At 42.4% G+C, this 60,948-nt stretch overlaps 3 protein-coding genes across 11 annotated transcripts in view; 2 read left to right on the forward strand and 1 right to left on the reverse strand.

Moving 5' to 3' along the window:
* The window catches only part of LOC118391497 (BDNF/NT-3 growth factors receptor-like), a 27,418-nt gene extending 14,500 nt beyond the window's left edge, over window positions 1–12,918 (reverse strand). The window contains exons 1-11 of the mRNA XM_052458330.1: window positions 12,665–12,918; window positions 9,498–9,572; window positions 7,825–7,896; window positions 5,101–5,169; window positions 4,819–4,979; window positions 3,190–3,326; window positions 2,653–2,785; window positions 1,920–2,234; window positions 1,049–1,083; window positions 836–935; window positions 398–589 (exon numbers count right to left, since the gene is read on the reverse strand). Coding sequence (XP_052314290.1) covers window positions 398–589; window positions 836–935; window positions 1,049–1,083; window positions 1,920–2,234; window positions 2,653–2,785; window positions 3,190–3,326; window positions 4,819–4,979; window positions 5,101–5,169; window positions 7,825–7,896; window positions 9,498–9,572; window positions 12,665–12,870 — 1,495 coding nt within the window. The 5' untranslated portion in view covers window positions 12,871–12,918. The remainder of the gene's footprint in view (window positions 1–397; window positions 590–835; window positions 936–1,048; window positions 1,084–1,919; window positions 2,235–2,652; window positions 2,786–3,189; window positions 3,327–4,818; window positions 4,980–5,100; window positions 5,170–7,824; window positions 7,897–9,497; window positions 9,573–12,664) is intronic.
* A 12,024-nt stretch (window positions 12,919–24,942) lies between these two features.
* Window positions 24,943–38,355, forward strand: LOC118391498 (heterogeneous nuclear ribonucleoprotein K-like). 9 transcript variants are annotated; one of them, XM_035782956.1, is made up of 16 exons: window positions 24,943–25,072; window positions 26,398–26,508; window positions 27,231–27,328; window positions 27,579–27,635; window positions 28,977–29,020; window positions 30,142–30,214; window positions 30,335–30,448; window positions 30,711–30,839; window positions 33,385–33,692; window positions 33,905–33,958; window positions 34,404–34,446; window positions 36,399–36,414; window positions 36,612–36,644; window positions 36,758–36,825; window positions 37,105–37,274; window positions 37,440–38,355. In XM_035782956.1, the coding sequence occupies exons 2-16, from the start codon at window positions 26,451–26,453 to the stop codon at window positions 37,468–37,470; spliced, it is 1,296 nt and encodes a 431-aa protein (XP_035638849.1). In that variant the 5' UTR covers window positions 24,943–25,072; window positions 26,398–26,450; the 3' UTR covers window positions 37,471–38,355. The 9 variants fall into 9 exon arrangements, with proteins under 9 accessions (XP_035638849.1, XP_035638850.1, XP_035638845.1 ...); XM_035782957.1 differs by having other exon boundaries at window positions 34,407–34,446; XM_035782952.1 differs by lacking the exon at window positions 36,612–36,644 and having other exon boundaries at window positions 36,713–36,825.
* Window positions 38,356–40,049: 1,694 nt separating this feature from the next.
* Window positions 40,050–60,555, forward strand: LOC118391500 (guanine nucleotide-binding protein G(q) subunit alpha-like). The gene is made up of 8 exons (XM_035782960.2): window positions 40,050–41,015; window positions 41,369–41,545; window positions 42,485–42,669; window positions 43,345–43,499; window positions 43,826–43,954; window positions 44,220–44,349; window positions 57,802–57,955; window positions 58,572–60,555. Exons 2-8 carry the CDS (start codon window positions 41,410–41,412, stop codon window positions 58,757–58,759), a joined length of 1,077 nt encoding a protein of 358 aa, XP_035638853.1. The 5' UTR covers window positions 40,050–41,015; window positions 41,369–41,409; the 3' UTR covers window positions 58,760–60,555.
* Window positions 60,556–60,948: the final 393 nt, after the last annotated feature.

Below are 60,948 nucleotides of genomic sequence, written 5' to 3' on the forward strand. Positions count from 1 at the left end.
CAGTTTGGTAGCCATTATGGTAGGCGTTATGGTAGCCATTAACAGAACTACATTTCTCACAGGGCAACAAGTGCAAAAGTCAGATGTGTTTGTCTGGGTTTACCAAAACTATCTATGGTCAGAATGTATGTCCAGTGATAGCAGGGGAGGCTCATAATAATGAGTGAGCCGTCCTCCCCTCAGCAGCCTCCACTGAGTTATAGCCTCTCTACGGTACAGTCTGATACTACAGTATTAACTGCAGGTCACACAGCAAGAGGTCAACCAAAGTCATCGCCATGGTAACATCAGACAGGAAGTGGATGGAGAAGACAGTCCAGTCAGTGTCCCTGTCATGGATTTATCAGAAAAATACTAGGTTACGCCACCAGCAGGACTTGGCGGCACGGTAACTCACATGTGTCCGATTTCAGCATGCTGCCAGATTGGCGGAAATACTGCGGGTTCTCGATGACAGGGATCTTTGTCATTCCAATGATCACCGCATCGTGGCTCATCTCCGAGGACGACGGGGTGTTGTTGCCGTTTGAGACGTGATGAAGAGGACTGGCAGAGTCATCATCGTTACTGATGACCGAGGAGGAGGAGCCTGAGGAGGAGGTGGAGGAGCCCAGTGGGAGGAAATATAATTATGACAGGAGTGAGAGGTCTTTTTCATGTTTGACTTCTGTATGTTGTTATGTGGCAAAACTTAAGCTGCAATGTGGTGGGACTAAATATACTGTAGAAATGTGCACAATGTTCATTATCATTTAAATGGGAATCCAACTGAGTCCTGCAAGTCTTAATACAGGTCTGGAAAACGACTCAACTGAGATTAAAGAAAAAGTCTTACCCTTCATCCCAAATTTAGAGTTTCTTCCGTATTTCAGAATGATCACCATCAGAACACATACAATTAATGCCACACCAGCGATTCCCACCACTACGTACACCTGGGAAAACACCATTCGACAACATAAAATACCTGCCAATATCAGTGCACTACATTATAGTACTGTATATAAATAACCATGTATGACACATGATGGAGTGTATGTTAACCTACTGCAACACTGTCATCTATTGGGGGTAGTGGTGAGTCTGGGAGAAAAATACATATTTAATACAGAATGAAAATAGCATTAAGCATACAAACATTTACATTGAAGTACATAATCTAATCTAATTTCCTCTCAAACGCTGAAAATACTGTCTGGTTGGGATATGTACAGTATTAAAGATGTGTTAGCTACGTCATGTCGATCACAGGATTTCAAAGTTAAAGCACCTACCAGTGGTGTCTAAGGACCAGCATGGTGACGATATCCCACAGCACAGGACGAGCAGTGGACAGAGGACATTGAAATGATGACAAGGCAGGAATCGTCAATCTGTCATTATCCCTAAACTCTTAAACTTAATGTCATGTCAAGAGAAAAACGCATACATACATGTCTCTGTAACAGCAAATTTTAGAATGATAATTCTTAGCAAAATTCAACGTCTAAAGAAATACTTACAAGGGTAATATGGCTGTTCTGAAAAAAGTGAAAAGGGGAGTTGACGTGTTATTCATACACATCAGTTACATACACTATGCTATACAGAAAACAGTATATTCTCAGAAAAACAGAGTGCCATGTAGAACCATTTGTCCCCGTAGGAGACTTCAGGTCGTTTAGAACTATTTTGGTTCCACATAGAATATCTGGTTCCAAATAAAACCCTTGAAAGGATGCTATTTATAACCAAAAAGGGTTTTATCTGACCCGATCTGGAAACTGATCTGTTCTATCTGAAAACTTTTTTCAGGTCCTACGGGGACAGGTCGCTCTACATAGCGCTCTTTTTTTCTGAGAGTGTATAAAACCGCTTATATCGATTATATAACATCTTATATAGAATTGCAATAACTATAAATGAAACAGGAGTGAGACCTGAGGGATAGTCGCCCTCGTCTGGTGGGAGCAGGAAGTGGGCGTCAATTACTTTCTGGTCCTCCCCGAACTCGTTCCTGGCCACCAGCGTATACTGCCCGTTGTGGATGTGAGTCGGGTTGGCAAGCTGCAGGCAGCCGTGGTGAACGCTTCCAAGGCTCTTGTGGATCTCAGTCTTGATATACTCTTGTTCGTGGAGCTCCTGGTCCTGGTGGTACCACTGCAGCTCGGGCTTGGGGTTCCCAGTCACACTGAAAGGGATACACCAGTGGTGGAGTCTCAATGGCTCCAGCAGCTCCAGGATTGTGGGGCAAACTGACAGAGACAACAGGAACAGGAAAGGAAGAATAGTCACAGGATACTGGGAGTGGGTGCTAGACACGAGGAAGGAGGTCTGGAGGAGTGCCGGGGGAGGGATGGAGGGAGGGTATGGTATGGTAAGGCATTGAGGGCAACCAGGAGCTGAACAGGAGGAGAAGAGTATGGCAAGGTGACAGGAAGACATGTAGAGTCAATCAGATTGTTGAGGGATAGTGGACCGTACTAAAGGAGAAGTGAGAAACATTATTTTCAGTAAGGAATGTAGACCACAAATATAAGGATGCTATAGATCCAGGAAAAACACTGTAGAATCATCTGTGAAAATGACATTTGACATTTTGCAACCACAGTGCCAGAATAAAATGTCAATAAAAAAGGCACATGTACTCAACACAACAGAACACGTCCTTACAGAGGATGTTGAGTTGGAGGTAAGCCTCGGTTTGGCCGACTACGTTCTCCACATTGCAAGTAATCACTCTGCCGTTGTCCGAAGGCGAGAGACCTGACAGTGTCAGATTGCTTTCCAGCTCCAAGACATTGACCTGTAAATACATTTATCATTATTAGCGCAATAATTAGTGGTATTATTAATAGTTACATATAATACATGGTAGATTCAGTTAACATATCATTGTGATCATAGTGGAAAATCTGGAGTTAAAATCTTAAATGCTGTAAGTTCTAAAACACCTTCTAAAAGTATGGAATAATGTACTGCTATTATTATAAAACAATTAGATATTGCTTTTCATAATATATGTATTGAAATGTAAAAACTTGTGACAAGTTTCATTTAAAATAATGAATAAAATGTAGTGCTATGTGGTTCAGTTACATATAAAGCCAGGAGTTATTCCATGCCAACATGACCTCATCATCCTAACTCTAGTAATAGTCAGAGGATTGTGCCTTCAATAATATACCAAAACAGAGAACATCATCTCACCTCATAGCTGGTGAAGATGGTGTCCAAATTCCACGAGATCTCAGGGGCAGGAGACCCTGTTGCACTGCACACTGCTGTGACATCACTTCCCTCCGTCTTTGTGACGATAGAGGGACTGACCTCCACTGCGGGAGTCTCTGTGAGACAAACGTAAACAGAACTTTTAACAACGTTGTTTTACTGTACAAATCAAAATGTATTAGTCCCATGCCCGAATACAACAGGTGAAATGCTTACTTACAAGCCCCTAACCAATGCAGTTGTAAAAAATACAGATAAGAATAAGAAGTAAAAGTAACAAGTAATTAAAGAGCAGCAGTGAAATAACAATAGCAAGACTATACACAGGTGGGTACCGATACAGAGTCAATGTGTGGGGGCACCGGTTATTTGAGGTATTATGTACATATAGGTAGAGTTATTAAAGTGACTATGCATAGATGACAATAGAGAGTAGCAGTGGTGTAAAGAGGGGGTGGCACTGCAAATAGTCTGGGTAGCCATTTGATTAGATGTTCAGGAGCCTTATGGCCTGGGGGTAGAAGCTGTTTAGAAGCCTCTTGGACCTAGACTTGGCGCTCCGGTACCGCTTGCCATGCGGCAGCAGAGAGAACAGTCTATGACTAGGGTGGCTGGAGTCTTTGACAATTTTTTGGGCCATCCTCTGACACCGCCTGGTATAAAGATCCTGGATGGCAGGAAGTTTGGCCCCAGTGATGTACTGGGCCGTAAGTACTACCTTCTGCAGTGCCTTGTGGTCATAGGCCGAGCAGTTGCCATACCAGACAGTGATGCAACCAGTCAGGATGCTCTCGATGGTGCAGCTGTAGAACCTTTTGAGGATCTGAGGACCCATGCCAAATCTTTTCAGTCTCCTGAGGGGAAAGAGGTCTCATCATGCCCTCTTCACAACTGTCTTGGTGTGCTTGGACAATGTTAGTTTGTTGGCGATGTGGACACCAAGGAACTTGAAGCTCTCAACCTGCTCCAATGCAGCCCCGTCAATGAGAATGGGGGCATGCTCGGTCCTCTTTTTCCTGTAGTCCACAATCATCTCCTTTGTCCTGATCACGTTGAGGGAGAGGTTGTTGTCCTGGCATCACCCGGCCAGCTCTCTGACATCCTCCCTATAGGCTGTCTCGTCATTGTCGGTGATCAGGCCTACCACTGTTGTGTCATCGGCAAATTTAATGATGGTGTTGGAGTCGCGCATGCTCGCAGTACACATCCTAGTAATCCGTCTGGCACTGCGGCCTTGTGAATGTTGACCTGTTTAAAGGTCTTACTCACATCGGCTGCGCAGAACGTGATCACACAGTCTTCTGGAACAGCTGGTGCTCTCATGCATGTTTCAGTGTTATTTGCCTCAAGCATAGTCACTGGTGCTTCCTGCTTTAATTGTTGCATGTAAGCAGGAATCATGAGGATATAATTATGGTCAGATTTGCCAAATGGAGGGTGAGGGAGAGCTTTGTATGTGTCTCCATGGGTGGAGTATAGGTGGTGTTTTTCTCTCTCTCTCTCTCTCTCTCTCTCTCTCTCTCTCTCTCTCTCTCTCTCTCTCTCTCTCTCTCTCTCTCTCTCTCTCTCTCTCTCTCTCTCTCTCTCTCTCTCTCTCGTTGGCATTACCACAATCAGGGAGAATTAATCTGGAGATGGCCCTCCTCACTCCAAGGTCGTCTATGCATTTCAGCTGTTGACTTTCTGAACTGTCAATGTCCTCTTGCAGCCTCAGTTTGATCCACATGTTCTCACATACACACTCCAGAGGGTTACCAGACAGGAGAGGACTAGAGGAGAAAAAACTGAGCATTAACACACACACACACACAGTACGTTTAAATACTTCCTATCACATATTTTATCTATAACATAAGTCCCATAACATAGTAAATAGAGATAGGTACTTACAAAGATGTCATGTTTAAGTTTATGAATGTCCTCCAGGACAGTGTTGACAAGTTATTGTCTCTCAGATTCCTACAAGTCAAAGTAATACATCATAAAGGTTACAATGAAACAACTCATGTAGGTCAAACATAAATAATACAATCAATGTATATAACCAGTATGTCGTTACAACAAAACAGTATGTTGGAACGCTTGCTCTATTTGCTCTATCACCTTTCAAATGTTGCACCTTGTACAGTTTAACTATGCATGAAAAAAGTATGGTTTCGATAGTCCAGCCATTATCTTTGCATTGTGCGAACAGGACTCCTTCCTCTCTTACGCCTCTCCTACTGATTAGAATTATTCCCTTGATTGGCAGTAACATAGATTTAGTAATTAGAATACTAGAATGGACTTGAACCTTCTAATGATGGGATAAAGGTCAGCCATTTTGGTCAGGGAGTTGGTCAACCGTGGTTTGCCAGTGATTTGATAAGATATTGTGTAAGGGGTTGTAAACCAAAAATATTTACCAATAGCTTCATTCTGAACAGAACCATTCTTTTTTTGTTCCATTCCACTGTTCCAGGGGGGTGGGGGGCTTGAAATACTGGCCATCTTGGTATGACATGCATTATCTGAGGGCCACAGTATTATACCTACGAAAGAGTGGCTTCTTTAGAGGAACATTGAATGTCTTTGAACCTCTGAGAGTTGGACCAGTGCTTGCTAGCTAGCTAGCGAACATGCTTGTGTGTGCAGAGCGGCACCAGAATTAAAGACCTTCTAAATTAAAAGCTTCTAAAGTCTTACCTTTTTGTAGTTAATCAATCCAATGTGAAATGTGAATACTATAGTATACGTAACGAGCACTGAAAAGGTTCATCCATTCTTCTCCAATTAAAAATCCCTCTCTAATTTCTTAATCACGCTTGTAACGCCATCAGTAGGCTACAGTAGCCTATACTTCAGAGGGAGAGGGGCACGTTGCCTACACACACACATATAGATAAAGATTTACAGCTGGCAGGCAGACACTGGAATAAGTTTATGTGTGACGGAATGAGGGCTTTGGCATAGGCGCCTTGTTGCATTATTTGTGGGACTGAAGAAGAAAAATGCCCAGAACATAAAATAAAGTTATTAACTGGTTCCCATGCTTTTCAAATGACGGTTCTGTTCCGGAACAGTATAGAGCACTTTCGTTCCCTTTTCTGATTCTGTTCCTTCCTTTATTTTCAGGTTTTTGCTTCTGTTCCCTGAACTGGTTCCAACCCCTGTGTAAAATAATGAATTTTAAGAATTGATCCACACTGTAGCTAGCTAGCCAGATCCTTTTAGAGGAATTAAAAAAGATACATATATTTAACCAGGCAAGTCAGTTAAAAACAATTTCTTATTTACAATGACGGCCTACCCCGGTCAAACCCGGAAAACGCTGGGCCAATTGTGCGCCGCCCCATGAGACTCACGGCCGGATGTGATACAGCCTGGATTCGAACCAAGGACTGTAGTGATGCCTCTTGCACTGAGATGCAGTGCCGTAGACCGCTGCACCACTCAGGTTCCCAATGATTCCATACATCTTTTTTATTTTATTTTAATTTGACCCCTTTTTCTCTCCCCAATTGTTTTTAGCAGCTACTATGTTGTCTCATTGCTACAACTCCCGTACGGGCTCGGGAGAGACGACGGTTGAAAGTCATGCGTCCTCCGATACACAACCCAACCAAGCAGCACTGCTTCTTAACACAGCGCCATCGCCCCACGGACCTCCCGGTCGCGGCCGGTTACGACAGAGCCTGGGCGCAAACCCAGAGTCTCTGGTGGCACAGCTGGCGCTGCAGTACAGCGCTCTTAACCACTGCGCCACCCGGGAGGCCAATTCCATACATTTTAATGAATTCACTGCCAATACGCCAACATTCCAATCAAACAATGCAGTAAATCCACAGTCATTCACAGGCTGAAATCTGTTGATGGTAGGATTTAGACAAGTTGTAAATGCAACAAGTACTGATATTGCATCATATAATAGCACTCAGTGTTCCAAGAAAACAAAAATGTAGACATTTATGGCCTGTTTACATATTTTTAGAGGCTATCTATATAGAAAATTGGTATATAACCCATATAAACTGCATTTATAATTACATTACACTTTTAGGTTGACAATAATTCTATTAAACCATTTCTTATATATCATGTCTTACTTTTATTTTCCTTTCCTGCATAAGTAAAATCAGGATTATGCCTCTACTGCCATTCATTCCAAATAGACTGGTTTGGATTTCTTCCTGACCAATATGGCTGCCATTTTCACCCTATTCTGGAACTTTTTTGGTTTAATGACATAGCTCCTCTAGGAATTTAATAGGATCTCTATTGGCAGTGATCACACAGCTCAGTTAAACACAATGTTCCTCACTGTTTGCTGAGCGTGTCGTCCTGTTACCCAGTCATGAGCCTTACCATGCCCTGGTCCCAACTCCTTTGACTATACATCATCATGCCAATCCATGCAGATTTAAACCATAATTACCACACTACTAGAAGTCATGACTTCAATCTGAGGTAAATAGTAAAAATCTACATCCCTATAATATGAACTTGGCTTAATTGTTTTTGATTGGCTTGTGGCCCCTAGATTTTCTCTTTGAGAGTACATTAACTAAATCTGTGAGGAGAAGGATGAGAAGAAAAACACCAAACAGAGGATCAATCAAAGACTACAGTACTTACAGATATTGAAGTCTTGTATTGTTGAAAAAGGCTTCTGATGAGATAGAAGTCAGTCCCGTATTTGTCACAGTTCTGGTTCAGAGAGGGAGATTTAGAAAGAGAGAACTTTTTAAAAGTCAGTTACACATTAACAAAGTTCAGCATAACCTACTCTACATTTGTGGCGAAAAGGTTTGAGAATGACACAAATATTAATTTTCAAAGTCTACTGCCTCCGTTTGTATGATGGCAATTTGCATATCCTCCAGAATGTTATGAAGAATGATCAGATGAATTGCAATTATTTGCCAGGTCCCCTTTTGCCATGAAAATGAACTTAATCCCGTTAACACAGGTGTGAGTGTTGACGAGGACAAGGCTGGAGATCACCCTGTCATGCTGATTGAATTCGAATAACAGACTGGAAGCTTCAAAAACAGGGTGGTGCTTGGAATCATTGTTCTTCCTCTGTCAGTCATGGTTACCTGCAAGGAAACATGTGCCGTCATCATTGCTTTGCACAAAAAGGGCTTCATTGGCAAAGATATTGCTGCCAGTAAGATTGCACCTAAATCAACCATTTATTGGATCATCAAGAACTTCAAGGAGAGCGGTTAAATTGTTGTGAAGAAGGCTTCAGGGCACCCAAGAAAGTCCAGCAAGTGCCAGGACCGTCTCCTAAAGTTGATTCAGCTGTGGGATCGTGGCACCACCAGTACAGAGCAGTGCATCTGCACGCACAGTGAGGCGAAGACTTTTGGAGGATGGCCTGGTGTCAAGAAGGGCAGCAAAGCAGCCACTTCTCTCCAGGAAAAACATCAGGGACAGACTGATATTCTGCAAAAGGTATAGGGATTGGACTGCTGAGGACTGGGGCAAAGTCATTTCCTCTGATGAATCTCCTTTTCGATTGTTTGGGGCATCAGGAAAAAAGCTTGTCCGGAGAAGACAAGGTGGGCGCTACCGTCAGTAGTCCTGTGTCATGCCAACAGCAAAGCATCCTGAGACCATTCATGTGTGGGGTTGCTTCTCAGCCAAGGGAGTGGGTTCACTCACTATTTTGCCTAAGAACACAGCCATGAATAAAGAATGGTAGCAATACATCCCCCGAGAGCAACTTCTCCCAACCATGGTGACGAACAATGCCTTTTCCAGCATGATGGAGCACCTTGCCATCAGGCAAAAGTGATAACTAAGTTGCTCAGGGAACAAAACATCGATATTTTGGGTTCATGGCCAGGAAACTTCCCAGACCTTAATCCCATTGAGAACTTGTGGTCAATCCTCAAGACGCAGGTGGACAAACAAAAACCCACAGATTCTGACAAACTCCAAGCATTGATTATGCAAGAATGGGCTGCCATCAGTCAGGATGTGGCCTAGGAGTTAATTGACAGCATGCCAGGGCGGATTGCAGAGGTCTTGAAAAAGAAGGGTCAACACTGAAAATACTTACTCTTTGCATCAACTTCATGTAATTGTCAATAAAAGCCATTGACACTTATGAAATGCTTGTAATTATACTTCAGTATTCCATAGTAACATCTGACAAAAATATCTAAAGACACTGAAGCAGCAAACTTTGTGGAAATTAATATTTGTGTCAATCTCAAAACCTTTGGCCATGACATATTCCATAACATGCTACAATAGTCATGCTACAACATTAACATTTGAGTAGTACTAATACTTACAGATTTCTGAGATTCGAGTAGTACTTCAAGCTGTTATCATTAATGTCAAATAGTCGATTTTGATTTGCAATGTATCTGTAAAATTGAAATACAACATTTACAAATTATTATTATTATAAATAAAGTACATTCACATGTTCTTGTCCCTAAATTAGTATTTTAAATAGCACTCCCTTTCAAAATTCTTCATAAAGAAACTCCAGCACACTGACATTCTTGTATGGTCCACAATGTATGGTAAGACCTTCACCAAGGTTTAAAAAGTACTTCTCAAGCCATTTTTAGACATTTAGTGTCTGATGATATACAGGGACAATAGATGGATAGTATTTTCAAACATATGGAAATATCTGAGTATTTGGCCATCATGCCCACATTGGGCAGTTTTACAGGATTCTGAACTGGTTTGATAGTGGTAGAAACTGGTGTCTCTTCAGACACTCCTCCAAATACTTTATCTACTGACTAGAACAGCTAAGATGATAGATACATCTTTATGCTAGAGTACACAACTCCTGGATGGGTGATGGTGGTTTAGAATTAACTAGATGTTACATTTTCAATCTTTAATGAGAATGCCTTGTATGCCAAGGTGACATGCCAGTAGACCGTCATCAATGAAGGTTTTCCTTTGATTAAAGTAAGAAAGGTGGACAGGGTCTCGGACAAGACATTTAAATAAAACACCACCCTGTCTAGATGTTTGGCACCTGCACGCTGGTGTCGATAGTTTGCTCACTATCTGGATTTGTTTAGGAGCCATGTACGTGACAGGCACACTAATCTACAGTACTCTACACTAGGCTACATCTTACTCTGAGAATGATATGAGCCTGAATATACATGTATTGTTTAGACATACTGTACTGAAATATGTCAAATCTACAGGCCTACATGTGCTGCAATAACAAGCCTGATATAATTCACTATCACCAACAACTTTCAGTGGTAAGGACTATAGACTATCTTCTCCACACAGACCTCACCCCATGCACCTCTGGCAATTCAAAAAATTGTGGCCTAATAAATGGCAAGGAAACTGTCTTATACACATACCACTGTGACCTTGAGCTACATACACTGCCATCAGAAAGTATTCAGACCCCTTGACATTTTTTCTTGTCAATCTACACACAATACCCCATAATGAAAACGCAAAAACAGGTTTTTATAAATGTAATAAAAATAAAAAATGTACATTTTTAAAAATGAAATATCAAAATTACTTAAGTATTCAGACCATTTACTCAGTACTTTGTTGAAGCATCGTTGGCAGTGATTACAGCCTTGAGTCTTCTTGGGTATGACACTACAAGCTTGGCACACCTGTATTAGTGGAGTTTCTCCCATTCTTATCTGCAGATCCTATCAAGCTCTGTCAGGTTGGATGGGGAGCCTCGCTACACAGCTATTTTCAGGTCTCTCCAGAGATGTTCGATCAGGTTCAATGCCGGGCTATGGCAGGGCCACTCAAGGACATTCAGAGAATTGTCCCGAAGCCCGTCGTGGGTTGTCTTGGCTGTGTGCATTGGGTCGTTGTCCTGTTGGAAGGTGAATCTTTGCCCCAGTCTGAGGTCCTGAGCACTCTGGAGCAGGTTTACATCAAGGGTCTCTCTGTACTTTGCTCCATTCATCTTTGCTTCGATCCTGACTAATCTCCCAGTTCCTGCCGCTGAAAAACATCCCACAGCATGATGCTGCCACCACCATGCATCACGTAGGAATGGTACCAGCTTTCCTCCAGATGTGATGCTTGGCATTCAGGCCAAAGAGTTCAATCTTGGTTTCATTAGAGCTGAGAATCTTGTTTCTCATGGCCTGAAAGTCTTTAGGTGCCTTTTGGCAAATTCCAAGTGGGCTGTCATGTGCCTTTTACTGATGAGTGGCTTCTGTCTGGCCACTCTACGATAAAGGCCTGATTGGTGGAGTGCTGCAGAGATGGTTGACCTTCTGGAAGGTTCTCCCATCTCCACAGAGGAACTCTGTAGCTCTGTCAGGGTGACCATTGGGTTCTTGGTCACCTCCCTGACCAAGGCCCTTCTCCCCCGATTGCTTAGTTTGGCCAGACAGCCAGCTCTAGGAAGAGTCTTGGTGGTTCCAAATTTCTTTCATTTGAGAATGATGAGGCCACTGTTCTTGGGGGCCTTCAATACTGCAGACATTGTTTGGTACCCTTCCCCAGATCTGTGCCTTGACACAATCCTGTCTCAGCACTCTGCGGATAATTCCTTCGACCTCATGGCTTGGTTTTTGCTCTGACATGCACTGCCAAATGTGGGACCTTATATAGACGGGTGTGTGCCTTTCCAAATCATGCCCAATCAATTGCATTTACTACAGGTGGGCTCCAATCAAGTTGTAGAAACATCTAAATAATTATCAATGGAAACAGGATGCACCTGAGCTCAATTTCAAGTCTCATAGAAATGTCTTTCTGTTTTAATTTGTAATAAATGTGTAAACATTTCTAAAAACCTGTCTTTGCTTTGTCATTATGGGGTATTGTGTGTAGATTGCTGAGGAAAAACATATATTTAATTAATTTTCAAATATGGCTGTAACGTAACAAAATGTGAAAAAAGTCAAGGGGTCTGAATACTTTCTGAAGGCACTGTACCTGTTTGATATTGGCAAGAACCACTCCATAGTCCATTGCTACGTTGGGTATTTTGTTGGGGCGACACAGATTCGAGTCCATAATATTATCTGACATTTTTCCGTCGTGTTTTTTTTTCGTTCTTCCCACAGTCCCAGTATTTTGGGGCCACGGCAGACATCGTGCCGTAATCCTCCATAATATAATTTCCACTATCACTGCATGGGCCTGGTTTCTAGAGGAAAATACCCGAATTCAAATATTCCAAACAGCGCGCATCCACACCACCAGACACGCAAGCTCACACACACAGTCACAAGCACAAAACTCTCCTTTGCATGATAATTATCCCACACTATTGTCTTTGCTTGTTGTTGCTTGTTGTTTCCATACAAAACTGAGAAACATGAGAGTTTAACAGCCTGCATGGCATAGTAGACATACCTTTTATTATGTATTTGTTTTAGCAATCTGACATTGGTGTGCTTAAAAACGTTAACCTTTATACTATTGTGCAGTTCATTGTAGGCTTTACCATGTCTACAATGGTGTAGCCATTCATTTTACTTACATATCGGTGATGTTGATGTCCATTTCCATGTCATCTAACGTAAGGATAGGGAAATCCTCGATCCCTGGGTCAGGATCGATACAAACAAGCCTTGAGATGCTGCAAGTGCAGGATGCAGGGCAAGCAGAGCTAAACCTCCACAACCCCATCAACACGATAAAGATTCCAGAGCGAGCCATTCCATATCCCCCTACGTTGTAGCCCATCGCAGGTCCAACGATATCACACAGTACCGTAGGCTATTGATCAAATCTGGATATTATGAATCCCCCGCCTCCCACCCCCACCCCCACCCTATAGCCAAATGAATCAGTTTGGCACCACGAATGAGACTACAGTTGATCACGAATGCGCAATCCCTGTCTCCGCAGAATTGGTATCACACTACTGCATATCGATGCCGTGAAGCAAGGTGTCAAGTGCTCGGTCCTGGTGCTGCCTCTCTCGTCTCTTTCTTAGGGGCAGAGCGACTGTCTCTGCATGGTCAAGCGTTGTGCTCCAGATGTTTTGAGGAGCAAACCGTTGTCGTGGTGATTCTTCTTCATACGTAGTACTGATGGAGATCGAAATAAGAGAGACAGCACCGTGGAGTCAGAATGCGTGGCGATGTAGCGACACAGCCTGTTCTCATGGATTAGACGTAACATAGTGAATGTAAATCCGGGACAATCGAATAAATATGATGTTATGTTTGGTGTGTTTAAATAAGACATTTACTTCAAACGAAAGGACGGTAGTTGATTGGGGTGGCTGGGTGGTCATATAATGCAAACGTCTAGCAACCCAAATGTTACGCCTTCGAATTTCATCATGAACAACTTTAGATGTTTTACTAATTAGAAATGTTGCACCTACTTACTACTTGTTTGCTACTTTGCAACTACTTAGCATGTTAGTTAATCCTTCCCATAACCTTAACCCTTTAACCTTTCTCCTAACCCGAACCTTAGCCTAACCCTAACCCCTAGCCTAGCTAACATTGGCCACAACAAATTGAAATTCACAACAGAACATATGTATTGCAAATTCGTAACATATCAGACAAATTTCAAATCGTAACATACCATACGAATTTTAAATCTTAACATATACGAAATGGATGGTGGACATCCACAAATTAATAAACCTCGGATTTACGTACAGAATAATACAAAGTGCTCTGAGACCAGGTTGCGCGACAGAGTGCTTGTGCATGGAGGCAGGGTACCTGCATTCGTCTATCGATTATGGCTGTGTACGAGCGCATCTCTGCCAGCCAACACTGGAATTGCTTTTAAAGGGAGATGGTTAAGACGCTCGAGACAGTGATATGTATGGCTGACAGTTTATCAACATTTATCAGTTTTTGGACTATTTAATTCAACAGCTTTCAATTTGCATGCTTATCATGTACACATATTCGGAAAAATAGGTGGGAATAGGCTACTCACTATAGCCCTACATCACCATCATATTTAAGTTATAATAAGGGGTTGAATATTTGAATAAAATGTAATTACATTACCTATATTTGATGTGCCAATTTTATTCTGAATACCCACAAACTCGTTCCATAGGCCTAGACAGTGCATCTTCCACAACAATACCACAGCTCCATGGATGGCCATTATCAGTGTGACGTGCCGTTTGACGCACAAGTAGGGCTGCATCTTTGAAAAATAATTACTAAACAAAATATGACTGTGTGTGCTTTAAATTTTTTATTTTTTATTTTTTTATTTAACCTTTATTTAACCAGGTAGGGTAGTTGAGAACAAGTTCTCATTTACAACTGCGACCTGGCCAAGATAAAGCATAGCAGTGTGAGCAGACAGCAACACAGAGTTACACATGGAGTAAACAATAAACAAGTCAATAACACAGTAGAAAAAAAGAAAAAAAAGGAAAAAAGAGTCTATATACATTGTGTGCAAAAGGCATGAGGAGGTAGGCGAATAATTACAATTTAGCAGATTAACACTGTAGTGATAAATGATCAGATGGTCATGTACAGGTAGAGATACTGGTGTGCAAAAGAGCAGAAAAGTAAATAAATAAAAACAGTATGGGGATGAGGTAGGTAAATTGGGTGGGCTATTTACCGATAGACTATGTACAGCTGCAGCGATCGTTTAGCTTCTCAGATAGCAGATGTTTAAAGTTGGTGAGGGAGATAAAAGTGTCCAACTTCAATGATTTTTGCAATTAGTTCCAGTCACAGGCAGTAGAGAACTGGATGGAAAGGCGGCCAAATGAGGTGTTGGCTTTAGGGATGATCAGTGAGATACACCTGCTGGAGGGCGTGCTACGGGTGGGTGTTGCCATCGTGACCAGTGAACTGAGATAAGGCGGAGCTTTACCTAGCATGGACTTGTAGATGACCTGGAGCCAATGGGTCTGGCGATGAATATGTAGCGAGGGCCAGCCAACTAGAGCATACAGGTCGCAGTGGTGGGTGGTATAAGGTGCTTTAGTATCAAAGCGGATGGCACTGTGATAAACTGCATCCAGTTTGCTGAGTAGAGTATTGGAAGCCATTTTGTAGATGACATCGCCAAAGTCGATTTTACTAGGGTAAGTTTGGCGACGTGAGTGAAGGAGGCTTTGTTGCGAAATAGAATGCCGATTCTAGATTTGATTTTGGATTGGAGATGTTTGATAGGAGAGTTTACAGTCTAGCCAGACACCTAGGTACTTATAGATGTCCACATATTCTAGGTCGGAACCATCCAGGGTGGTGATGCTAGTCGGGTGTGCAGGTGCAGGCAGCGAACGGTTGAAAAGCATGCATTTGGTTTTACTAGCGTTTAAGAGCAGTTGGAGGCCACGGAAGGAGTGTTGTATGGCATTCAAGCTCGTTTGGAGGTTAGATAACACAGTGTCCAAGGAAGGGCCAGCAGTTTACAGAATGGTGTCGTCTGCGTAGAGGTGGATCAGGGAATCGCACGCAGCAAGAGCGACATCATTGATATATACAGAGAAAAGAGTCAGCCCGAGTCTTCCATCCCAGTCGAGGAAGAAAGACAGTGGAGAAATAGCTACTATCGAAATATTCCTTGTAATTAGTCAAAGCACAAATAGCCTAACCTAGCATATGGTTTTAAAATTAAATGTTTGTGGACACATGTTATTTGGGGGTCATGAGATGAAATATGCTTGCTATCTATGCATTTAAAAAAAGAGTGATTCTGAAGTTAGCATATTGAAGCATATTGAAGCATATTGAATAGCCAGTGAAATACAACAGAGTCGAATCAAATCAAATGTATTTATATAGCCCTTCGTACATCAGCTGATATCTCAAAGTGCTGTACAGAAACCCAGCCTAAAACCCCAAACAGCAAGCATTGCAGGTGTAGAAGCACGGTGGCTAGGAAAAACTCCCTAGAAAGGCCAAAACCTAGGAAGAAACCGAGAGAGGAACCAGGCTATGTGGGGTGGCCAGTCCTCTTCTGGCTGTGCCGGGTGGAGATTATAACAGAACATGGCCAAGATGTTCAAATGTTCATAAATGACCAGCATGTTCGAATAATAACAAGGCAGAACAGTTGAAACTGGAGCAGCAGCATGGCCAGGTGGACTGGGGACAGCAAGGAGTCATCATGTCAGGTAGTCCTGGGGCACGGTCCTAGGGCTCAGGTCCTCCGAGAGAGAGAAAGAAAGAAAGAGAGAATTAGAGAGAGCATATGTGGGGTGGCCCGTCCTCTTCTGGCTGTGCCGGGTGGAGATTATAACAGAACATGGCCAAGATGTTCAAATGTTCATAAATGACCAGCATGGTCAAATAATAGTAAGGCAGAACAGTTGAAACTGGAGCAGCAGCATGGCCAGGTGGACTGGGGACAGCAAGGAGTCATCATGTCAGGTAGTCCTGGGGCAATGATCCTAGGGCTCAGGTCAGTTGAAACTGGAGCAGCAGCATGGCCAGGTGGACTGGGGACAGCAAGGAGTCATCATGTCAGGTAGTCCTGGGTCATGGTCCTAGGGCTCAGGTCCTCCGAGAGAGAGAAAGAAAGAAGGAGAGAATTAGAGAACGCACACTTAGATTCACACAGGACACCGAAGTGTCACAGAGTGATATAGATTTAAAAAAATATGTAATATGCTCAGTTCAACTTTTTAAATCTGGGAACTTTTCCACTTGCGCAAAAGTAAATCAACTACCCATGGTGGTGTCACTTGACACAGTTCTTCTCATTCTGGGTGGTCAACAACACACACAGCTGCTGTGATGTTGTGTGACCATTGTATCTCTGTGGGATAATGGTTATCATTTTGACAAGGTCTTTTAGTGATCACAGAAATAGCACAATGTGCAAGTGAAGGACATTTCAGACATCAATGGTTAATGAACAGAGACCAACAATAAAGTCAGCTGGATAAAACATTGCAACCATGTGCATACGTTTTCTGACCCTGTACCTTAGTTTAATCACATGGCACTTATGAAGAATAGAAATAGAAACACGTATCCAGTTGTGATTTACCCAATGTATAAGATAGAACAGAGTAGTGTGGGATTGGTACTATAGAGTGATTCTATGAGGTCATGTTTTATTTACATTTGTTCATTAGGATCAGATTAGTTTGAATGGTTTACTCACTGAACAATCAGTAGAGGACCCAGAGTCATGTATTTACATCTAAATATATGGCTCTGGGGGGGACGTGATGGAATGAGTGAATGTGAGGTGCTTTAGTGCTTAAGCTCTTGACCAGACACTGTTGGACATGATCTGAGGTATTCTGTGCCTAAACTCATCACTCTGATCCACACACACACATACACAACCTGAATGGATAGTGTCGCTATGGATACTTAGGGCTTTCCAAATAGCATGGACAATGTCAAGTGTCGCTATGGATGCAGATGAAAATGTGAAAGCAGGCTTTTCTATGAGAAACGTCAAGTACGGAATGATATCTGTCTCCATGGTAACCGGCTCAGACTTTGAGAGAAAGATGAGAGCTCTTTATTTTGCTTATAGTTGACACGTGCCTATCTTAATAGGCCTGGCAAATCAGGGATAAATGGCATTTTGCATAACCAAGATGAAGGTAATCATCCAAGAGCTTTCCAATTCACTCAACTGGAAGAGAAATTTGTTGTTATTACAGAAATTGACTAATGAGGGTTCAAATAGTTGGAGAAGTCACATTTCCTCAATTGTACCAAGATGGGGAAGTCAAGTGCAGAAGGATACAAACTATATTGTACTGTATTGAATCTCTTTGGAACCAAAAATACAAGCTTTTTCTGCCAAGTTCCAACCACCTCTCAAACTCTGTCAGGTCTCTCCAGAGACGTTAGATTTACGTTGGATTGGGTTCAAGTCTGGGCTCTGGCTGGGCCACTAAAGGACATTCAGAGAATTGTCCAGAACCCACTCCTACGTTGTCTTGGCTGTGTGCTTAGGGTTATTGTCCTGTTGGAAGATGAACCTTTGTCCAAGTCTGAGGTCCTGAGGGCTCTGAATCAGTTTTTCATCAAGGATATCTCTGTACTTTTCTCCGTTCATCTTTCCCTCAATCCCCACTAGTCTCCCAGTACCTGCCGCTGAAAAACATGCCCAGAGCATGATGGTTCAATGTTGTGACATCCTGACCATAGTTTGCTTTGTATGTTTCCATGTTTTGGTTGGTCAGGGTGTGATGGGCATAGAGTGGGCATAGAGTGGGCATTCTATGTTGTGTGTTTAGTCTGTTTCTGTGTATGGTTCTCAATCAGAGGCAGGTGTCAGTCATTGTCTCTGATTGGGAACCATATTTAGGTAGCCTGTTTGGTGTTGGGTTTTGTGGGTGATTGTTCCTGTCTTTGTAAGGGTTTTCCTGTGGTGAAGTAGAGGAGGACCAAAACGCAGCATATTGATTCATGTTTAATAAAAACAGATAAACATGAACACTACAAAACAATAAACGTGGAAGACCAAAAACAGCCCTATCTGGTGCAAAACACAGAGACAGGAACAATCACCCACAAACACACAGTGAAACCCAGGCTACCGAAGTATGATTCTCAATCAGAGACAACTAATGACACCTGCCTCTGATTGAGAACCATAACCGAAACATAGAAATACCCAAAACCTAGAAAAACAAACACAGACTGCCCACCCAACTCACGCCCTGACCATACTAAATAAATACAAAACAAAGGAAATAAAGGTCAGAACGTGACAGTCTTTGTGTTTGTTGCACCAGATAGGGATGTTTTCGGTTTTCCACGTTTTCTTATTTTGTATTATACATTGTTCAAGTTATCATCTTTATTAAAGATGTTTATAAATAACCACGCTTCGTTTTGGTCCGCCTCTCCTTCCCAGGAAGAATCCCGTAACAGAATCACCCACCAAAACAGGACCAAGCGGCGTGGTGACAGGCAGCGGCAGCAGGAGCAGCGCAAGGAGGACTGGACATGGGAGGATGAGTTGGACGGTAAAGGACCCTGGGCACAGCCAGTAGAATATCGCCGCCCCAAAGAAGAGCTGGAGGCGGCGAAGGCGGAGAGGCGCTGGTATGAGGAGGCAGCACGGCGGCATGGATGGAAGCCCGAGAGTCAGCCCCAAAAATGTATTGGGGGGGCACACGGGAAGTGTGGCGAAGCCAGGTAGGAGACCTGCGCCAACTTCCTGTGCTTACCGGGGGGCTAGAGAGACCAGGCAGGCACTGTGTTATGCTGTGAAGCGCATGTGTCCCCAGTGCGGGTGCATAGCCCGATGCGGTACATACCAGCTCCGCGTATCGGCCGGGCTAGAGTAGGCATCGAGCCAAGTGCCATGAAGCCGGCTCTACGCATCTGGTCTCCAGTGCGTCTCCTTGGGCCGGCTTACATGGCACCAGCCTTGTGCATGGTGTCCCCGGTTCGCCTGCATAGCCCAGTGCGGGCTATTCCACCTCGCCACACTGGCAGGGCGACCGGGAGCATTCTCTCCAGCGCTGCCGGAGTCTCCAGTCTGCCCAGCGCCGCCTGAGCTACCCGTCTGCCCAGCGCCATCAGAGCTGCCAGTCTGCATGGAGCCGCCAGTGCCGCCAGTCTGCAAGGAACCGCCAGTGCCGCCAGTCTGCAAGGAGCCGCCAGTGCCGCCAGTCTGCAAGGAGCCGCCAGTGCCGCCTGTCTGCAAGGGGCCGCCAGTGCCGCCAGTCTGCAAGAAGCCGTCAGTGCTGCCAGTCTGCCAGGATCCGCCAGAGCCACCAGTCAGCCAGGATCTGCCAGAGCCGCCAGTCAGCCAGGATCTGCCAGAGCCGCCATTCAGCCAGGATCTGCCAGAGCCGCCATTCAGCCAGGATCTGCCAGAGTCGTCAGCCAGTATGGAGCTACCCCTCTATCCCGAGCTGCCCCTCTGTCCCGAGCTGCCCCTCTGTCTCGAACTGCCCCTCTGTCCTGAGCTGCCCCCCAGTCCAGTGGGTTCATTTAGAAGGGTCGTCGTGGTTAGGAGGCCACGGAAGCGGACAATGGGGCGGACTAAGACTGGTGAAGTGGGGGCCATGTCCAGCACCAGAGCCGCCACCGCGGACAGATGCCCACCCAGACCCATAGTTTGCTTTGTATGTTTCTACGATTTGGTTGGTCAGGGTGTGATCTGAGTGGGCATTCTATGTTGTGTGTCTAGTTTGTCTGTTTCTGTGTTTGGCCTGATATGGTTCTCAATCAGAGGCAGGTGTTAGTCATTGTCTCTGATTGGGAACCATATTTAGGAAGCCTGTTTGGTGTTGGGTTTTGTGGGTGATTGTTCCTGTCTTTGTGTTTGTTACACCAGATAGGGGTGTTTCGGTTTTCCACGTTTTCTTATTTTGTATTATACATTGTTCAAGTTATCATCTTTATTAAAGATGTTTATAAGTAACCACGCTTCCTTCCCAGGAAGAATCCCGTAACAAATGTAGGGATGGTGCCAAGTTTCTTCCAAACGTGACGCTTGGCATTCAGGCCAAAGAGTTCAATCTTGGTTTCATCAGACCAGAAAATATTGTTTCTCATGGGCTAAGCATCCATTAAGTGCCTTTTGGCAAACTCCAAGTGGTCTGTCATGTTTATTTTACTGATGAGTGGCTTCCGTCTGGCCACTACCATAAAGGCTTGATTGATGGAGTGCTGCAGAGATGGTTATATTTCTGGAAGGTTCTCCCATCTCCACAGGGGAACTCTGTAGCTCTGTCAGAGTGAACATCAGGTTTTTGGTCACCTCCCTGACCAAGGCCCTTCTCGATTTCTCAGTTTGGCCTGGCGAGAAGCTCTAGGAAGTGTCTTGGTGGTTGCAAACTTCTCCCATTTAAGTATGATGGAGGTCACTGTGTTCTTTGGGACCCTCAATGCTGCAGAACTTTCTAGGTACCCTTCCCCAGATCTGTGCCTCAACATAATCCTGTCTCTGAGCTCTACGGACAATTCCTTCGACCTCATGACCTGGTTTTTGCTCTGATATGCACTGTCAACTGTGGAACCTTATACAGACAGGTATGTGCCTTTCCAAATAATGTCCAATCAATTGAATTTACCACAGGTGGACACCAATCAAGTTGCAGAAACATCTAAAGGATGATCAATGGAAACAGGATGCACCTGAGCTCAATTTCAAGTTTCCTAGCAAAGGGTCTGAATACTTATGTAAATAAGGTATTTCTGTTTTTAATTTTTAATACATTTTCCCAAATGTTTTTTTTATTTAATCCATTTTAGAATAAGGCTGTAACGTAGCAAATGTGGAAAAAGTAAAGTGGTCTGAATACTTTCTGAATGCTCTGTAAGAGAACGGAGTTCATCAGCTACTTCTTATCAAGTCATTTCTAAGATTGGTGCCCCACCGCCTTTCAATTCTGCAGGGGCTCCAACTGTCTCCACAAGGAGGACCAGAGGGCATTCCTATTCGGATTAATGAAAAGACTCATGGTTGAGCAGTGTATCCAATAGTAATTGTTACATTGTAATAAAACCAATGTATATCGATGCATGACTGAACAATTAGCTTGGGCTACATTTTGAAAACAGATGGCTACTTAGTTTATTCTGAATCATTGCAATGATGATCACCTACTATAACGTAGGAAACTTGGTAACCTGTAAACCTTTTCATCCGTTCACGTTGTAACATATCTTACCCGTGTCGACTTTACACATTTCATGTTTTGTCAATAGTTCAGCCACGCACTCCATGCACAGATGTATAGCAAAATATACTGAACAAAAATATGAACGCAAAATTCAACAATTTCAAAGATTTTACTGAGTTACAGTTCATATAAGGAAATTAGTCAACTGAAATAAATCGATTAGGGCCTAATCTATGGATTTCACATGACTGGGAATCCAGATATGCATCTGTTGGTCACAAATACCTTAAAATAAATGGGCCTCAGGATCTCGTCATGGTATTTCTGTGCATTCAAATAGCCATCGATAACATGCAATTGTGTTGATTATCTTTAGCTTATGCCTGCCCATACCATAACCCCACTGCCATAATGGGGCATTCTGTTCACAACGTTAACATCATTAAATCACTCGCCCACAGGATGCCATACACGTGGTCTGCGGTTGTGAGACCGGTTGGGCATACTGTTAAATTCTCTAAAACAATGTTGGAGGCGGCTTATGGAAGAGAAATGAACACTCATTTCTCTGGCAACTGGTCTGGTGGACATTCCTGTAGTCAGCATGCCAATTGCAAGCTCCCTAAAAACTTGAGACATCTGTGGCATTGTGTTGTGTGACAAAACGGCACATTTTAGATTGGCCTTTTATTGTCCCCAGCAAAATGTGCACCTGTGTAATGATCATGATGTTTAATCAGTTTCTTAATATGCCACATCTGTCAGGTGGATGGATTATTTTGACTTAGTAGAAATGCTCACTAACAGGGATGTATACAAATTTGAGAGAAATATGTTTCTTGTGCGTATGGAACATTTCAAGGGATCTTTTTTTCAGCTCATGAAACATGGGACCAACACTTTACATGTTGTATTTTTATTTTTGTTCAGTGAACACAGTATTGATTTTATCATGTAAATCTTGGTGGGACAAAGAAATAAATGAGGGGTGCATGCCAGTGAAGTCACTACATAACACAACACTAAACGTTACATGAATTGCACTATAATGGTGAAAAATGGTGCCCACAAACTGTTAGGGCCTACATAAAGCTGTCTCAACAGCAGAGTCCCAACAACAGTCCCAACACCTTACCACTGCTACACCTGGCTATCAGCTGAGCCTTGTCTGGCAGCGAAACAGTTCATTCAGCCTCATTTACTGCCTTTTAAAAAACATAGCTGATATGGCAGACTTTCTTAAACAAATGTGGTTTCTACTGACAATTTAGATGAACAAACTATGGCATAAGGGGATGACAAGCAGATACGAGGCAATCCCTAATTTCGATTAAGACAATGAGCGAGTGACGACAGACATAGTCAATATAACTATTTTTCAGCACTTTTGAAATGTACAGTGACAGAATTGAGAACATGGGCCATTCTTACAGGGTTCTCCCTGTACAAGTCAGAACCGTAGGATAAATGAAAGGGGCATATAAACAGGCAATGAAAGTTCTAACAATATTCGATGATTACATTTCTCTAAAACAGGTCATAGGCTATATGTGCACCACCAAGTTAGAACAGTAGGCGAAATGAAGAGGTGAAAATAGACCAAATTATTAGCGTGAGGCACATTGAACGCTGTTTGGGTCTTTACTTGTCAAAAAGATACACGTCATATAACACTATTTGACACATTCAATAAGCTTTTAATTTGACACATCAAATAACACAATTATATTATAGAATGTTGTGTGTGCTGAATTTGCATGTGCAAGCCCAAGCGCCACCACTTCTATCAGTAGCACTGTCAAAGCTGTACAAAACAAGCACACGTCCACGAACGATGTGAGTACAATATCGCGTTGGTGAAAATAGACCAAATTATTAGGGTGAGGCACATGGACTACTAACAGCTTACTACACAACATACACTTAGTATTACTTTATTAGCTACAGTATACATATCTCCCTGGCATATTACATAATTTATACAGCAGCATACAATACATTTTTGGACTCGCCATGTGCAGGGGCCGCGGCCGTCCCTTGTGGGCAAATTTTGTCATCAAAGTCTGGAATTCTCTGGATTTATGTTGGGAACTCAGAAGAAAAATCACACAGCCACTCCATTGAGTAGCAGGCTGACATTCGTGGTTGCTTTGCAATGCTTGCAGTTTGTCACTGATTTCTTCCAAACCACTCATTGTTGAGTTTGCGATTTCCACCTTAATATATGCCATTTAGCTGACGCTTTTATCCAAAGCGACTTACAGTCATGTGTGCATACATTCTACGTATGGGTGGTCCCGGGAATCGAACCCACTACCCTGGCGTTACAAGCGCCATGCTCTACCAACTGAGCCACAGAAGGACCCCATTGTTGTGTAATCTTTGTCCAATGGCCGATGAGCACCGATACGTTTTATCTATAATTTCTCTTCATTATTTCTCTTCATATGATAAGGATTAAAAAGGATTTGCCAGTAGATTGTTGACTAGATTCATGATGATGACTGCTAGCTTGATTGAAAGTAAGATGTTGACATGATCAGTCCAATCTACTGTACATATAACGTGATTTTACGTCATTTTATCTGTGGCCAGTGACCTTGAACCTTATTGGAAAGGCACTTGTAATATAATTCTATGGCAGGATCCAAAGGGCAGAAATGTTGGATGTCTACCCTTACTAAGGACTTAAACTTGGCGGTGACGTACTGTCCCCATGAGTGACGGAACACTGAGCCAATCACGGCGCAATGCTCCTATTTTCTGCTGGTTTGCCCCACCACCACAGAAAGCACTGAGCTAGGCTGAAACACCTGCATTTTGGAGCTGCTTTACTCAAGAAAACAAAAAAGAGACCATGTGTGTATGCAGCTTTATTAACTGAATTATATATTATTCTTTTTTTTAACATTGTTTGCAAACTGATTTGTGACACTATTAATGCCAAAATAACATGTAAAACAGGCAAGCCCCCCTAATTACATTTTAAAAAATAAATAATTGTTTGGTTGTTTTTTTTGTTGCTAAAAATGTGGAGCCAACCTCGTCCTGCCACTGAGTGGTAGGTACTGATAGGCACGGTCTCTGGGGCTCGGGACGTGTAAGTCCCGCCCAGTTGCTATAACGACTCCCTCATAGCTGATTGGTAAATCAAAGGTTCGTGCCTGGCGTCAGCTAATTTGTCGACCACTTACATTTCTTTGAAGACGTGTTGACTTTGAGTGACAACTGACATACCCAATCTCGAACCTGCTCTCTCCAATCAGTGAAAGAAGAAAGTAGACTGACTCCCTATTTTGCTGTTTCACTGTATTCGGAAGGTTTTAGTTGGTGACAATTTCAGGACAAGAAATTGCAGTGGAGAACGCGGTTTGGCTGGAGGTTTGTTAAATATTTTATTGACATTTTTTAGGTTTGTGGTTAAAGTTAAATTATAAAGAGGTTGTTTGTTAGTTCATTTGCATTGTAATCGGTCAATGAGAATTGAATCACTTAGGCTCAGTTGGGGATAAGCATCGTGAACTCTATCGCTAATATTAGCTACGCAAACTAACGGTAGCTAGCTATGTAGCTAACGTTAGCAATCTAGCCTAGCTAATTTAGCTATCTAGCTAGCTAGATACCATATTTCTTTTGCTCTTTTGAGAACGTCAGCTAACATTAGTTAAGTATTAAAATTATTTGGACTTTAGTTAACTTATTCAGCCAATCGTTAAACGACAAAACGACACTAGGCCGTTTACAATACACTAACGTTACACTGTAATCTACAGCGTATGTATGTTAGCTACTTGTACAGATGAGTAGTAAGTCATCTAGTTAAGGTTAGCTGCTGGTGGCTAGGTTGTTAGCTAATGTGACATTAGCTAATGTGATAATAACTAACGTTACCTGGCTAACGTTTCGCGTTAGTTAATACAGGTTAAGACTGCTGGTTAACGTTAGTCAGACAACTAACGTTAAACCAATTTAGCTGACTAAAAAAAATAAGTAATCTAGCCGTTAGCTAACGTTAATCTATATGTGTTTGTGCAGAAGCAAGTAACGTTAACTAGTTAAGCCTTCAATGTAGCAACACCGGAAATAATCTAGCTACTCTATGTAGCAAACGTTAATTTGGCTAGATTACTTAGTGTTTCCATGTATAACATTAGCATGTTGTCTAGTTCCCTAGTTAACCGCTGCTAGTAGTAACATCTGCGTCAGTAGTCAACGAACGTTAGCTAAGTATCTAGCTAATGTCATCCAGTTCTTTGTTAATCTAACTCATTGGCTTGCAGGCATCCAGAAATAGGTTTTCATAATATTTGAGGCAGAGAATACTACACCCACATAACTACCTAGCTATCGGTTCACAATGACTCAAACTACCTCCTACAATTTGTTGTTGTTGTTGGGGGGGGTGTACTATTTTCATTTTAGCCCAGTTATCATGATTATGTCAAGTGGTAACCACTCATATCAAGGGCAGTGATTTGGGATATATTCCATTGTATTATAGTAGAGAACACTTTTGTGTATCCTGTGGCCAAGAATTAATAGGAATTAAAATTGTAAATAGGGGCAAGGCAGCAACAGGTTTGATTAGTGACAAGATTGGATTGGTGAGGCTTTTATCATGAGGTGAGTTTCCCTTGGTCTTGTCTGACGCAGCCTCAGTGTCCTCAAAAGGCATAGCCTAAATTTACATTGTTGCCTTCACACAGCAGATCCACAGTGAGGAAGGAGCCTGTTCTCATTTCACCGCTGGTGCAAGACAATGGAGACAGAAATCGAGCAGCAGGAAGAGACCACTTTCAGCAACACTGACACTAACGGTAAAGCTATTGTAGGCTATTTTGGCAGTGCCTCATCAAAGCTGTGTGTAAGCCATGCATTTGCCTTGATTAGACTAGAAATATAACACTGCTTTTCTCTAATAGATGTTATCAGTCAGAATAGACTACAGGGATTGACATTAAGGGATGCTTCGGTTTTCCTTGGGCAAGTGAACCAAACAATCAAACCTTTTTAAAGAATTCCAGTAGCCTAAAACTGATTGTTCTGGTTCCTCCCTGTTATTTATGTAAAATACAGACAATTAATGGCAAGTTAAGCCTGCTTTGATATGTTATTTCTTTCGAATAACAACCAAAATACTAATAATTCAATTACTGATTTTTCTGGTTCCTTCCCTATGTGTAGGTTAAAGGCCTGCAATATATTGCACTTCTGGGTGTAAATAGCTAATTACAATTTTTGGGCAAGTGAAGGGCAACCAAAAATTACTGCTGACCTGCCTGATGGGCAGGTACTTTTCAGACTTTAATGGAAATCCCTGGACTACTGGTATAGCTACATGCTGGCACCATGTGTGCATGTCAGATGGCCATGTGTTTCTCTTGTCCAGGTCACTGCTGTTTCGGGAGCAGTTCTGCCTAATTTTAATCCAGGAAGTGGACTGGTAAGGGCTGGGTGGATGCTGTCGCCTGGCTTTTGGCTGGAACCCGTATTGGGAAGAACATAGCATTAGGCTAACTTTCCAGGTTTTTCCCTCCAGGAAAACGCCCTGCCGAGGACATGGAGGAGGAGCAGGCCTTCAAGCGCTCTCGCAACACTGATGAGATGGTGGAGTTGCGGGTACTGCTGCAGAGCAAAGTAAGCCTTGCAACAGAAATGGGATTGTAGGCCTATTGCGTTTAAATCAGGAATTCCTTAGATTTTTTTGTTTGTTTACTGTGTAAAATCCACAATGGTATTTCTTACATCTCCGTCTTCCTGGATATGTAGGTGTTTTTTCTGGTGTTCTGAGTTTTGCTAATCACATCCCATCTTCCAAGTTTCATATCATTCAGCGGACTCTCAGACCCATTACTCTGTTCCTAAGGAAACACTTGTTTCTCCTCAGAATGCTGGAGCTGTTATCGGAAAGGGCGGCAAGAATATAAAAGCCTTACGCACAGACGTGAGTACAGTTGGCATTGTCAAATTCTTTCCTCCACTGGGGGATTTGCTTTAAAGCTATATTTATGTCCTTATAAACCTGACATTTTCATAGACATTATGGTATCCAATTACCCCATTCTAATGACAACCCTTATGCGTCCTATTAAAGAAATGTAACCCCTGTACTAAATAGTTTCCCTCTTATATATACACATGCACATCTATCTATATCTCATCTCTTTGACTTGATTGGGTCAATTCCACATTAACAGAATGATGCAGAGACTTAGATGTTTTACTTTAAAATGTATGTCAAACACAAACCAATGATTTGGAAAGTTAAACAAACCATAGAACTCTATGCACATGGACTACTTTCAACAATTTCCACTGAACATTTAACAGAAAACACATTTACTTGAACAGTGCAGCTGCAAATTTAACAGAAGGAGGGTTTGTGCCATCATTCTGTTACCAAATTTTGCATTTGCAAATTGATGGCAGTTATCTTTTTTTGTTGCATTAATTGTATTTTTTTGTTGGTTTACATTTTTAAATGAAAAATTGCAGTCTGCATCATTCTGTTACTGTGGAATTGGTCAAATGTTGCATGTCTGTGAACACTTGGAGGGATATTTGCGATGTTTTTGTACAGTAGTCAGATTCTCTTTCCCAAATGACACATCTATAGGTTGGCTCATGTGAACAGACATGGTTTGGCTTGATTGGATCAGATTTTGGGAAGAGTATGGGTGTATGCATTTTTCTTGTGTTTCCAATAAAAGGGAACTATCCTCTACTAGTCTCTGAACGTGATTTCTAATGCCCCTTACATCCCTGAAGCAATACCGGACTGTGGCGATGCCATAAAAACCCCTTTAAACAGGTGTCTCAAAGCCTGAGCGGACCTATAGTATATTACAGCCTCTGTAGTATCTATGCAGTCCATTTAGCTAAGTGTCTTTGCTAGAGCTGGCTTAGTCCAGCTGCCCTTTTTTCTTGTGCACTCACCATCTATTTTTTTTGTTTTGTTTTTTTGTTTTGGAAGCTATATAGTGAAGGAGTATAGCGTGTATTCAATTAAAATGTATTCCTTCTCCCCTCTTCCCTCTCCTTTACTTTGTTATTTTTGGCCACCTTCCTCCGTTGCCCATGTACTGGATCGACATGCCCCTCCTGCGTTGCCCACCTTGATGTTGGCCCAACCTTCGCCCCTGAACGCCCGCCCACCTGACACCCCGGTTGGCCCTGCCCCGCCCCGCCGCCCGCCCACAAACGTGCCCCTCCCTAAACGGGCACCTTACTTGACATCTTGTGATTGAATGCCCTTGCCCAATGCCAACCTCCACGGCCAATGCAGTACAATGCCAGTGTATCTGTCCCTGACAGCAGTGGCCCAGAGCGGTATGTCCCACCAGTTATTGCCTCACTGCCTGATTAGAACAGAGAAAAACACATGTCTTTGATAGCCTGCCTTCTGTTTCATTTGAACATTTTCTACATATAGAACCCCCCCTCCCTCTCCCTTTATCAAGAGACGTGTATTGTTCCATTTGAATTGTTCTGTCTTCCCCCCTACCCTTCTTCCCCCACATTCAAGTATTTCCATTTAATTTGGACCTTTTTTTCACTAGAAATGAAATCAATGAACCCACTTTCAGTAGATCATATTAAATGGGAGGAGCCCAGCTGTTGGCTGCTGTTACCTTTCTGTGGTATTTTTAATTGTGATTTGTGGAAAGCCAATGATCATTCCCACTCTGTCCTTGTGGCCCACCTTGCTACTCCCTGCCCTGCCCCTCCCCCAACCCACTGTTCTCAACATCACTGTTCATGATCTGAGTGCTCAAGCTCCGCCCACTCTGTAACTCATCACTGTTCTCTTTTTTCCCCCCTTGTGCTACATCTCTCCGTTGGGTTTCTCTATCCTCCGTTAGGTTTCTCCCCTCTTGTTTTTCTCTCAGTCCCCCCCATCAGTCCAGACTGCCTGCCAAACCTTTCATTCCACCCTCTATCCTGTCCACCACCTACCTTGTGGTTACCACTCACATCCCCCTGCTTTCTTTATTTTGTTTCTCTTCTACCTTCCGACTCCCTGTCACTGAGAATGTGTGCCGGTGGCACGATTGTGATGGCAGGTTTTTTTTATTAACTTTTTTCTTTCTTCCCCCTCAAGTGCTGGTGGTGATGGTTAAAAGGACCCCCCCCTCCCTCCCTCCAGACAGAGCCCCTCCCTCCAGACAGAGCCCCCCAGACAGTGGTCAGCCTTGTGCTTCATGTCGTAATCCTAAAGCCTCGCTCTCTTGTTGGATGTGAGATAAATGAGCGCACATTAAGTTGCTCACATTTCAGTCCAGTGTTGGGAAAGTCTTCGTTTTCTTTTTGTTTTTAAACGTTACATTTTTTATTTATTTTTTGTGCTTCATAGGAGTGTTAGTCTGGAAGTAAGTTTTTCTTTATTTTTTGCTTTTTGTCCTCCCTCTGTTTTGCCCTGTTGCCTTTGGCCACATGCTATTCCTTACCAGGATCCTGAGTGTGAGTGCAGATATTGAGACTATCGGAGAGATTCTGCTGAAGATTATCCCTACTCTGGAAGAGGTGAGTGCCCCGCGGCCACCAGAGATATACACGTATAGGTTTATCTTTTTCCTAATCTTCAAAGTCAAGAGCTAAAAAGGCTTTCTTTCACATGACTGATCTGTACCTGTTTTTTCCTAGTACCAGCATTATAACGGGATTGATTTTGACTGCGAGCTGCGTTTGCTGATCCATCAGAGTCTGGCCGGAGGCATCATTGGGGTGAAGGGTACCAAGATAAAGGAGTTAAGAGAGGTAAGATGGGATCCCACTGATTTCAAATGCTGACTTGACTCAGTCCATACTCATTTACAAGAATTAGCTGAAGTGCATAGATTGCATGTGCTTCATCTGCCCTAACAGGTTTTCTTTGTTGCCCACTTGTCCACAAATGGTTATGGGGAATGTATTGACACAGCTGAAGACTGGTCAAACCCATTTTGAACATATGGCATTGTGCTGCGTCTTCCTGTTGTGTTATGGGTCTATTTCATGCTGGGCTTCATGTCTCCACCAGAACACCCAGACTACCATCAAGCTATTCCAGGAGTGCTGTCCTCACTCCACTGACCGAGTGGTTCTGGTTGGAGGAAAGCCAGACCGTGTCGTCGATTGCATCAAAGTTATCCTGGAGTTGGTATCTGAGGTGGGTGAGAGTTAGGTCTGTGACGGTCATGGAATTTTGGATGACTTATTGTTAAGCTAAATGACGCACTCTCCATTATAGTAGTTTTAATAGCGTGCGGATACATTTTCTCTTTTCCTGACTGCATGTGCTGTGCTTCTGCAGACAGAGGGTTTCCCAAACGCTGACCTGGTGACCCCCCTGTGTGCATGTTTTGGTGTTTGCCCTAGCACTACACAGCTGATTCAAATTGCCAACTCATCAAGCAACCAAAGACTTATTTTCTACAACACCTTGCTTGTTTCAGCAAGGAGCAACAAAGTTTCATTGTGTTGTAAAGGGTCATTGTTACTGTGGAAACTGACGCGACTGTACAAATGCCTGGCTGCCCAGTGTTTAGTCAACTGTTCGTTCCACAATTTATTTGATTTTTAAACCCCCTACTGTAAGTATTCTATAATTGTCGGTAAAAGGATTGTATGGTAATTGTCAGCTCTTGTGAGTTCAGTTCTGAGCCAGTGACCGCAACACACTTCACCACCATCACCAGTGTCTAAACATGTAAACTCAATGAGTCAGTCAAACTAGAATTGTACTTGTTTAATAACAGGAGATGCTTTTTTGTTTGTTTTTATACACTTCTCAAAAAAATAAAGGGAACACTAAAATAACACATCCTAGATCTGAATGAATGAAATATATTTATTAAATACTTTTTTCTTTACATAGTTGAATGTGCTGACAACAAAATCACGCAAATTATCAATGGAAATCAAATTTATCAACCCATGGAGGTCTGGATTTGGAGTCACACTCAAAATTAAAGTGGAAAACCACACTACAGGCTGATCTAACGTTGATGTAACAAGTCAAAATGAGGCTCAGTAGTGTGTGTGGCCTCCACATGCCTGCATGACCTCCCTACATCGCCTGGGCATGCTCCTGATGAGGTGGCGGATGGTCTCCTGAGGGATCTCCTCCCAGACCTGGACTAAAGCATCCGCCAACTCCTGGACAGTCTGTGGTGCAACGTGGCGTTGGTGGATGGAGCGAGACATGATGTCCCCGATGTGGTCAATTGGATTCAGGTCTGAGGAACGGGCGGGCCAGTCCATAGCATCAATGCCTTCCTCTTGCAGGAACTGCTGACACACTCTAGCCACATGAGGTCGAGCATTGTCTTGCATTAGGAGGAACCCAGGGCCAACCGCACCAGCATATGGTCTCACAAGGGGTCTGAGGATCTCATCTCGGTACCTAATGGCAGTCAGGCTACCTCTGGCGAGCACATGGAGGGCTGTGTGGCCCCCCCAAAGAAATGCCACCCCACACCATGACTGACCCACCGCCAAACCAGTCATGCTGGAGGATGTTGCAGGCAGCAGAACGTTCTCTACGGCGTCTCCAGACTCTGTCACATGTGCTCAGTGTGAACCTGCTTTCATCTGTGAAGAGCACAGGGCGCCAGTGGCGAACTTGCCAATCTTGGTGTTCTCTGGCAAATGCCAAACGTCCTGCACGGTGTTGGGCTGTAAGCACAACCCCCACCTGTGGACGTCGGGCCCTCATACCACCCTCATGGAGTCTGTTTCTGACCGTTTGAGCAGACACATGCACATTTGTGGCCTGCTGGAGTTCATTTTGCAGGGCTCTAGCAGTGCTCCTCCTTGCACAAAGGCGGAGGGAGCGGTCCTGCTGCTGGGTTGTTGCCCTCCTACGGCCTCCTCCACGTCTCCTGACGTACTGGCCTGTCTCCTGGTAGCGCCTCCATGCTCTGGACACTGGCACAACAGAATGTGAAATGTATTGTCAATCAGTGTTGCTTCCTAAGTGGACAGTTTGATTTCACAGACGTGTGATTGACTTGGAGTTACATTGTGTTGTTTAAGTGTTCCCTTTCTTTTTTGGAGCAGTGTATATTCCATTTACAACAGTTGTTGGGGGCGGCAGCATAGCCTAGTGGTTAGAGCGTTGGACTAGTAACCGAAAGGTTGCAAGTTCGAATCCCCGAGCTGACAAGGTACAAATCTGTCGTTCTGCCCCTGAACAGGCAGTTAGCCCACTGTTCCTAGGCCGTCATTGAAAATAAGAATTTGTTCTTAACTGACTTGCCTGGTTAAATAAAGGTCAAATAAAAAAGTAGTTCCAGAGCAAAACTAATTTATATAGGTAACTGGCAAAATAAAGGAAACACCATGAGAAATTACATCATTTGGTGGTGGAAAACTCTCTTAGGTGCCGCTCCAGAATCTCCCATAAGTGTTGAATTGATTTGAAATCTGGTGACTGACAACACACACACACCCTTTAAACCCATATGCTCCTTTGAGACTCTTCTTTCAAACTCACTGAGATCTATTCTAGCCATGGTAGCCAAAATAATGGGCAACTGGACATTTTTATACATGACCCTAAGCATGATGGTATGTTCATTTCTTAATTAACTCAGGAACTACACCTGTGTGGAAGCACCTGCTTTCAATATACGATGTAGCCCCCATTTCCTTTATTTTGGCAGTTATATGTAGCATCTCAACAATGGTCTCATAGTATTATCTATCTTCAGGCTCCTATCAAAGGGCGCGCCCAGCCTTACGACCCCAATTTCTACGACGAGACATACGACTACGGCGGCTTCACCATGATGTTCGAGGAGCGGGGCCGGCGGCCTATGGGGGGGTTCCCCGTACGGGGCCGGGGTGGCTTTGAGCGCATGCCCCCCGGCCGCGGCGGCCGACCCATGCCCCCCTCCAGACGGGACTATGATGACTTGAGCCCTCGCCGGGGACCGCCCCCTCCCCTGCCTACCAGAGGGCGTGGAGGGAGCCGGGCTCGAAACCTGCCCCTCCCCCTACCACCACCCCCAAGAGGAGGGTAAGGAACTTGACTTCCTTTCAATTGTTGTTTAAGGCTACCTCTTATCACCTCATCAGTCACTTAGTGACGTTTATAACCATGTGCCTTCGCTGTGCCTGAGTACATAGAACTAGAATGAACATGAACCTATTTTGTTGGACTAATCCTTTAAAGGAATCTTTTCTGGCACATTTCCACTGAGTCATGTTGACCCTGTCGTGTGGTTGCAGAGGCGACCGGTTCTCTCATCAGAGCTATCACGGCAACATGGACGACAGACCAAAGTAAGTCATTTGTGTAAAACAAAGGCAGCACCTGCAGATTAGTTGGGGTGGAACTCCTTCACCTCTAACAAATTGAGTTAGTCAATTGGAGAATGGCTCACTCAGATGTGGATATTACTATCTCTGTCAAATTATGTGTTTAATCCTTTTCTGTTGATTTAATGACCGTCAATACGGTTCTACCCATGACACGGTAGTTATTTTGTAAACATGACCGCTCATCCCATGAGTAGATGACTAAGAACACAATGTCAGTGTTCTTATCAACACAGATTTTAAAAACAACTTAGCTCTTCACACTTTCAGGAGGATTGGTATCACTCTTGTATAGTACAGACTTTTCAGCCCATTGGTTTGGTGGATGCTATCAGTCCATCAGAGGTGAACTGATCCCTCTCTTGTCATGTTAACCCCGACACCCTCCCTCCATCCCCTCTTATCTAAGCAGCGACAGGAGAGGAAGACCAGGAGACCGCTACGACAGCATGGTGAGGGACCTGGGCATTTTAAGTGTTTTAGATGAGGGTTTAGCATAGATGAGTGATAGAGTTTGTCTTTTGCCTGGTGTTTTAATAGTAGTCGAACGCATTTGAATGGTTTTAGTTACAGTGCATTCGGAACCTTTTCAGCCCCTTTGACTTCTTCCACATTTTATGTTACAGCCTTATTCTAAAATGGATTAATTAGTCCCCCCCCAAATCAATCTGCACACACTACCTCATAATGACAATGCAAGCAAAGGTTTTTATAAATGTTTGTGCATTTATGGGGAAAAAATACATTTACATAAGTATTCAAACGCTTTCCTCTGTACTTTGTTGAAGCTGGGATTACAGCCTCAAGTCTTCTTGGGTATGACGCTACAAGCTTGTGACATCTGTATTTGGGGAGTTTCTCCCATTCTTATCTGCAGATCCCCTCAAGCTCTGTCATGTTGGATGGTGAGCGTCGCTGCACAGCTACTTTCAGGGCTCTCCAGAGATGTTCTATCGGGTTCAAGTCTGGGCTCTGCCAGAGCCACTTAAGGATATTCAGAGACTTGTCCCGAAGCCACTCCTGCGTTGTCTTGGCTGTGTGCCTAGGGTCGTTGTCCTGTTGGAAGGTGAACCTTCGCCCCAGTCTGAGGTCCCGAGCGCACAGGAGCAGGTTTTAATCAAGGATCTCTGTACTTTGCTCCGTTCATCTTTTCCTCGATCCTGGCAAGTCTCCCATTCCCTGCCGCTGAAAAACATCCCCAGAGCATGATGCTGCCATCCATGCTTCACCGTAGGGATGGTTTTGGCCAGGTAATGAGCGGTGCCTGATTTCCTCCAGAAGTGACGCTTGGCATTCAGGCTAAAGAGTTCAATCTTGTTTTCATCAAACCCGAGAATCTTGTTTCTCATGGTCTGAGAGTATTTTAGGTGCCTTTTGGCAAACTGTATGCAGGCTGTCATGTGCCTTTTTACTGAGGAGTGGCTTCCATCTGGCCACTACCATAAAGGCCTGATTGGTGGAGTGCTGCAGAGATGGTTGTCCTCATTGGAATGTTATCCCATCTCCACAGAGGAACTCTAGAGCTCTGTGACCATCGGGTTCTTGTTCACCTCCCTGACCAAGGCTCTTCTCCCCGAATGCTCAGTTTGGCCGGAGGCCAGCTCTAGGAAGAGTGTGCCTCGACACAATCCTTCGACCTCATTGCTTGGTTTTTGCTCTGACATGCAGATGCACCTTATATAGACAGGTGTGTTTTTCCAAATCATGTCCAATCAATTGAATTTACTACAGGTGGACTCCAAGTTGTAGAAACATCTCAAGCATGATCAAGGAGACAGGATGCACCTGAGCTCAATTGAGTCTCATAGCAAAGGATCTGAATACTTATGTAAATAAGGTATTTCTGTTTTTAAAATATTTTTTTTATACATTTGCACCAATTTCTAAACCTGTTTTTGCTTTGTCGTTGTGGGGTAGGGTGTAGATTGAGGAAGAAAAGTAATTTAATACATTTTATAGTGAGGCTGTAACATAACAAAATGTTGAAAAAGGGGTCTGAATAATTTCCAAATGCACTGTACGTGTGTAAATGGATTGGGATTATTATCCTGCCCTAGTGAAATCATGGTGGTTTGGACACTGGCGCTGCTCTTCACCAAGCGAACACACTGGTTAGGCCTCTTGTAGCCTGGCAACAGTTGTCTCCTTGGTTACCAAGGAGCAGCTGAATACGTAATCTGGAGCCGCCAAACTAACAAATGATCTTCAGGTGAAACCATTCCGATTCGCTGACGGGGTTGGTCAGGTCGTACCAATAACATGCATAGTGGAAAATAATGCATGTGCACAAATTATGGAGCTCAATATCAAACACATTTAAACCAGTATTTTACTTAATGAATGTTTCAGTCTTGTAATAAGTCTCTCAATTTGTCTTTCTCTCCCTATGTTCTGCTGAATACAGAGTGGTGGATACGGTGGTGAGTCTTCTCTAAGTTTCTTCTGGTCATGGTTGTCTACACTCTTGTTTGAATGTCTCTTTGGTCAGAGTATAGTTATTTGTCTAGTAAGCACCACCAGCTCTCCCCTCTGTCCTTTGTTGGTCTGTCTATGTGGTCTGTCAGCCACGGTGTGATGTATTGTTATCCTTCCTTTTCCTCCCTTCATATTTTCAAAGACAACACTTCCTCCTGGGAGCCCTTTCAGTCTGGTGAGTGCAAATGAATCACATTTGTATCAATGTCTCATTTTGTTGCTTCTGTACTTGTTTTCGTGTAGTTTTGAGACTTTCCACACGAGGATCAATTCTGAGTCTCTCTCCAGGTGGCCGAGGGTCATACAGTGACATCGGGGGTCCCGTCATCACGACACAAGTTACCATCCCCAAGGATGTGAGTAAAGGTTTAATCGGCACAGTCCCAAGCGTAATAACAACCCGTACCACAGATCGACACAGACATCCCTGTAATATATTCATGAGAAGGACGAGATGAGATTATTCCCAATTGATCAAAAGAGTTCCCACATCAGCCTGTATTCATAAGTGATTGATTAATTACCCCCCTCCCAAAAATAAAAATAAATAAATAACCTGTGCCCCCTTTACCTGGTTGTCATTTTGTCGATCACATTGTTGGGGAGAAGTAACCCTGGCTTCCCACATGTCGTAGCTGGCCGGCTCCATCATTGGGAAGGGCGGACAGCGGATCAAGCAGATCCGTCATGAGTCGGGAGCGTCCATCAAGATTGACGAGCCACTAGAGGGCTCCGAGGACCGCATCATCACCATCAATGGAACACAGGACCAGATCCAGAACGCCCAGTATCTACTGCAGAACAGGCACGTGCTAGCACCCTTTCCTCGTCTCCTCTGAAAGCAGTATGGTGGAAACCTATTCATCCCTGTCCCCTATCCGTGGTAATCAAGGATGGAAATGAGTCGCTCTAGTTCTAGAAATGACTTCTGGGGTCCCTTTATTCACTTGTCCACTGTGTTTTGTTGCAGTGTGAAGCAGTACTCTGGTCGGTTCTTCTAAAGAGGGAAGAGGAGCCAATCTGCCATGCCCGTTCGCTCCCTCTATTCAGAGCCAACATTCCTCAGCTTTGGGTAGTTGTGTGCCCCCCACCCTGTCATCTAACACCTTTTTAATAAGAAGTTTGGAAATTCTCTCGAAGCTGTCGGATGAGTGTGTCCCTTATTTTTTTTTGTTGCCTTGCTTGTTTTTGGGGTTTTTCTTTGATTTTCCTGTTCTGTACTTGGAGTAAACTAACCTGTCTGTGTTCACTCTTGGCCTCCCCTGCTCCTCCCAGTCAGTACAGCATGCAGAATGTAATCTTGTTTTGTAAGAAACATTTTATGATTTAAAAAAAAAAAAATACATCTAGTTTATTTTTGCTTAATTTTTTTCCCCCTTGCTGAAAGATAAGGGGCTGTATAAAAATGTACAGTAATTGTGTCATAGGATGAAGAGTGCTAGGATTGTTTCATTTTGTTGGGAGACTGATAGGGCTAAAATAAAGTATTGTTAATTTTAAGTTTTCTACATGATTTCAGCTGGTTAACGGGGAGGGACTTGATATAATTCCTTTAATACGTAATCATTGACATTTGGATCCATTTAGACTGGCTAAAGCCTGTTTTTTTTTATGTCGGTTTGGAAGTGTTTTTAACATTTTAGATGGGATCTTTGTAGACACCAGTCAGTTTGGGATGGGTATGCAGCCTTTCTTTCCATATGAGTGGCATGTCACCCCTGTTAATCTACCTGTCTGTGGGGTATAGTGTCTGCTGCAAGTCTGAGTAATAAAGTCTGTGCCACCTTTTACTAAACATGTGGGGGGAGGTTTTGTTATTTTTCCATGTTTCCTAGATGCGATAAATAAAATGGTTGTAATAAAATCAACTTGATATTTTCAGTAAACTGTGCTTCCAGTATCAAGGAGAAGTTAGGTGTAGCTGTAATGGTAGGCATTTTCTACAAGTAATGCAGCATAAGTATTAAGTCATACCTAGTTGACAAGTAAGGCTATGATTCATATGCCACATTGTGACATCTGTGTTCTGTATTAACATACACTGAGTATACAAAACATTAAGCACTCCTGCTCTTTCCATGACCGTCTAGTCAGATGAATCCAGGTGAAAGCTATGATCCCTTATTGATGTCACCTGTTAAATCCACTTCAATCAGTGTAGATCAGGACTCAAACTGAATCCATGGAGGGTATAGTGTCTGCTGATTTTTCCTTTCTAGTGGTGTAAAAATGCTTAAGTAGTTTTTTGGGGTATCTGCTTTACTGAACAAAAATAAATGCAACCATTTCAAAGATTTTACTGAGTTTATATAAGGAAATCAGTCAATTGAAATACATTCATTGGGCCCTAGTCTATGGATTTCACATGATGGTAGGGGCGCAGCCATGGGTGGGCCTGGGAGCGCATAGGTCCACCCACTTGGGAGCCAGGCCCAGCCAATCAGAATGAGTTTGGATGATCCAGTAGCTGTAGAAGCCAGATGTGTAGGTTCTTGGCTGGCATGGTTACATGTAGTCTGCGGTTGTGTGGCTGGTTGGAGTTACTGCCGAATTCTCAAGCAATGTTGGAGGCGGCTTCTGGTAGAGAAATTAACATTCAATTCTCTGGCAACGGGGCTCCAGAGTGGCGCAGCGTTCTAAGGCACTGCATCTCTGTGCTATAGCTGTCACTACGGACCCTGGTTTGAGTCCAGGCTGTATCACAACCGGCTGTGATTGGGAGTCCCATAGGGCGATTGTCCCAGCGTCATTAGGGTTTGGCCGGAGTAGGCCGTCATTGTAAATAATAATTTGTTCTTAACTGACTTGCCTTGTTAAATAAATAAAAACAGCTCTGGTGGACATTCCTGCAGGTCAGCCTGCCAATTGCACGCTCCCTCAACTTGAGACAGCTGTGACTTCGTGTTGTGTGACAAAACTGCAGATTTTAGTGTCCTTTTATTGTCCCTAGCACAAGGTGCACCTGTGTAATGATCATGCTATATAATCCGTTTCTTGATCTGCCACACCTGTCAGGTGGATGGAATGTCTTGGTAAAGGAGAAATTCTTACTAACAGGGATGTAAACAAATTTGTGCACAAAATTGGAGAGAAATAAGGTTTTTATGCTTATGGAAAAATTCAGAGACCTTTTATTTCAGCTCATGAAACATGGGACCAACACTTGACATTCTGCGTTTATATTTTTGACAACATTTACTTGACTACAGTAATTTTTACACCCAAACATTTTCCTGACACCCAAAAGTGCTTGCTACATTTCGAATGCTTAGCAGGACAGGAAAATGTCAGATTCTGTCATTTAGCAAGAGGACACGTGATCCTTAGTGCCTCTGATCTGAGGACTCACTAAAGAAAAATGCTTTGTTTGTAAATTATGTCTGTGTTGGAGTGTGCCCCTAGCTAACTGTATTTTAAATCATGCTGTCTGGTTTCATATAAGGAATTTGAAAGTATGTATTGCATTTACTTTTACTTTTGATACTTAAGTATATTTAAAACCAACTACTTATTTTGACTCAAGTAGTGTTTTACTGTGTTACTTTAAGTTTTGAGTAATTTTCTATTAAGGTATATTTACTTTTACTCAAGTATGACTATTGTGTACTTTCTCCACCACTGTTCCTTTAAATTAAGACCGAGACAATCAGGTTAGTGGAGTTCCTTACTAATTAGTGACCTTAATTTATCAATGAAGTGCAGGGGAGGAGCGAAAATCTGCAGACACTCGGCCCTCGGTGGTGTTCCTAATTTTTGGTATACTGTCGTCAATAACATGTAATAACACATTTAACATTTGTGAAATTAGCCTCTATATTCTTCAATCCAATATATGTTAAGTGTTTATGTAAGTAGTGAACTGCCCACCCTTTTTCTGTGCCACCAGACAGTTGTTTCATTACAATGTAACATATTGAGCGACATGCCTTCATGATCCTTTCCCAGCTAAACACACCCTCTCCTAACGTCACATGGTTCGGGGCTTGAGTTACGCCAGCACAACACGACAGCAGCTGGCAGCAATAATGGCTAGAATTGTGTGAAAATAAGAGTCCTCTACTTAGAGAGAAACTGTCCGACACACCCCGTTCATGGGCCCACACTTTTTATGTTGGTGAAAATTATTAAGATGTAGAATAATGACGAAGAGAAAAACGTAAATAAAGGCAATGATGAGTGATGTTGAAAAAGAATGACTAAAGGGTGGATAAATATGAAGAAAATGTTTTACTGTGTAGAGCACTTTTATTTTTATGGCTCCTTGCCTTTTTGCTGCTAGGTTCACATAGGGTCCAGTCAGAGTACACTGTATTCTGTACCTAATGAAATTACAGATGGGACAAGCAAAGGGGACAATAGAAAAAATATAACAACGTTAAGCAATGCATCTTCAATGAAGACCAATTCAAAAGGAACATATTGTGGTATGGGATTATTTTTTGTTACTCCTGTGGAATAATGGAATTTCGTTTTTTATACATTTATGGTGATCTGGAGTAAAAGTCCGCCATATTCACTCACCACACCCGGAGTTCAACTATTGGAGGTAAAGATTTGCTTTTCTGTTTACATGTTGCTATTTCATTATTCATTCTCCCAACGGATTGGCACCTATTGCATTTCGTAATGGGACCGTAGTTTACATAAATATAAAATAACAAGTGGTCTGTTTCTGCCAAGGTTCAATCAGTTTCTGGGAATTGTATTCGCATTATTACGCTTGGCTTTTACTGTGGACACTAGAGCGTAGGCTATGCATGGCACTGTAGATAGAGAATTCAGTCAGTGCTGAGGGAGGACATTTATTTTAGTTAAATATAACAATTTATTTAACAAAGTGACAATGTTTATCGCCTTAACATTTTTTTAATTTTAATTTAATTTCACTTTGGAATATAGGCCTACCTCCTCGACCCCAAAAGTAAGTGTTATCAAGAGTCATGACTCTGGGCTCCGTAGGGGCCTGTTGCCTCAGCGAAGAGGGAAAGGAGGCTCGACGGATCAACGACGAGATCGAAAGACAGCTTCGCCGGGACAAGAAAGACTCGCGCCGCGAGTTTAAGCTGTTGCTTCTCGGTAAACCAACGATCACAGTTCTAATTACCACTCAAAGCGCTAATATGACATTGTATCATTATTTGAAACATGTTCATAATATCACTGACTCTATCAGTGTACATTGTATATGTTATTTCAATGCACATGCCTATAAAAAAAACATATTGCCTGGCAATTTGAATTTATTTGAGATATTGCCAAGAAAACAATGTTTTAGAGGCTTGTGGGAGGAGCTGTAGGAGGAGGGGCTCATTGTAATGGCTGGAATGGAATATTTGGAAAGTTATCAAACACATCAAACATATGGAAACCACATGTTTGACTCATTTCCATCTATTCCATTCCAGCCATTACAATGAGCCTGTCCTCATGTAGCTCCTCCCACCAGGCTTATCCATTATGTTTATTGTAGTGTAATGTCTTTTGGTACTCTGATGTTTATATAACTTAAATATGTAGAATAATTTATTACGTTCGCACATCCAGCTCACAACTGTCACCCTGCTGGGTTATAACTCAAGGAAAGAATGTCGACAGCAACCAGGCTCATGTAATTTGTTAGGTGACGAAGGAAGGGTTACCATTGCTACTATAAACGTTAGGTTGATTAATTGCATAGGGGCCACATTTCTTAGAAATCAATCAATTATTGTCATGGATCACTGTCGTTTAGGTCCGGAGATCAGAAATATGTTCCTGTGACAGATACAGCACACAATAGACCACACCCTGAAACTGTTGTATCAACATTCCATGGTCAAAACAAAGTGCAGTTGAAAAATTGTATTCAATCAAAATGTTTGGGTTACTCAGCAATAGTTTAATCTACATGTCGCGTGTCCATCAAATTGACAATATAAAAATGACACTATAATAAGCCTAAAATGTGCATTGGCTTTCATCAGCAGTGGCAGGCTACTGTCAAACAGAGTTAATCTCTGAGCTTTTTCTTCCCAGGGACTGGTGAGAGTGGGAAGAGCACCTTCATCAAGCAGATGAGGATCATCCATGGGACGGGCTACTCCGAGGAGGACAAGCGAGGCTTCACCAAGCTGGTGTACCAGAACATCTTCACTGCCATGCAGTCCATGATCCATGCTATGGAGACCCTTCAAATCCCGTACAAGTGTGAAGACAACCAGGTGACCCTTCTGTTGTTCCATTTATACCAACTTTGCCTGTTTTTTTTTGCCAACATTTTGAGTTTTTCCAGGCCTTGACACCACTCTGGAAACACTCTAGGCTTTAGTTATAGCCTCTAGGCTATAAGCTTTTCATTGTCAGAAAAACCTGCGGACCTGGCTAGGCCCATGTTTGTACAGACCTTTTATTTGTTTCTACAGTCTCTGAGTCTCAGTGAGGATTGTAGTGAAGGATCAGGTGATGTCGTTATGATATCTGTAACTTTGTTTACTTTCTGCCTAGTTGATGATGTCATTAGTTACTTGAGCAGGATGACAGACTGAAGGCCTTGTAAAAGGTACACATGTGGTTGACTGTTGGCACACACGTAAAGTAGGGCAACTCCTGGGACCAATATGCCACGAGACAAAATGACCTTTGCTTAATCACGTAGCTCTCTATCCCTTACCTTAAAGCCACCATATGGGGCCTAGTAATCATACAAATTCACTACCTCACAGCTATGTGCTAACTGCCACGCACTAACACACATTTAAATTCTAGATAGGTCTGAGGCCAAGCTAACACAATTCTTTGGCTTCCATTTACAATAAACATGATCACTCAGACAAATGCCTCTCTAGGTCTATTATGTAATGATCTATTTCCCGTTCTCTTTCTCTCTCCTATTTCAGGGCCATGCAAATATTGTCATCGAAGTGGATGTAGAGAAGGTCACAATGTTTACAAATCCGTACGTTGACGCCATTAAGAGTCTATGGAATGACCCAGGGATCCAGGAATGCTACAATCGGAAGAGGGAATACCAGCTCTCAGACTCTGCCAAATAGTGAGTAAACCAATACCAAACCTCTAGTTTAGATTGCCAAATAGTGAGTGGACACAGACCAGTGACTACTCCCCACACTCTTCCCAAATAGTTGCCACTGTGTCCAATGCCAGTTACATCTCAGGCATAAAAGGCTGTGCAGATTCAGGTAAACAATAAAAGCGATCCAATGGCCAGATTGATTGCTATTGTGATGATCGGCTGAAAGATCTGTATTTTAAGACTTCTGTGTTTTTCTGAAAAGTGACCTAATGAGTAACAAAACTGTTAACATGATGATAATAATAATAATAATAAATAACCCCATTTCTCTCATGCCCTTTCAGCTACTTGAATGCACTGGACCGTATAGCTGAGTCATCTTATGTCCCGACCCAGCAAGACGTGCTCAGGGTCAGGGTCCCTACCACAGGCATCATAGAGTACCCCTTTGACCTCCAGAGTGTGGTCTTCAGGTAAACATCCACATAGCCTACTATTCCATCCCTGTCTGCTGAACACAATTGATCAAGATGATCCTAGAAAAGTAACTGGTATTAAAAGACTCCATTTTGAATTATTCAAATACAAATGGATGTTTCTCCATCTCCATGCTTTTCGGTACAGTACATATTGACGTTAATGTAATAACTCATCATAACCCATTAGAACTCTGTGTTCTCTATACCTGCCTGTTGAGAGTTGCCCCTAAACCTCATGGTGCTGTGCTGCTGTTCTCAGAATGGTGGATGTGGGTGGCCAGAGGTCCGAGAGGCGGAAATGGATCCACTGCTTTGAGAATGTCACCTCCATCATGTTTCTGGTGGCTCTCAGTGAATACGACCAGGTCCTGGTAGAATCTGACAATGAGGTGAGTTTGGTCATTGCACTTTCAACAGTCCAAAGCACGATGGTGTTCTTAGAGGACATGGTGCTCCTAAAATCCACGGCAGCCATGTTGGCACCTCCTGGACAATACTGACCAATGGCAATCCGCTGAATAATGACAATTCTAAACCGAGCTACCTAACTGAGCTGCTTGAACTTATGAATGGATTGATTGAATGCTTAGAGACAGAGATACATGGCATTGTACTAGAAAGTTGGCCAAACTCTCTCCCTCTTGCTATCTCTTTATGACTGGATCTCTGCTAGTGGAGGAGAGGATCCAGGAGAGAGATAATCACCTAGTCAGTCTGAACACAGAGGCACATTGTTCCAGTGCTAAATGTTGAATCAGCCCAAACCAGTTATGTGAAGATGACCCAGATTTTCCCGGAGCCCAACGCCAGTCTGCCTCAGCTGATATCCATTCACACTCCGCCATAGGGTTGGAGTTAGACTTCGCTTGTGCCCAGATCTGCACTTTAGCTAACCCCTCTGATTATTGTTGTATGACAACTCCTATAGTCGTAGGAGTTGGCTAAATGCACGTACAGATCTGGGACCAGGCTACGTGTTCTCAGAGAAAAAGAAGGAGAATACCCCACACACTGTTTGAATGCTCCCAAAGTTTTAATAGGAACACTCACGTTTGTTTTGTAACGCACATGCTACATTTGAACTGGACTTTGACCAGCTCAGGGGTTGTGCTTAGTGTTCACCTGCAGGGGGAGCCCTTCAGTCACTGTAATGATTCTTGGAACAAACACAAGGGCTGTTTTTTTCTACAGTATTTGCATCATGCACAATCACTGCAAAGTAATTGTCCACACTGACTGTGTAGAACGCTGGGTCCAGCAGCACAGTAACAGTCACCAACACTCTGGGTAACATGAAAACAGCCTAACCAGCTCTGCTGGTAAAATGCTCAGACTGAGGTGTTCTCTCATTTGTGTCTGGAAGTAGCTAGTAAGCTAGTCAACATTAGCCAGTTAGCTTGGATGCTTGACTGCTGTTGTGAGGTCAGAATATGGAGCCAGATACCTGCCGAACGGTTGAACGTACATATCGTTAGGATTGTAAGAAAATCCATGCGTAAATTATTGGGATCGTAAGAAAAGCCATGCGTGAAAAATGAAACGTAAATGTTAAAATACATCTGTAAACGTGTTACGACTATGAATTAACATTTACACGTTCAATTCTTACTTTACGTCGCCCTTGGTTAAAAAAATATTTTTTATCGGTACAAACTTTTGTCAGTAATGTGGCATCTGCCAAGGACATGAACCGAATGTAGCTAGTCAATCAAGCAACTTTAGCCCAGACGTTAGGGTTTGCAGCTTCCGGTTTCATTTCCAAAATAAAAGTCTAAAGCTTGTTTTAGAACTGCATTCAATAACAACGTTATATCAGTAGATGGCGTAGTATAGTCTTGGGCCTTCAACAAATGACTTGTGATAAAGACAGAAGAGCCTTGTCGAGAATAACCGCCTGAGATGCAAAATAGAAAGTATATATGATTTATGCTAGGCCTATCCCACTATATAAATATACAATGCCGTTGTGTGTTATTTAATGGCCATATAATTGCATAATTTATTTTTATAGCCCCGTGGGGATATTGTGGTGATCATGTAAACTAATGAATCACATTTTTCCCAGTATTTGGGAGCACGGACTGTAGGCCTTATATTAGGCATTTTGAGTGTTGTATTTGTGAATTCCACTCTGCATGTAGGCTTGTTATAGCCATTTGCATTGCACAACCCCATCACACAGAGGTTATATCCATATCAATAAATAAAGTCTTGGCTATAACCTGTCCTGAGCGAAATAGCCAAGGAGTCCCAAATGGTCAAGACTATCTATAGTCTATTCTTATTGCCAGATCTGTTTTCTCTATCAGCCACTGTACGTGCTTCTTCAAATATTTTTTTGAATGTATTTAGAGGCCTGTGAGCCTCTAAATACAGGGTCTCTTTTTAAGGGTAGCCTTATAATATAAACAGTTATAAAACCCCCAAATTATTCTAACATTATTCCACAAGACACCAGTACCCAAAATGATAGCCTAAATTGCAATGCCTACAAGTCGATGCCTATTTTTTTTTTTTTTTTGGATAGGCCTAAATTAAACATTTAATTATTAAAGTGTTAAAGTAAAGAACTTTGGAGAATTTAAATAATTTTGAATACACATTAATTTCAATAAACAAACGGAAAAGACTGTTCTATTCTCTTTGATTTAGTTCCTATTGCAACTCAGACAAATGACAGAATGGATGACTGACTGACTGAACTGAATGAAGGATGAATTAAATGTTCAAATATGTTGGAATGACGAGTGTCACCCATCATGCATCATCTGCAATTTATTTGGCTAGTAGGCAAATAGGCCTACATTAGGGTATAATGACTCTATGGCTGAATGCCTCCAGAAGGGCATCTTCTGAGGATGAGCGGTACTTTTCTGAAGGCGCGTGGTGCTGCATGGAGATCACAAGCTCTTCAACTGGGCAGCTGCGTTGTGATGGAGGGAATAGCCTATAAGGAGACTACCTAAAACCATTGCAACAGAGTTATTGTAAAGTGTGGGAATAAGCTTATGCCAGACTTAGCCTACGTTTAACCTCTCTTGTTAATTTCATTGTACATAGAGTGCATTTGGGAAGTATTCAGACCCCTTCACTTTTTCCACATTTTGTTACGTTACAGCCTTATCCTAAAATGGCCAATACCATCCCTACGTGAAGCATGGTGCTGGCAGCATCATGCTGTGGGATGTTTTTCAGTGGCAGGGACTGGGAGACTATTCAGGATCGAGGGAAAGATGAACGGAGCAAAGTACAGAGAGATCCTTGATGAAAACCAGCTCCAGAGCGCTCAGGACCTCAGACTGGGGTGAAGGTTCACTTTCCAACAGGGCAACGACCCTAAGCACATAGCCAAGACAACGCAGGAGTGGCTTTGGGACAAGTCTCTGAATGTTCTTGAGTGGCCCAGCCAGAACCCGGACTTGAACCCTATCGAACATCCCTGAAAATAGCTGTGCAACGATGCTCCCCATCCAACCTGACAGAGCTTGAGAGGATCTGCAGAGAAGAATGGGAGAAACTCTCCAAATAAAGGTATATGCCAAGCTTGTAGCGTCATACCCAAGAAGTCTTGAGGCTGAAATCGCTGCCAAAGGTGTTTCAACAAAGTACTGGTTAGAATGGTCTAAAAACCTGATTCTGCTTTGTCTTTATAGTGTACTGTGTTGAGATCTAAAAAACTATTTAATTAATTTTAGAATAAGAATAACGTGGAAAAAATGAACGGATCTGAATACTTTGAGTGAACTGTATGTTCATGACCCGATTCATATTAATCATGTCCAATTATTTTAAATGTATATTAACCCCTCCTACAGAATATGCTTTAGCAAGATTTTGAGTGGCAAAAACTCCAGTGGTCATACATAATTCAAAGAACAAGAATAGATGCTTGGTGAATCTATGTTTCATTATTCCTGGTAGATACTACTGGTTATGATTGCAGACAGAGTCCAGAGAATGGGATGGTGCAATATTGAATTAGTCGTATTTTGATAAGGTGTATGCATGGGGATGTCCACGTCACCCAGAGATATGCCCATGCTGTAGAGATACACCTAGCAGACTGACACTTTACTGTTTTAGGCATAATACAGCTAGTATTATCTAGACTAGCGCTGGCAAACAAATCTATTACATGAGCTACCTAAATGTGAAGTAAACTCAACTGAGGAGTAAAAGAGAATGGAGACTTTTAACTTGAAAACGTGCGGGATACGTCTTTCCGGTCTCCCTGACTTCCATTGTTTTTATACTGTGTTATGTTTGTTTGGGTAGCACTTCTCATAGGTGTACGTTTTTTTTGTTGGTGAGATGAAATTGCCAAAACTCTGAAAGGTATTATTGTATGTCAGAATTTCAACACAAGATCTGTTCCAAAAATGTTTTTGGGGGGGTAGATCAGCTTCAAAATGTGTATTTATTATGGATCCCCATTAGCTGCTGCCAAGGCAGCTCTTCCTTGGGTCCAGCAAAATGAAGGCAGTTTATACGATTTTAAAAACATTACATCACAGACTGTGTGCTCTCAGTCCCCTACTTCACCACTACCACATATATAGAGTACCAAATCCGTGTGTGTGTGTGTGTGTGTGTGTGTGTGTGTGTGTGTGTGTGTGTGTGTATATGCGCCTATGTTTGTGTTGCTTCACAGTCCCCGCTGTTCCATAAGGTGTTTTTTTTTTATCAGTTTTTTAAATCTAATTTTACTGCTTGAATGTGTTACTTGATATGTAATAGAGTTCCATGTAGTCAGCTTAATGTAGTACTGTACACCTTCCATAGTCTGTTCTGGACTTGGGGACTGTGAAGAGACCTCTTGTGACGTGTTGTGGGGTATGCCTGGGTGTCTTGAGCTGTGCCCCAGTAGTTCAGAAAGACAGCTCGTACATTCAACATGTCAATACCTCTCATAAATACAAGCAGTGATGAAGTCAATCTCTCCTCCACTTTGAGCCTGGAGAGATTGACATGCAACTATTTAATATTAGCTCTCTGTGTATGTCCAAGGGCCAGCCGTGCTGCCCTGTTCTGAACCAATTGCAATTTTCCTTATTTGTGGCACCTGACCACATGACTGAACAGTAGTCCAGGTGCAAAAAAACTAGGGCCTGTAGGACCTGCCTTGTTGACAGTGCTGTTAAGAAGGTAGAAACTAGGGCCTGTAGGACCTGCCTTGTTGACAGTGCTGTTAAGAAGGCAGAGCAGCGTCTTATCATGGACATACTTCTCCCCATTGATACTGTTGTATCAATATGTTTTCACCATGACAGTTTACAATCCAGGGTTACTCCAAGCAGTTTAGTCACCTCAACTTACTCAATTGCCACATTATTTATTACAAGATTTAGGCTTTAGTGAATGATTTTGTCCCAAATACAATGCTTTTAGTTTTAGAAATATTTCGGACTAACTTATTCCTTGCCACCCACTCTGAAACTAACTGCAACTCTTTAAGTGTAGCAGTAATTTCAGTCGCAGTAGTAGCTGACTACTACTGTGTAGTAGCATGTATACCTTTGAGTCATCCGCATACATAGACACTCTGCCTTTCCTCAAAGCCAGTGGCAATTCACAATATTTGTAAATGATTTTGTACATAATGTTTCTGCAACCGTATCTTATGGAAGAAAATACCTTCTGGATATCAGGACAGAGATCACTCACCTCGGACTAGACAAAGATTTCTTCTTCAACAACAACAACAACAACAACCACAACAAGCAGGACTCACACATATTCTCCAAACACCCCACAGGGCAGACATCCCAATTATTCGCAAAAGGAAGCAACGCTGAGGACAAAGAGCCGGATGCCTCATCCGGACCCGCAGAAGGCAACTAGGAAAGCTACCGTTACGTCAATATTACTCGCCAACGTGCGATCATTGGACAATTAACTAGACTAGGTATGATCACGAATATCCTACCAACGGGACATCTAAAACTGTAATATTCTATGCATCGCGGAATCGTGGCTGCACGACGACATGGATATTCAGCTAGCTATATTCAACAACAGCGGGTGCACGAAATCTATGGAAGTCTCTAGATTTTGCTCGCCTGAAGCAGAGTATATTGTGATAAATTGCAGGCCACACTACTTGCCTAGAGAGTTCTCAGCTCTACTTTTCGTGGCTGTTTATTTACCACCACAGACAGATGCTGGCACTAAGACCGCACTCAGTCAGCTGTATAAGGAAATAAGCAAACAGGAAACCACTCACCCAGAGGCGGCGCTCCTTGTGGACGGAGACTTTAATGCAGGGAAACTTAAATCAGTTCTACCAAATCTCTATCAACATGTTAAATGTGCAACCAGAGGGAGAAAAATTCTAGATCACCTGTACTCCACACACAGAGACTCGTACAAAGCTCTCCCTCGACCTCCATAAATCCGACAACAACTCTATCCTCCTGATTCCTGCTTACAAGCAAAAATTAAAGCAGGAAGCACCAGTGACTCGGTCTATAAAAACATGGTCAGATGAAGCAGATGCTAAACTACAGGACTGCTTTGCTATCACAGACTGGAACATGTTCCGGGATTCTTCCGATGACATTGAGGAATACACCACATCAGTTACTGGCTTTATCAATAAGTGCATTGAGGACATTGTCCCCACAGTGACTGTACGTACATACCCCAACCAGAAGCCATGGATAACAGGCAACATTCGCACTGAGCTAAAGGGTCGAGCTGCCGCTTTCAAGGTGCGGGACTCTAACCCGGAAGCTTACAAGAAATCCTGCTATGCCCTGCGACGAACCATCAAACAGGCAAAGCATCAATACAGAACTAAGATTGAATCATGCAACACCGGCTCTGATACTCGACGGATGTGGCAGGGCTTGCAAACTATTAGACTATAAAGGGAAGCACAGCCGCGAGCTGCCCAGTGACACGAGCCTACCAGACAAGCTAAATTACTTCTATGCTTGCTTCGAGGCAAGCAACACTCAGGCATGCATGAGAGCATCATCTGTTCCGGACGACTTTGTGATCACTCTCTCCGTAGCCGACGTGAGTAAGACCTTTAAACAGCTCAACACACACATGGCTGCGGGGCCAGACGGATTACCAGGACGTGTGCTCCGGGCATGTGCTGACCAACTGGCAGGTGTCTTCACTGACATTTTCAACATGTCCCTGATTTAGTCTGTAATACCAACATGCTTCAAGCAGACCACCATAGTCCCTGTGCCCAAGAACACAAAGGCAACCTGCCTAAATGACTACAAACCCGTAGCACTCACGTCCGTACATCACTGGGGCAAAGCTGCCTGCCATCCAGGACCTCTACACCAAGCGTTGTCAGAGGAAGGCCCTGAAAATTGTCAAAGACCCCAGCCAACCCAGTCATAGACTGTTCTCTCTACTACCGCATGGCAAGCAGGACCGGAGTGCCAAGTCTAGGACAAAAAGGCTTCTCAACAGTTTTTACCCCCAGGCCATAAGACTCCTGAACAGGTAACCAAATGGTTACCCGGACTATTTGCATTGTGTGCCCCCCCAACCCCTCTTTTACGCTGCTGCTACTCTCTGTTTATCTTATATGCATAGTCACTTTAACTATACATTCATGTACATACTACCTAAATTGGCCTGACCAACCAGTGCTCCCACACATTGGCTAACCGGGCTATCTGCATTGTGTCCCAACACCCGCCAACCCCTCTTTCTAAGCTTCTGCTACTCTCTGTTCATCATATATGCATAGTCACTTTAACAATACCTACATGTACATACTACCTCAATAAGCCTGACTAACAAGTGTCTGTATATAGCCTTGCTACTCTTTTTTTTCAAATGTCTTTATACTGTTGTTTTATTTATTTACTTACCTACACACACACCTCTTTTCCCCCCACCATTGGTTACAGACAGTAAATAAGCATTTGTTGTATTCGGCGCACGTGACAAATAAACGTTGATTTGAATTCATTAGTAAAGATTGAAAAAAGTTATGGGCTTAGACCGCTGCCTTGGGGAATTCCTGATTCTACCTGGATTATGTTGGAGAGGCTTCCATTAAAGAACACTGTCTGTGTTCTGTTAGGCAGGTCATTCTTTATCCACAATGTAGCAGGGGGTGTAAAGCCATAACACAAGTTTTGCCAGCAGCAAACTATGATTGATATTGTCAATCTGCAGTGAAGGCTAACAAAACAGCCCCCACAATGTTTTTATCATAAATTTCTCTCAGCCAATCATAAGTAATTTGTGTAAGTGCTGTGCTTGTTGAATGTCCTTCCCTAAAAGCATGCTGAAAGTTTGTCAATTTGTTTACTGTAAAATACAATGCTATCTGGTCAAACACCATTTTTTTCCCCAAAAGTTTAGTAAGGGTTGGTAACAGGCTTATTGGTTGACTATTTGAGCCAGTAAAGGGGGCTTTAATGTTCTTAGGTAGCGGAATGACTTTTGCTTCCCTCCAAGCCTAGGGGCACACACATTCTAGTAGGCTTAAATTGAAAATATGGCAAATAGGAGTGGAAATATGGTCCGCTATTATCCTCTGTCATTTTCCATCCAAGTTGTCATACCCTGGCGGCTTGTCATTGTTGATAGACAACAATCATTTTTTCACCTCTTCCACACTAACTTTACGGAATTTAAAATGACAATGCTTGTCTTTCATAATTTGGTCAGAAATACTTGGATGTGTTGTGTCAGCATTTGTTGTTGGCATGTCATACCTAAGTTTGATAATCTTGCCAATGAAAAAATAATTAAAGTAGTTGGCAATATCAGTTAATTTTGTTATGAATGAGCCATCTGATTCAATGAATGATGGCGCTGAGTGTGCCTTGTTTCCCAGATTTCAATTTAAGGTGCTCCAAAGCTTTTTACTATCATTCATCTTTGTTTCATAGTGTAGTTTATTTTTATTCAGTTTAGTCACATGATTTCTCAATTTGCAATAAGTTTACCAATCGGTTGTGCAGCCAGACTTATTTGCCATTCCTTTTGCCTCATCCCTCTTAACCAGACACTTTTTAAATTCCTCATCAATCCACGGGGATTTAACAGTTTTTACAGTCATTTTCATAAAGGGTGCATGCTTATTAGCAACTGGAATAAGCAATTTCATAAATGTGTCAAGTGCAGTGTCTGTTTGCTCCTCATTACACACTACGGACCAACATATTCATTACATCAATAATATAGGAATCACTACAAAACTTCTTGCATGACCTCTTATACACAATATTAGTGTAACGGCTTTCCTCTTACTCTTCTGAGGAGGAGTAGCAAGGACTCAAAAGTGAAACCTGGCAACCTAAATATGGTTGTCAATCAGGGACAACAATAAACAGCTGCCTCTGAGAACCATACCAGGCCAAACACAGAAATCCCAAAACATAGAAAAAGGAACATAGACAACTCACGCCCTGACCATACTAAAACAAAGACATAATAAAATAACTAAGGTCAGAACGTGACAATTAGGCCCATCCTTTGGAACTTTGGTTTTCCTAGATATCGCAACTATATTGTGATCTTGCTTTCAAGCAAATTCCTGCAGCATTAGTAAAGATCTGATCATTACATGTTGATGAATTCATTCCTATGCTGTTTTTAACTACCCTGGTAGGTTGACTGATAACCCAAACCAGTTTAAAACTTTTTCTTGAGTGGGCAGTTTGATGGAAGCTGGTCAATATATAAATCACCCAGAAAATATACCTCTCTGTTGATCACATACAGTGGCAAGAAAAGTTATGTGAACCCTTAAGGATTTACCTGGATTTCATGAACAATAGACAAACACAGTCTGCTTAAAGTAATAACACACAAACAATGATACGTTTCATATCTTTATTGAACACACCGTGTAAACATTCACAGTACAGGGTGGAAAAACTGTGAACCCTTGGATTTAATAACTGGTTACCCTCCTTTGGCAGCAATAACCTCAACCAAAAGTTTTCTGTAGTCGCGGATCAGACCTGCACAACAGTCAGGAGGAATTTTGGACCATTCCTCTTTTACAAAACTGTTTCAGTTCAGCAATATTCTTGTGATGTCTGGTGTGAACCGCTCTCGAGGTCATACCACAGCATCTCAATCAAGTTGAGGTCAGGACTCTGACTGGGCCACTCCAGGAGGTGTATTTTCTTCTGTTGAAGCCATTCTGTTGTTGATTTACTACTGTGTTTTGGGTCATTGTCCTGTTGCATCACCCAACTTCTGTTGAGCTTTAATTGGTGGACAGATAGCCTTATATTCTCCTGAAAAATGTCTTGATAAACATGGGAATTAATTTTTCCGTCGATGAAAGCCAGTTGTCCAGACCCAAACCATGATGCTCCATCCATCATACTTTACAGTTAGGATGAGGTTTTGATGTTTGTGTGCCTTTTTTTTCTCCACACATAGTGTGTTCCTTCCAAACAACTCAAATTTAGTTTAATCTGTCCACAGAATATTTTGCTGGAACATCCAGGTACTCTTTTGCGAACTTAAGACATGCAGCAATGTTTTTTTGGACAGCAGTGGCTTCTTCCATGGTGTCCTCCCACGAACACCATTCTTGTTGAGTGTTTTCTGTATCATAGACTCGTCAACAGAGATGTAGAGAGATTTCTGTAAATCTTTAGCTGACACTCTAGGATTATTCTTAACCTCATTGAGCATTGGGGCGGCAGGGTAGCCTAGTGGTTAGAGCGTTGGACTAGTAACCGAAAGGTTGCAAGTTTGAATCCCCGAGCTGACAAGGTACAAATCTGTCGTTCTGCCCCTGAACAGGCAGTTAACCCACTGTTCCTAGGCTGTCATTGAAAATAAGAATTTGTTCTTAACTGACTTGCCTAGTAAAATAAAGGTGCATTTTTTTTTACAAATAAAATAAAATTCACGCTGTGCTCTTGAGTTTGAGTTTATTTTTTATTTTTACAGGGACAGTGCACATTAATCAACGATTCAGTAAAAGTGTCGGTTTTAGCCAGCCGGCTAATTTTCAACCGCAGTCCCTGGGCAGGTTATTAAAAACAATTACAATATAGACAATAGCAACATAGAACAAGCAAGACATAGCAACATAGGACAAATATAAAAAGCAGCAAGACAAAATTCATAAAAGCAACAGTGTTTCCACACCTCACAAGCTACAGACAACATGGAAAGCGGCAACACACAGCTAGGGACCATGTTCACAAATCTGATTGACCTTTAGCCATGTCTTCAAGCATTTTGTGAAAGTGTGATATGTGGTGCAGTTATGTGAGTCTGATGGCAGTGTATTCCAGACATGGGAAGCTCTCACAGAGAATGCAGATTTACTAAAGGTGCTTTTCCTTAGGGGAACTATACAGTCACCTCTCATGGCAGACCTTGTGGATCTGCTGCCATATGTCTGGGTTTTCTGTTTAACAAAAATATTGAGTGGAGGGGGAGCCAGGCCATTAAGGATCTTGAATACAAGACATGCGTCGGTGTATTGCACAAGATTTTCCCAACTCGAGCTCATGCTTTCTAAGGATGTGACAATGATGATGGCTATTGGGCTTCCTATCAAGCACTTTGAGAGCCTGTTTGTAGACAGACTGAATAGGTTTTAATGTTGTACAGCAAGCTTGGGCCCAACTAGTCAAGCAGTATGTTAAGTGGGGGAGTATCATAGAGTTGAAGTACAGTTTTGCTACCTCTGTAGTCAAACAATTTCGTATAAATCGGAAATTAGCTAGGTTGAATTTAGTTATTTGAATTACCTTTTTCACATGCTTTTTAAAAGAGGTTGGAATCAAGTATGATGCCAAGGTACTTAAAATTGGATACCACCTGGAGCTTCTCCCCTGACACATAGACATCTGGCTCAGTAGCATCTGTTGCCCTCTTTGTGAAGAACATGCAAACAGTTTTTTTCACATTGAGATGCAAACACGAGTCACTGAGCCACTTTGTAACCTGGACCATTACAGTAGTGAGTTCTTGTGCAGCTTGTTGTTTGCTCTTTGCATGCACATATATCACTGTATCATCTGCATACATTTGAACTTCAGACCCAGTACAGACAGAAGGCAGATCATTAATGTACAACATCTACTCACAGAGTAGATTGCAGTCATTTTTTCTGGACGGCCACTCCTAGGGAGAGTAGCAACAGTGCTGAACTTTCTCAATTATAGACAATTTGTCTTACTGTGGACTGATTAACATCAAGACTTTTAGAGATACTTTTATAACTCTTTCCAGCTTTATGCAAGTCAACAATTCTTAATCTTAGGTCTTCTGAGATCTCTTTTGTTTGAGGCATGGGTCACATCAGGCAATGCTTCATGTGAATAGCAATCTCACATTTGGTGAGTTGTTTTATATTGCAGGGCAGCTCAAACCAACATCTCAAATCTCGTCTCATTGATTGGACTCCAGGTTAGCTGACATCTGACTTCAGTTCTTCTTTTGGAGAAGTCATTAACCTAGGGGTTCACATACTGTTTAAATTATGTATTCAATATAGACAGGGAAAATACAATAATTTGTGTGTTATTAGTTTAAGCACACTGTGTTTGTCTAATGTTGTGACTTAGAGGAAGATCATTTCACATGTTTTTACCAATTTATGTGGAAATCCAGGTTTGTGGAAATCCAACGGGTTTTGTAGGCCTCCTTGCTCACTTGTTCAGTTCTGCCCACAAATGTTCTATGGGATTGAGGTCAGGCATTGTGATGGCCACTTCAATTCCTTGACTTTGTTGTCCTTAAGCCATTTTGCCACAACTTTGAAGTATGCTTGTGGTCATTGTCCATTTAGAAGACGCATTTGCGACCAAGCTTTAACTTACTGACTGATTGCTTCAGTATATCCACATAATTTTCCTTTGTCATGATGCCATCTATTTTGTGCAGTGCACCAGTCCCTCCTGCAGCAAAGCGCCCACACATGATGCTGCCACCCCCGTGCTTCACGGTTGGGATGGTGTTCTTTGGCTTGCAAGCCTTCCCCTTTTTCCTCCATAACGATGGTCATTATGGCCAAACAGTTCTATTTTTATTTGATCAGACCAGAGGGCATTTCTCCAAAAAGTATGATCTTTGTCCCCATGTGCAGTTGCAAACCGTAGTCTGGCTTTTTTTATGGCGGTTTTGGAGCAGTGGCTTCTTCCTTGCTGAGCAGCCTTTCAGGTTATGTTTTGTACTTGTTTCCTCCAGCATCTTCACAAGGTCCTCTGCTGTTCTGGGATTGATTTGTACTTTTTACATCAAAGTACATTCCACAGGTACACCTGCAATTGACTCAAATGATGTGAATTATCATCAGAAGCTTCTAACGCCATGACATAATTTTCTGGAATTTTCCAAGCTGTTTAAAAGCGCAGTCAATTTAGTGTATATACATTTCTGAGTCACTGGAATTGTGATACAGTGAAATAATCTGTCTGTAAACAATTATTGGAAATATTACTTGTGTCATGGACAAAGTAGCTGTCCAAGCCGACTTGCCAAAACTAGTTTGTTAACAAGAAATTTGTGGAGTGGTTGAAAAACTAGTTTTAATGACTCCACCCTAAGTCTGCACGTAGTTGATCTTACAATGCTAACAATTTCCGTATGGATTTTCTTAGGATCGTAACGATACGTATGTTCAGCCTTTTGATAGGAATCTGGATCCATATCAGAGCGGTTGGATCAACCCTACTCCTCAGCCAAAGCGGACTCCCCAAGAGCGAAACTGAATTTACAAATGGACAATGACAACGCTCTTAATTTACGAATGCCCAGAGTGCACGCTGGGCACACTCTGGCCCTCCAGATTGAATTTCTGAACATGGAGTTAGAAAAAAAGAAGGGCAAATACAGGTTCTCTTTAACATTGTGGGTTTTTTTTTTACTTTCCACAGAATCGAATGGAGGAAAGCAAAGCGTTGTTCAGGACAATAATAACCTACCCGTGGTTTAAAGATTCCTCAATCATTCTATTCTTGAATAAGATTGACTTAATGCAGGAGAAAATCTTGTTCTCACATCTGGTGGATTACTTCCCTGAATATGATGGTAAGAACTCCTTTTTTCATGGATTTAATGAAAGAAAGACAAGCTCAATTTGCATGGAACAGCTAAATGTGATCATAAACTACCAATGCAAAATTAGTTTTAATTTCACCATTATTTAACCAGGTAATATATTTTTACAGTTAAATTGACTATAAAACCCATTTAAAAACGGTGTGCATGCGCTGGCCCTGTATCATATCACCAGTATACCTTATAGATAAAAACACCCTAAATAAACCATATATACAATGCACATCATAAATAAACTATTGTATGTATATGATGCAGCTGTCTAACACCATTTACAAGACCTTGCCCCTTATGGCCTGTAATCGATCCTTGGCGGCGCAATTTGTAACCTCTTGGTCCCTGTGGCCACCGACGGCGATTCACAAACAATCAATGTTCAAACCACACACACAGTTCCAGTTAAGACAATCGGTGGGCAGTACACTTTCAAACACCCTTCCTCTGTGCTGCTGGGTCAATACCTTGTTAATTTCACCAGATATGAAACAATATTTAATATATTGGTTTAGATTGATATAAGAGTTAAATTAACTGATGTGACATTATTTCATGAATCATATAACTAATCATATCTCCTCCTCCTCAGGGCCCCAGCGGGACCCACAGGCAGGAAGAGAATTCATCTTGAAGATGTTTGTGGACCTGAATCCAGATTGCGATAAAATCTACTCCCACTTCACCTGTGCCACTGACACGGAGAACATTCGATTTGTCTTTGCCGCCGTCAAGGACTTCATTCTGCAGCTGAATCTGAAGGAATACAACCTGGTTTAAAGGCTACAGCTGAATCTGAAGGAATACAACCTGGTTTAAAGGCTACAGCTGAATCTGAAGGAGTACAACCTGGTTTGAAGGCTCCAGCTGAATTTTACTGAGTACAACCTGGTTTAAAGACTCCAGCCGACCGCAGTTACAGACTCTTTAATGCAATGTGAAGGAGTACAACCTGGTTTAAAGATTCCAGCCCACCGCAGTTACAGACTCCAAAAGCTGCAGCCAGAGACCAGGGCCTGGAGCCATAGTACAGATAGACTACTTCAGTATGTCTGGTTGTCTTTCACTACGGTGAAACCCTACAGAGAATTTACATAAATGACTGTATTATTTCAACTGTTCACCACTGCATTCTTTTTTTGTTTATGGGTATCTTTGATTTTGTTTACGAGGTGCATCGTGATGATGAATATCACTGTGCCTTTTTGAGGATAGAGGATTCTGGTGTACATTGAGAGTTATTGAGAAGTCTTTGTAAACCGTTTAAAACACATTATAACAGTGTAAACACACATTTCATCAGATGAGAGTTAAAAAGTGCTTTGATGTGCCTGGTGTCTCTCTGAGGGCTGTTGCCCGACGGCGCTCTTGTCAAAGAAAGTCTGGTGGACATTTAGATAACTGCTATGAATCACATCACATTACATCCTCCAGCGGGTCATAGTCACACTAGTGTTTCACCGATATGCATTTAGCAGGGGTGCACTGCCACTACATAAACAAATGTAGATGTATAGATGTATGCCCTCCCCACCTCCCACAGAAGGACCCCATGAAGGCCCCAAACACTGCACAGTCTAATGTGTTTTTTTGTATTGAGACGTGGTTTAAATACATTGTTTACGTATTTAAAATGAGTAGTCATTCTCTGGGTCAGAGGATAGAAGAAACAGTCATAATCATCACCTGGAACACGTAAACTAGCAAACAGGTATTATTTGCACAATTGACACATTTTGTTGTTTTTCTATTGGTGTATAGCTAATAAGTGTTGCCAAATTAATATTACCTCTATTGATTGAACACCCTCTACAAAAGGGTGAAATCTGACGCTGTACCATCAAATTTCAGCCAAAACGCATTTGACTATCAACACTTTTCAGTTGTGATGCTGTATATGTCAGCTACCAGTGTTATAAAATAAGCATATTAGCTCCCACTAAATAGTGCATCTTGATGCTGTTCCTCATCCAATGAGGGATTCTTATCATATTTACACAAGGTCTATCGTTGATCCATTACATCTGCCTTTTGACAGTCCTTTGTTTTCTCAGTGGAGATGTACTGTATTGCTTTGGCACAGTTGCAGTTTAGGGATTTTAAATTTGTACTTTAATGCGTTATCGAATCACTCAAGATTATTTCTGATAAGGGCTGAAAATTATTCCCCATATGTAGTATATGCCTCCTTGCACTTTGTAAATACAAACTGATACGGTGATTTTCTGTTTTAAGGTCCTGTAAAATGAAAAGTGTTGCAATTGTTACCTGCTGAATAAGAATGTTGGGTCCAATGACCTGCTTTGTACACAGGCATTCATTTCTTGAACTCATTTTTTAAATCATAAATATGTAATTTGAGAGTAAAAATAAGAACTTACATTTTTATATAAATTAAAGAACTAATCAAGATTTTCGATTTGTGTCAATCTTCACACACCCTGACGTCATGTGCCATTTTTAAAGTCTCGTTTGAAAATAAAGCATATATATTTCACATTTATGTCAAATTATCTTCGGAGCAATTTTGTCCATGTTTTGAAATTAGGAGTGACGGAATAAATCATTACAATTTATGCAACATCCTTCTCCACACTTTTTTCAGCTACTGTGTATATTTGTGTGGCGATTACCATTAGAATCTAAGGCATAGAGTACACCGTAGATGGTGTTGGAAGTTCATGCTGCCACTCATTGTTTGTCATGGGATTTAATGTCTGCCTGCCTTTTCCTAGCTGTGAGTTTCGCCTCTCAAATAATTTCAGTGAAATCCATCTGGTCAGACAGCATCGCTGCAGGGATGGATGTCCTGCTACTGATTTAGAGAACATTTTTACAGAAGGGGCTTTTCTGTCTACGATACAATGTGGTGCACACTGACAGGGACATAGGCCTATAGGATGTGTGAGTGTCAGCTGCAGCTGGATACTATTGGCACCAAAAGAGACCAAGGTGGGTGCTATAATAGT

The sequence above is a fragment of the Oncorhynchus keta genome, chromosome 12, assembly GCF_023373465.1.
Source record: "Oncorhynchus keta strain PuntledgeMale-10-30-2019 chromosome 12, Oket_V2, whole genome shotgun sequence".
Lineage (NCBI taxonomy): Eukaryota > Metazoa > Chordata > Actinopteri > Salmoniformes > Salmonidae > Oncorhynchus > Oncorhynchus keta.

Excerpts from the sequence above, each read along its gene's own strand:
- LOC118391500 (XM_035782960.2), top strand. The coding sequence starts at position 41,410 with ATGACTCTGGGCTCCGTAGGGGCCTGTTGCCTCAGCGAAGAGGGAAAG. Across the intron at positions 42,670-43,344 it reads ACAAGTGTGAAGACAACCAG|GGCCATGCAAATATTGTCAT; the intron begins GTGACCCTTCTG and ends CTCCTATTTCAG. Across the intron at positions 43,955-44,219 it reads CTCCAGAGTGTGGTCTTCAG|AATGGTGGATGTGGGTGGCC; the intron begins GTAAACATCCAC and ends TGCTGTTCTCAG.
- LOC118391498 (XM_035782952.1), top strand. The coding sequence starts at position 26,451 with ATGGAGACAGAAATCGAGCAGCAGGAAGAGACCACTTTCAGCAACACT. Across the intron at positions 30,840-33,384 it reads TCCTGGAGTTGGTATCTGAG|GCTCCTATCAAAGGGCGCGC; the intron begins GTGGGTGAGAGT and ends ATCTATCTTCAG. Across the intron at positions 33,959-34,403 it reads AACATGGACGACAGACCAAA|CAGCGACAGGAGAGGAAGAC; the intron begins GTAAGTCATTTG and ends CTCTTATCTAAG.